Source organism: Bos taurus, chromosome 17, assembly GCF_002263795.3.
Source record: "Bos taurus isolate L1 Dominette 01449 registration number 42190680 breed Hereford chromosome 17, ARS-UCD2.0, whole genome shotgun sequence".
Lineage (NCBI taxonomy): Eukaryota > Metazoa > Chordata > Mammalia > Artiodactyla > Bovidae > Bos > Bos taurus.
Window position 1 is genome coordinate 56459430 of NC_037344.1, and position 72089 is coordinate 56531518.

A 72089-nucleotide genomic window follows, 5' to 3' on the forward strand; every position below is an offset into this window, starting at 1 on the left:
TTTCTTGCCCTGCATGGTAATTATGTGGGTGCTCAAATTGCTATCATTCTTTATGCTATATTTTCCTATCCCTGGTCATTTTCACTGTTAAGCAAGATCAGGGAATGAGATTCTTTCAAAGCTTATGACAGAACTATACACAGAACAACAGAACAAGGTTTGGCCACTTGTATCTAAAAATTCTAACAAGCTTGGCATGAATAATCTATTCTTAAGATTTTTTCCCTTAGACCTTTAGAAGATCTAAATTGGTTCTACTTTGATAGGATTGTTCTGGAAGGTAACAGGGCCACCTCATTTCTGAATTTGCTGAAATTTGGTATTACTAAGAGAGGAAATACATGATATTTCTCACTAAAGTTTCGCTTTTTAAAATAAGTAAGTTACATAAAACTGTGGCTGAGTTAGGGGAAGCGGTGGAAGAAAGATACCCCAGATAATTAGGGGGCCACAGATTGAACCATGATACACAGAGCTCTGCTAAATACTAAACACTTTCCTTGACATTGGGGCAGAAGAAGAAAAGCATCTGACCTTCAGAAACTCCTACAGCAAGGGGAGGTGGCAGAATAGCAGCGGAACCAGTCCATTTGGGGCAGGAGAGAAAAGTTTGAGGCCATAGAAGAATAAAGGAAATGAGGGCATGTGTTTCTTTTCTGAGTCAGTATTTCTATTCCAGCCCAATTCAGCAGGATTTAGAAACCAACGGGTACCCAGAATGAAAGAACTGCTTCCTTCTTCCTGATTCAAGCCTATATCAATGCATCTAACACTTTCTGCTAGAAGGTAACAAGATCACAAGAAGACTGGGTTCTCTCTTGTCAAAAGGATGTGGTACCTCAAGCACTCTTCATGTTAAGGATATTCTGCCTTCAATTCAGAAGCTAAAGTGTCAATTTGTGGTGATCGTTAATTAAGACAACAGCTGCAACAACAATGAGGAGGATAATTGTGAAATTTATTGAGGAGACTCAAAAGAATCAGATGCTTAATTTGCATTACTTCATTTTCTCACATAACAGGTAGTATTTTTAGATATTATTAACAGTCCCATTCTACCAATGAGGAAATGGAGGGAGAGAGAGAAATCTCTCTTGAGAGAGAGACTTGTGACCACTTGATCAAGGTCACACAGCTGGTTAGTGGCAAAGGCTGTGGAAAACCAGGTCCTCCTGACTCAAGCATCATGATAAGAGCTACCACACACGTGAGCACTGACATGGTGCTGGCCTGCCCTTCACAATGGGAGGGAACTTTAGCTATTTCAACCTTGCTCTGTTCACTCCAGAAGCATTGGTTTGAGAGCGAATGGATCTGAAGGCTAAGGAGATAACACTGCCAGGCAGAACTGGAGTGATGTTGAATGGCTTTGGTGACTTATTCTCTGGTGACGATTGTGCAGCTCAGAGGGACAGTCAAGTATCTTGAGGCCCTAGAGACAGGTGACTGAATTCCTGGTATAACTGCAGTTTATTTAGCAATCTTCATCCTCTTGGGACTTGCCTGGTGGTCCATTGGCTAAGACTCTGCACTTCCAATGTGGGGGTCAGGGTCGGGGCATGTTCAATTCCTGGTCAGGGACCTATGTCTCACATGCCACAACTAAAGAGTTTGGCATGCCTCAATGAAGATCAAAGATCCCACATGCTGCAGCTAAGACCTGGCATAGCCAAATAAATAAATAAATGTTAAAAAAAGAAAAAAAAAAGACTCTATCCTTTCTACCATTATCCAGGTTATCCAGGGTCCTGTGCATTAGAATTTCTGGGTGGTAAGGGAGTGGGAGAGAAGTTCTTGGGATCCATTAAGTCACTGGCGGAGGAATCAGATTCAGTTCAGTTCAGTTCAGTCGCTCAGTCGTATCCGACTCTTTGCAACCCCATGAATCACAGCACGCCAGGCCTCCCTGTCTATCACCAACTCCTGGAGTTCACTCAAACTCATGTCCATCGAGTCAGTGATGCCATCCAGCCATCTCATCCTCTCTCGGCCCCTTCTTCTCCTGCCCCCAATCCCTCCTAGCGTCAGGGTCTTTTCCAGTGAGTCAACTCTTTGCATGAGGTGGCCAAAGTATTGGAGTTTCAGCTTCAGCATCAGTCCTTCCAATGAACACCCAGGACTGATCTCCTTTAGGATGGACTGGTTGGACCTCCTTGCAGTCCAAGGAGAGTCTTCTCTAACACCACAGTTCAAAAGCATCAATTCTTTGGTGCTCAGCTTTCTTCACAGTCCAACTCTCACATCCATACATGACCACTGGAAAAACCATAGCCTTGACTAGATGGACCTTTGTTGGCAAAGTAATCTCTCTGCTTTTTAATATGCTATCTAGGTTGGACATAACTTTCCTTCCAAGGAGTAAGCATCATTTAATTTCATGGCTGCAATCACCATCTGCAGTGATTTTGGAGCCCCAAAAAATAAAGTCTGACATGGTTTCCACTGTTTCCCCATCTATCTGCCATGAAGTGATAGGACCAGAGGCCATAATCATAGTTTTCTGAATGTTGAGCTTAAAGCAAACTTTTTCACTCTCCTCTTTCACTTTCATCAAGAGGCTTTTTAGTTCCTCTTCACTTTCTGCCATAAGGGTGGTGTCATCTGCATATCTGAAGTTATTGATATTTCTCCGGGCAATCTTGATTCCAGCTTGTGCTTCTTCCAGCCCAGCGTTTCTCATGATGTACTCTGCATATAAGTTAAATAAGCAGGGTGACAATATACAGACTTGATGTACTCCTTTTCCTATTTGGAACCAGTCTGTTGTTCCATGTCCAGTTCTAACTGTTGCTTCCTGACCTGCATACAGATTTCTTAGGAGGCAGATCATGTGGTTTGGTATTCCCGTCTCTTTCAGAATTTTCCACAGTTTATTGTGATCCACACAGTCAAAGGCTTTGGCATAGTCAATAAAGCAGAAATAGATGTTTTTCTGGAACTCTCTTGCTTTTTCGATGATCCAGCGGATGTCGGCAATTTGATCTCTGGTTCCTCTGCCTTTTCTAAAACCAGCTTGAACATCAGGAAGTTCACGGTTCACATATTGCTGAATCCTGGCTTGGAGAATTTTGAGCATTACTTTACTAGTGTGTGAGATGAGGGCAATTGTGCAGTAGTTTGGGCATTCTTTGGCATTGCCTTTCTTTGGGATTGGAATGAAAACTGACCTTTTTCAGTCCTGTCACCACTGCTGAATTTTCCAAAATTTCTGGCATATTGAGTGCAGCACTTTCACAGCATCATCTTCCAGGATTTGAAATAGCTCAACTGGAATTCCATCACCTCCACTAGCTTTGTTCGTAGTGATGCTTTCTAAGGCCTACTTGACTTCACATTCCATGATGTCTTGCTCTAGGTGAGTGATCACACCATCGTGATTATCTGGGTCGTGAAGCTCTTTTTTGTACAGTTCTTCTGTGTATTCTTGCCACCTCTTCTTAATATCTTCTGCTTCTGTTAGGTCCATACCATTTCTGTCCTTTATCGAGCCCATCTTTGCATGAAATGTTCCCTTGGTATCTCTAATTTTCTTGAAGAGATCTCTAGTCTTTCCCATTCTGTTGTTTTCCTCTATTTCTTAGCACTGACTGCTGAGGAAGGCTTTCTTATCTCTCCTTGCTATTCTTTGGAACTCTGCATTCAGATGCTTATATCTTTCCTTTTCTCCTTTGCTTTTTGCTTCTCTTCTTTTCACAGCTATTTGTAAGGCCTCCTCAGACAGCCATTTTGCTTTTTTGCATTTCTTTTCCATGGGGATGGTCTTGATCCAGAATCAGGAATCAGATCCAGGAATCAGATTGCCCCAATAATTAATCTTTGAATAATTCCCACCAATATCAGGAGGGATGAGGGAGACAGTAGATTCCATACCACTTCACTTCTGTGTCAAAGTGATGGGGCTTCTACTGTCTTTCATCAAATAACCTTCTCAGCATGCTTTGGAGTCAGGCTACAATACTGAAACTACAGCTCAGTCTTATGCCTCTGAAAGTGGGGAGAGCATTGTCAGTGAATAAGCCTTGGTGAGGTAAAAAATCAAAAAACCAAGGAAAAAGGTCAATAGAATAAGGAGATTTGGGATTATTGGGAAGGAAAAAAGGAAAAGTCATACAAAGTGTCTAAGACTGCTTTCAATATAAGCACAATTTGCTAAGCACTTACTAGATGCTAGACCCTGTGATTAACACTGCCCCTCTATCATCTCATTAAGATCTCACAGAAACTAAAGAAGTAGGTGTGAGGTCCATTTTACAGGTGAAAAAAAAAAATGAGGCTTAGAGAGGTAAGATGATGCCCCCAGAGTACACAACCACTAAACTGTGGATTTGGAATCTAAACCCTGATCTCTCTGTTTCAAATGGTCCATGCTCTTATCATGGTAAGACATTGCTTCTCAACCTAGAACAATTAGCTCTGAAATGAATTCTTTAGTCCAAAGACAAAATGGTAATAAATTAAATTGATAAAGAAAGACAAGAAAACAGGAGAAATCATCAGAGTGCATTGTGTATAGTGAAAACAAACATTCGTGTTTGTTTCCCACTGTGTGTGCACATCACCAGATTGAAGCATAAAATGCATTTCTGACTATTGGCTATGGTCCAAAAAGTTTGGAGAAGCACTGCTTTAAGATTTTCAACATCCTCATTCATTGTCTCAACAAGTTTCAAAAAGGTGTGATGAAAAAAAAAAAAAAAAAGGTGTGATGTGCTGTCCAAGGGGCTGGAAACACAAATACCAACCCAGGAGCCCTACCCTAAGGAATCTTAAGTCCAACAGAGGAGCAGACTCTATGCAAATAATGTCACATGCAAAGAGCTCTGATGGAGGAAGCCCAAGAGTGGAAGGAAAAGCATGGGAAGGACAGGGAAAGCTTTGCAGAGAAAAGTCTCCATGAGATGAGTCCTGGAATTATCAAGGCACATAGGCAGTGAGGTTCCTGGGAGAGAAAACTGCTCTCTCATGAATATGAAAAAGGGGAGAGGATTTCCTGGTGGTCTAGTGGTTGGGACTCCGAGTTTTTTCTGCCACGGGCAGGGGTTCAATCCCTGGTCAGGGAACTAGGCTCCCACAAGCTTTCCAGTACAGCCAAAATAAATAAAAATAAAAATTGTAAAGGATAATATTGGGGTAGACTAGGAATCTGTCCTCATTCTTGCTTCATGATCATGATGTTGGCTATTTTTGGGGCACTAATCATGAGCCAACATACTTGACCCCACTTAGAATCACATACCCAGCAAACATACAAGGCAGGTCCAGGATTTTCTCCTCCAGTTTAAAGATAAGGAAACTGGGCCTAGAGAGTGATTTGCTCAGGGTAGCACAGCAGAAAAAGACAGGGCCAGGATTAATACCTGAGCCAGTAACTTGAGTGTGCATGTTCTTAGTCACTACTATATCATTCTCTCTAACCAAATCATGAAAGAGTTTGGAGAAATGGGAGAAAAAGCAGGAGGAGCGAGGAGTGAGGTAGAGGTTAGGTGATCTTGAGATCAGTCTCTTTATATACACAATCCTGACAAGTCTGTGAGGTAGGCAGAATTATCTTTTCATTTTATATATAATGACAGAGAGGCTCAGAGTGGTGATGTCCTTCTCAACAGCCACACCCGTGTAAGTTCCAGTTCTGAGTTCCCACTGCTCAGGCTCCCAACTCCCTGCTCCAGAAGCTGGAAAAGCCCTGTCCTCCCAGGCCTCTGCAGGGAAGACTTCACTGCTGGCCTATCCGAGGAGGTATCTTGTCTTGCCCTGGAAATGTGGAAGCCACGCACCAGTGGCCCCAAGCCCCAGAAGAGGTGAGGCCACTAATTAGATGAGTCTGTTCTGGTGTCTGCCCAGACTCCAGCAGACAGATGGAGACGAGTCAGGAATCCCAAATCAGTCTGTTTTAGGGCCTTGGAGTCTAGTGCCCAAGTGAGATGACATTTCTGAAAAAATGGCAATGGGGCCCAGCTCTAAGCAGAGAGAACAGGGAAGGGCTGCAGGAGGGAAGGAGATCGGGAAATGGGTATGAGTGATGAGTTGATGCTTTTCCCCCTGAAGGCAAAAAAGAGAGATGAGGACTCACTGATATGATTTTAAGTCCCAGGGAGGGCTGGCATGTTCAGCTCCACAAAGAACCAAGAGGTTAAGCCTTATTTTGAAGGATTTGAAACCTTATTTCTCCTCTTAACTATGAGTATTCTCCTCTATAAGAAGGATATAGAGATTGCCACATCTAACACTGACAGAGTATACACTATGTGCTACTTTCCACTATTAACTAGTTTAATCCTGAAAACAGTCCCATGAGATAGACATTTCCACCATTATCCCCATCTTACAGATGAGGAAACTGAGACTTAGTGGCACTTAGGTCATAAGTACAAGAGACAAGGCTTGAACCTCAATATATGCCCTTAGTTATTATATTATCCTGCCACAAGGAAAAGGAAATCAGTGTAGTAACTGCTGCCAACTGAACACACATCTCACCTACTCCCATTTGATTTTCTTGGTATTGGTCTCACCAGTCCCATTTTATTTATGAATGGGGCAACTATAGGTTCTGAGGATCTGCAGGGATGTGTGCAGGGTCCCACAGAGGCCAGGGTTCCACCCTAGGCTGGATTGACTTCCCAGGCCACATGCACAGCCACCATACTCATGGTTCTCTGGTCTGGATAATCATAAAAAATGACCTGGGAGAGGGCTAAACATTTGGACTTCCTAATTCCATTCTTAGAGCTGATTTGGAGTAGGTCTTAGGAATGCTTATGTCTGAAATCCTCCCAAGGTGATGCTAATTATCAGTCACTTGCCAAAAGTTACATGTTAGAATTACATGAAATAATGAGGGAATGCATTAGTAAATTTCAAAGTTCTATAAAAATGCAACAAAGCATGCTTTTAACAGTAATATATTTCATTGCTATTAATAATAACAAACCATTGTAAATGTTGGTGGAAGCATTGGTGAATGCGTGTTAAGTTCTAATGAGCATAAAAGCTGAGAAACAGAAGATAGTGACTGACCTCAAGGAGCTAGCAGTCCAGTAATTGAGACAAAGGATGTTTTGGTGTTTTTCCAAGAGTGAGTTGCTAAGGAACATGTCAAGAAAGAATGAGGTAATTCACACTACCATCAGAATATGAAGCCAGTGGACTTTCAATTACCCATGTACAGAGCAGAAGGATGTGAATGTGTGTTTAAGTTCCTTGAATCCACTTTGTCAGAGGGTGAGAATGAAAGGTTGGACATACTGTAGCTGACATGGAGGAGTGACTATCTTAGACTATGAACTTAGCAAGTGGGCACGGAGGTGGGGGAATGTGTCAGAAATGGGACAAAACCAGCAAAAGAACATGAATGGATTTACTAGTTTGTCTGACTATGTATTGGGACTTCCCAGTTGTCATCAAAATAGAAAAGAAAAATAAACATTCCAAGTGGTTTAGCATTATTAATTCAAATTGAACTGCATCAGTTTGGCTAGCGTTCTGCTTATGTGCTGATGGAAACCATGACTTGCATTCTCAGGAATGTGCCATCCTCTCTATCCCCACAATTTATAATAATGTTTGATCAGGTCTCTTTTTGTCCACTGTGATTCATTAAAAACCAAAATAAAACACAAGATTCTTGGAGTTCTGTCCATTGGCAATCCTGGCAAAACATTTCCAAATTCCCTAGTGGTTTGCCCACGATCCAACCAGATATTTTGAACTTGGTGATCCAAAGGAGGGTCCAGAAAACCTACAATTTTGTCAAGATTCCCCAGTTGACTTTTATATGTATCCTGGTTTGGGAGACATGAGGAATATCAGTGAATGAATCCATTCACTCAACAATAATTTACTGAGTACCTACTATGCACCAGGTTCAAACTAAGCCCAAGAGCCATATGGATGAACAAAACCAGAGAGGGTCCCCATCTTCAGGAAGTCAAGTCAAATGGTATATATGGAAGGAAGTTGCTCAGTCGTGCCCAACTCTTTGTAAGCCCATGGAACATACAGTCCATGGAATTCTCCAGGCCAGAATACTGGAGTGGGTAACCTTTCCCTTCTCCAGGGGATCTTCCCAACCTGGGGATTGAACCCAGGTCTCCTGCATTGCAGGTGGATTCTTTACCAGCTGAGCCACAAGGGAAGCCCAAGAATACGGGAGTGGGTACCTATCTCTTCTCCAGGGGATCTTCCCGACCCAGGAATCGAACCGGGGTCTCCCGCATTGCGGGCAGATTCTTTACCAACTGAGCTATGAGGGAAGCTTAGATGGAAGGAACATAAACAGTCCAAAAACACATAACATATGTTCTATAAAGGAGATGAACAGAGGGCTTTTGTTGTCAGCCTAATTCAGATTGGGGGTAGGTGAACATTTTAAGCAAGACCTAAAAGATCAGAAGTAAACTAGGGAGAGAATGAGGGAATTGATGGTAAGGGAGAATAACTCCCCCTCTTTATTTATGGGTTTGCTGGTGTCTTCCTTGTGTAGTCCTTGGACCTGAAGCATCAGCATCATCTGGGAGCTTGCTAGAAGTGTACGCTCTCAGGCCCCACCCTGGATCTGCTGAATCAGAATCTACATTCACATGATCCCTAGATGATTCTTATGCACATTCAAGTTCAATATACAGGGACACCCCTGAAACCAGCTTCAATTCTAGGGAGAAAGCTGGCTTAGTTCTACACCCTGTAGCCCTCACACATCTACAGGGGAGCCGTCTGTCTTGGGGGGAAGTAGAGAGGGGAGGACCATTGGGGTGGCCCATATCAAGGAGAAGTTACTTCAGTCGGTGCCCTCCCCCTTCAGCCTTTCTATTGCCCCTGCTTTTCCAAGACAAATTGCTGTGCAGTGTAACAGTCACTTAAATCATCCAAAACAGAGCAGCCCAGCAACAACTCCGGAGCAGCATCATACAATTACACCAAGGAAATCATTTTTACGTTTCATTAGTGCTTTTTAATAGAGAAGATCTGCTCCCAGGTGTGACCACCAAGGGGATAGGTCGGGCTATTCTTGTCCCCTTTCTACCCACCAGCTTTAATGTGCATGTGAATCACCTGGGAGATTCTGACCCATGGTATCTAGGGTGGGGGGAGGAGTGGGAATCTGCCTTTTTAACCATGTGGTGCTAATGCCGCTGGTCATTTGAGTATCAAGAAGGCCTTAGATGCCACAGATAAACCCAGAAGGCCCATGTGGAAACATTCCCGTGCTGATAGTTTTCTCTGCCAAGATCTCATTTAATCCTAACAATACTGCAAAGTGAGGTTATTTAAAAATTATTCCCATTTTCCATCTGAGGCAACCAAGGTTCAGAGCCCATTCGAACCTCAGTCAACTGGATTCCTAAGTCTGGCTGTGAATCAGAATCACTTGGGGACTTTTTCAAAATACATTTTCTAGAAGATTTCAATTCTGAGGTGGGTTCACGCATATGTATTTTTAAAAGGGCCTCGAGCAATTACAATGCAGCTAGTTCATGGACTGACTCAGGGGATTACAGATTAAGATGTCACTACCTGTCTAGAGCAGATCAGAGCAATTCGTGTGTATCCCACTTCCTTTAGAGAGTAACTGCTTCTTATTTTCTTTACGTCCTTGACACCTAGCCCAACTCCTGACAAAAAGCAAGGGCTTTGTAAGAGTTATTGCCTCTCTAAATGAATTGAGAAATTGATGGTAGATGGATAGATGCATGAATGCAGGGAGGGAGGAGGCAGAGAGAGAAGATGGGGAGGGAAGGAGGAGGAGGGAGAGATGAACCAAGCTGGGAGTTCCTAGAGCTTGGCATTTACCTACAAACTTGCATTGAGTCCTCAGAAGCATTTTTTAATGTCACAGATATAAATAAGGGGTACTATCTTGGCAAGTGAGCTATCCAAGATGAGATGTCTGTATTTACAGGATGTACTGAAACCCTTACCGACTAATGGACAATGGAGGCGGGGACAGAGGTGGAGGAGGGGAGCATGTCTCTGCCATAAGATGTGGAAGGATGGGGTCAGCCTCTGTACCAGCTGGCGTGACAAGCTCCCTCACTCTGAGGCACTAACCTACAGATGTGGCTGACTTGCAGAGAATAGGCTTCCCGTTCTCTGGGCTCATTTTGCTCCCTGTCTCCTTTCTCCCACTCTCCTTCCCCACCATGCCTCTTTCCTATCTCAATTTCCTTCCCCCCTTTCTGTCTTGTTCCCTGAGGTCTTAGAAACTTCTTTTCGAGGCTACAGGCTCCCCACTTCCACCTTTATCTACACAAAAATTTGGAACCACTTTCTCATCAAGACCCATCCTGCCACCACCAAGAGCGTAGATCCAGTCTTTGGCACAATCATGAAGCAGGAGATGGTAATCTTCATTTCCCATTTCCCCCGACTCTATTGGAATTCAAGCTACCCTTCCTCTGACCCTCACTCAATAGCCATTTCTCCATCGTCCCATGGATTTCAAGAGCATCTTTCCACTGATGATTTTGTAAATTATATCTTCCACCTCAACTCATCCCCTGACCTTTGCACATTCCTCTGTGTGATTAGGATCTCCACTAGGGACTCTAATAGGGATCTTTAACTTAACACATCTCAAACCAAATCCCTGACTCCCCTCTACTCTCCCTGCCGTTCCTCCCCACCTCACTTTGCCCAGTTGTTCAGTCATCCACGACCACTCCCCCTTCACTCCAAGAGCAAAGTCTTCAGCAAGTTCCTATAACTGCACCGTCAAGATGCATACCAAATCTGACCTGTCTTACAACCTCTCTATGGGCCTCCCTGGCGGCTCAGTTGGTAAAGAATCCACCTGCAGCATAGGAGACCCAGGTTCAATCCCTGGGTTGGGAAGATCCCCTGGAGAAGGAAATGGCAGCCCACTCCAGTGCTCTTGCCTTGAAAACCCCATAAACAGAGAAGCCTGGCAGGCTACAGTCCATGGGGTCGAAAAAGTTGGACAGGACTTAGCAACTAAAGCATGACCACAACCTCTCTGCTGCCACTGTGGTCCAAGCCACCACCACCTCTCCCAGATCATTACAACACCCTGCAAACTGGCCTCTGGCTTCTCTTCTTGCCTTTCACTACAACCAGTCTCCACACAGAGGCCAAATGGAGCCTTTCAAGTAGGCATCAGCTGACATCGCTCATCTGCTGAAAACATTCTTGAAACTTGCCATCCACCATCCAGACAGCCCACTGTGGCTTTTGAGGGTCTACCCAACCTGGTTCCTTAGACTTCAATCACATTTGCTGATACTCTCCCTGCTCCCTGTCTCTGGAGTCTTTCTGTCCCCAACTCCATGATCCTTTGGACTTCCCGCTGGTCTAGTCTTCACTCAGATACTCACATGGCTCATTTGCTGTCTTTGCTTAAATGTCACCTCCTCAGAGGGTATTTAATATGGTTCCTTTCTGCTGCCCCTGCCTTGTCCTCATTCCACCTTCACTATCTCGTTACGTTTATAGACACACACACACCTACTCACACATGTATTTGCTGATTATCTGTCTCCACCCATCAATATGAGCTTCATGAGACCTTTTCTATATTGATCTCAGCTGTATCCATCATGCCATGGACAGAGCCTGGAACATAGTAGTATTTCAACCTTGTTGTTGAATAAATGGGAGAACCATCTGCCCCTACCTTGCTCATTATGTTAATCTGGATTATAAGAAACATGCCTTGTCCCTTATCATGTCCTTCATTCTCCTGGCATCTTGCTTTTCAGCAAATAAGCTTGATAAACGCTTGTTACCTCAGAGCTTTTTAAATAAATAATGAAGCATCCACATCACAGAATTCTACATATTCTCACTCCATTTTTCTTAAAAAGCCATAATCCTTATAGAAAACAAAGAGCATATACTCCAAACTGAGAATCAGATCATGTAGGATTATGGTTAAAGTTCAGTTTCTTCTATGGATTTTTTCCATTTTCTAATTTTTCTACAATAAAAATGTACAATCAAAATACGATTTTTAAAAAATTTCAGTATACTCCTGTTTAGAGGTAAAACAACTATTTAAGACTCTGAGAGTCACTGTACTGAGACCTGGATTCTCACCTCTGCTCCTTACATTGTTAAGTCACAATTTCTTGGGACTTAGTTTATGCCTCTGAAAAATGGGGGCACCATCTGTTATCCTTGATACAGAAGTATGATGAGAGTCTGGAGAAGGCAATGGCACCCCACTCCAGTACTCCTGCCTGGAAAATCCCATGTTTGGAGGAGCCTGGTGGGCTGCAGTCCATGGGGTCGCTAAAAGTCGGACACGACTGAGCGACTTCACTTTCACTTCTCACTTTCATGTATTGGAGAAGGAAATGGCAACTCCAGTGTTCTTGCCTGGAGAATCCCAGGGACTGGGGAGCCTGGTGGGCTACCGTCTATGGGGTTGCACAGAGTCGGACATGACTGAAGCAACTTAGCAGCAGCAGCAGCAGCATGATGAGAGTCAAATGGCAATGTCCCCACAGAAATATTTGGATAGTACATTTTGAGGGGTTATCACTAGTAAATTCTTCTGAGGGCACTGGTGGCTCCTGTGGAGCTCACACCCACTTAGCAAAGATGTTTGCATATCCGTGCTTCATCCAAAGGTGTGAAATGGAAGGGCAGTGAAAATGGTAGGCACTGGAGGGAGGCCAGTAGAGTTCACTGGGTAGCCCTTTTGTCTTCCCTGTTAAGTGTTAAGTCACTCAGTCCTGTCTCTTTTCAATCCCATGGACTGTAGCCCATCAGGTTCCTCTGTCCATGGGATTTCCCAGGCAAGAATACAGGAGTAGGTTGCCATTTCCTCCTCCAGGGTATCTTCTCAACCCAGGGATTGAACCTGGGTCTCCCACATTGCAGGCAGACCCTCTACTGTCTGAGTCACCAGGAAAGCCTGGTTTTTGTCCTCTATAGGTTACTATTAGCTAAGTGACCACCCACTGTTTATGGACAAGACCTGAGTTTCAGGGTATTCTGAAAGGACCACTCCGGGGAGGAGGGGATACAGTGGAAGCTCAAAGCAGGAGACAGAACCAAGTAAAACCTTTTCCTTTCTCTTTCCCTTCAGGTCAGATCCAGATTTCCAACTACATCCATAAGCTGCCCAAACACACCAACACATACACACACACACATCTTCATATGACTAAACAGCCTTCATTTAAGTTGTGATGATTTTCCCTTTAAAAATAAAAGTGGGTCTGAGAGTCTGTAATATTTTGTGAAGACTGAGCTGAGTACTGCAGACCAAGGATGAAAGCAGACAGAGGTGGCTGGTTCATTACCCTTGCCTAATGTCCCCACCACAGTCTCAGAGAGATAGGCTCATTGGGCAGCCATCAAATGAGAACTCCATTAGGATTCTTCTCCCTACAGGGGCCTCAGTTTCCCCATCTGTAAAATTAGAAGGATAAACTAGAACAGGGAAACAGATAGCTTTATATCTCACATACATCAACTTGAGCTATCTCATTCTTTGAAATCCAAGAGAAACTAGCCCAAACCCTTTCCCATATGTAGCAACAGACCGAGCGTCCTTTCCAAGTGATCTGGGATATTTGGGGGTGGCGTGGAGGGTGTATTTCTCCATCTCCGAGTTCTCCATTTTGCTGAGTTTGGTTCAGTTTATGGATCATCAGTTCAGCATCCCATGTGTTCTCTCATCTTCCCTTATTCCAGCTTCTCACAATGGATACTCCACCTATTCCTTTATTACCCTGAAATGCCACCAACACAGCCAACACAAGGGTCCATGTGTAAGAGAGACGTGTACTGTCACTTTGGGTCAACACACTACTTAAAATAGAAAACACAATATCCTGGTCTTTGAAATCTTTGGCCACTCTGTCATCATGAAGTTCCTATGTTATCTACCTTTCTCTCTGAGGTTCAATTACCCAGTGTGTGTAGCCTCTCTTCCCCTGTAAGCTCCTGTCATCCTCTCTCTTCTCTGCTCTTCCATGACCTTGAATTCTTATTAATTATCCATAGCAATTTAGTCCTCTCTGTTTTGTTCCTCTCAGTTTATGTTCCTCTGGGCCTATCTTCAATACCTTTGCTGCTGCTGCTGCTAAGTCACATCAGTCGTGTCTGACTCTGTGTGACCCCATAGATGGCAGCCCAACAGGCTCCTCTGTCCCTGGGATTCTCCAGGCAAGAACACTGGAGTGAGTTGCCATTTCCTTCTCCAATCATGAAAGTGAAAAGTGAAAGTGAAGTCCTTTAAGAGCCTATAAAAATACATTCTAAGACAAAGACAGTTTTCTAAGAGGAGTTCTGATGCCAACTGTGCATAGCTGTTTTGATGCCTACTCACAAATCTGCCATCAATCCCTAGTTCTATGCCTGAAGCAGACATCACTAATCTATTCACTGCTATTTGTCACTAATGAGGTCTCTTCCCAACAGAGAACTATAAGCAGACACCACCAGTCAATAACAGCTATCACCCTAAGTGTAACATTTTTGCAAATTCTGAGCCCCAGATGACATCAAGGTTTCCTTCCAGATTTGACTTTCTAGGGTCTGGTGAGAACAGAATATTTATTGAGTAAAATTAACTGAGGACATCAATAGTCATTTGCATGGAAATATTCCAGGCAATCTAAATAGGATATACTCCAATGTCAAACTTCCCCCTTCCTTCAGCACCAATAGTCTGCCACGAATCTGAAAGTAGCCTGTATTTGCTCATTCCTTTGGATTAAACGGAGAAGGCAATGGCAACCCACCCCAGTACTCTTGCCTGGAAAATCCCATGGATGGAGGAGCCTGGTAGGCTGCAGTCCATGGGGTCGCGAAGAGTCAGACACGAGTGAGCGACTTCACTTTCACTTTGGATTAAAATATAAAAGATCCTGGTTAAATAAGAATAGCACAGTCTCATTCACTGCTCTGAATGTTTTACCCTCATAATTTTCCTTGACTTGATTTCCTTCTAGTCAACCTTCTGAGCTCAGCTGAAATGTCACTTTCTTCAAAAAGACATCTCTGAATACCTCCCCCTTCTCCAAAAATAGATCAGGTCTTCCTCCCCTCACTATGGGCCCTTATAGCACCATGCAGTCCCCCTTAGAATCCTTATATTTAATTATATAAGTATTACTTGTCCACCTTTCTTTTAGACTTCAGCCCTAGCACCAAGATGTGTCTGCACATAGTAGATGCTCAGTAAATATTTGCTAAACGATAAACTGATTATTGGTTAATCAATATCTACTTTCTGGGGTGACTGTGTGACTTAGAGATGCATACTGTATATAACACGTTTAGGAAAGTGCCTGGCACATAGTAAGTGATAATAATAAGGGATAATAATGAGAATATGACTGATACAGAGCTCTGTGCTTTCTCTATATATAGCATCTCATTTTATCATCACAAAACCATACATGAAGGCACTGTGACTGTTCCCAGTTGATAAGGGAGGACACAGAAGCTTAGACAAGTGAAAGATGCAGATGCTCCCAAGTAGTCCTGCTGAGATGGGCACAGGCAGCTTAGCTTCAGAGCTTCTACCTGCTGGTTGTCCAAGAGGGATCAGGGGAGGGGCCTTAGGATGAAAACTTGAAGGTGAGTGAGGTTTCCACCGAAAGTGTAGCAGGTCAGCTAAGGCTTAAGTCTTAGAGTCAGAAAAACATGAGCTCAAATCCCTCCCCAGCCACTTCCTAGCTGGGTGACTTGGGCAAGTGACTTGACCTCTCTGAACCTCAGTGTTCTCCTCTGTAAAATGAGGACAATAATACCTCTGTCTGTAATTGTATTATATAGAGGAAACAAGATTCCATAAGGGAAGCACCTGGTACACTGTCTGATACATGATACAGGAGTCAAAATTATTTTTTCTTCCACATTCTCTTCCTTTTTCTTCTTTTCTCTTCCTCCTCCCTTCTTTCTCTTCCCACTGCTTCATCTCTTTCTCCCCCCTCTCTCTATACACACACACACACAGACACATACACACACTTGTATATACCTTTTGATTCTTAGAACATAATTTTTAAGTGGGTAAAGGAGCTGAGTAGAGTTTCTTTACCCACCACCCAGTGGTATATGTGTTTTGGGGAGAACTGGGGCTGTTTCCCTTAATGCTTTGAAACAAAGAGAGCTCAACAGATACAACAGATACAATTAATTGTGCAAACTGCCAGAGATTTGAGAGTAGAGGGGTAAACAGATGCTGCTCTGAGCATTGTGCTCATTAACTCAGAGAAAGGATTCATCTCCTATGCATGATTAACTCCCCATCGTCAGTGATTTGCACAGCAGATGATCAAACAAGAATTCATTATTCCACAGAGAGTTTGTGCACTAGGCATTCAGCCTCCTTGGGACAGCTCTGCCCCACAGATTCCTGGGGTGTCTGTGACTTGTGCCTTGACCCAGGAAGATGCTGCTTGTCTTTGGCCCAGTTCTCCCAAGGCTCTAAAAAGAACAGTGATTCAAAGCAGCTTAGGGTGAGCCATAAAACCTTCCTTTGTTCTATGACTGGAAGGGACCCAGAGTCTGGCTGCCTTTGGTCTCCGTTGTGTCTTGCTGTTGCTTGAAGGAACACTTGTACTTTGGAATATAAAGCCAAGAATGGCAGGGCTCATGTTCAACAGAGAAAGCTCCCAGAACCAAAACAAAGAGTCAACCTCATAGATTTCGTGATCTGTAGAGATTTGTCACATATTAATTGAGCTCCTACTGTGGTGGTGATTTAGTCGGTAAGTTGTGTCCAACTCTTATGACCCCACGGAATATAGCCCACCAGGCTCCTCTGTCCATGGGATTCTCCAGGCAAGAATACTGGAGTGGGTTGCCATTTCCTTCTCCAGGGGATCTTCCCAACACAGGAGTTGAACCTGGTTCTCCTGCATTGCAGCCAGATTCTTTAACAACTGAGCTACCCTACCATGTTATTACAAATCAAGAACATAGTACCTTCTTCTTCCTACACTGGATGGACAATGTCTTCCTTGAAGGCTACATGAGTACCTTTGGTGTTGAGTTAGTGGGCAAAAATCCAATCCAGCCTATGAGAAGTGGTGATGGGGGAAGACATGGAAAATTAGAAAACATAGCTTCCAAAGGTCCCTTTCTAGACCAAGGGCTTATCTGTGATGAATTCTTTACTAGGACTTAGAAACAAGAGAAAAATAAGAACCATCCTTGTGTGAATTTTTCATAGAACTAGATTTATTTCATTGTTAGAATGATTCCTTATTTTGAAACAAAGTCCTTCCTCCCCTTTTTCTCTTTTTGTGTTTAAGTTTCTTTTATGAAATAATGGTGGTGATAAGATTTGAGTGTTTCAAGGTCTTTTTGGCAAAGTCAAAAGTTGCCAAATCTATGTCAGACATCCCTCCCCATCCCTTTTCAAATGTTAGTAGTTCATGAAATCTCTAAATCAGGCACTCACAGCTATATATGAAAGCAATACCAATAAAGTTCTATGGTAACTCAGCAAGAAGGGTGAGAAATCCTCTCATTTGGTTGAAATCAAGAAAGACTTCAAAAGAGTTGATATTTGGGCTGAGACTTTAAAGATAGACGGGCTTTGTAAACCTAGAGCTTGAGGAAGATTTGAAAAGGCATTCCAAGTGGAGGACACAGCCAGATCAAAGGTACAGCGGTGGGAACAGAATCCCACAATGAGTCATACTGCAAAGATGGAATAGCAAAGACCTAGTTTAACCGGCGGAGAAGGCAATTGCACCCCACTCCAGTACTCTTGCCTGGAAAATCCCATGGATGGAGGAGCCTGGTAGGCTGCAGTCCATGCGGTCTCAAAGAGTCGGACACGACTGAGCGACTTCACTTTCACTTTTCACTTCCATGCACTGGAGAAGGAAATGGCAACCCACTCCAGTGTTCTTGCCTGGAGAATCCCAGGGACGGGGGAGCCTGGTGGGCTGCCGTCTATGGGGTCACACAGAGTCGGACACGACTGAAGCAATTTAGCAGCAGTTTAACCAGCTTAGTGGGTTACAACTTGTGAGCTCCTGTCTCCTAGAGGGCTGTAGAGGTATTGCAATGTATTTGCCAATTTTCAGACCATATTTGCCAATGTCTCATCCCTAGTATTTACAATTACTTCAAATCTCTATAGATCTATCTATTCAAAAGCATTACTCAATTCATAAATGCATTTGGTCAACACATGGTTTCTCAAGCCAATTATGTTAAATTATCAGTTGTTAGTGTGGCAATCCAGTTTTTTCAATGTCAGAAAGGGTGGGGATTTTAGATGCAAGAGTGAGACGCATTCATAGCTGAAGGTACTTTCTTTAATCACCTCCCAAAAGTCAGAAGTTTGAGATCCCTGAAAATGTTTGGGGGAGATGCTCTTCATTTAACCACACTTGCTGAGTACCAACTGTATACAAGAAACCATACTTGCCATTACACGGATACAAAGAGAGACAAGACATAATTTCTGCCCTAAAGGCACCGTCATCTGATCAGTTTACTCTCAACACTCACAAGATGAGAAGAGCAAGCATTCCCTCCTTGAATAGTAGAATAGTAAGACAGACTCTTGGAGGAAGTTGGGATTCTGAAAGTTGGCAAGCTCTCTATTAGGAATCAGTTGGAAATACCCTGAGTTACACCAGGGTGGGTCTTCCCTGCATGTTTTTGTCAAGATATTCACTCTCATGCTACATAAAAACAGGCTTGACACACTTACTTTGTTTAGTTTCCATTCTGCATCCTTCATCCAGGCCATTGAAATGAACTTCACTGGTGCATCCAATTCTGACACACTTTACAGGCTCAATGCATCCATCCCCCAGATGCTGTGGGTACTGGTTACGATGCTCACATCTGCCTTGGGGGAGAACTGCTCTCAAACAGGAGTTACTCCATTCAGAAAGCCACTTTGGGCACATCCCCCCTCAAAGACATCCTGTATCCAATGACTAACTGACCTGGAATTAGAAAAGGCTCAACCCCTTGTCTCAAGGCGGATCAATCCTGCAGCACAGTTCATGCTCCAGAGTTCCTTGTGGGATTGCTTTGTGGGCTAGTCTCCAGCTCAGACTACATCCTTGTTTACTTCCTTATTCTGCACTTTCCTGCCTCCCCAACTCTCCCTGCTTCTGAGAGCTCAATCTATCACATACAATGAGAACCCCAGGGAACCCAACCTAAGATATCAACTTTGTACTTTACCCTCTAATGCAATACTGTTGTTAATAATAACTAACAGTTCTGAACTCCTACTAGACTCCAGACAGCCTGGGAAGAGCTTCATGTAGCTTATCTTTGAGGACCGCAAAGTTTCAGTATCATGACACCCATTTCACAGATGGGAAAACTAAAGCTCTGAGAGGTTGTCATGTGTGGCATCCCTAACATGTTTCCCTTGGCCTCTCAGAAGGAACCGGCGGGGGCAGGGGGGTGCACTTCTCTTTCTGCAGAACAGTTGTTTGCTCCCCTACATGTTCTTTGGAGCTCCTCGACCTTCCTTCTACTACCTTTGCACCTCTCATACCGTCCTCCTCTGAAAATACTGGTCAATTATGTGGGTTTCATTACTCAAGATCTCCTAGGGTAGAAAATTCAATTGATTTCCATCTATTTTAGTTTTCTCTCAGAATGGCTTTTTAAAATTGGCAACAAGCATTTTGGTTCTCCCAAGAATTGTTCACTCGACAAAATGTTCGTAGCATTTTTAATAGTTATGTGCATCAAGGGGAGAGAGGATGTCCCACCACCATCTCTTCCAGATGCTGAAAATAATCGACAAGATCTGGGTCAACTCTAGAAACACAGAGGCTTCTCTCTTCCAAAAAATCAGGCCTCCGTGCCAGCAGAGTCAAAGGGGAAATAATGTGAAATTCTAAACCCTTTCCTGAAAGAAAGAGCAAAAGAGAGTGAGGATGACTTATATCGGCCATCTCTAAAAAACGGGGTGTATGGTGGGCAGAGCTAGAGGCAGAGGGAAACAAATAAGAAACATACCTACATGCTTTGCATAGGCTGTTCCTTCTACCTGGAATGTCTTCTCTTTTTCTCCAAGTACTGAACTCCTAGTCATGCTTCAAAGCCCAGTTTAAAGGTCATCAACTCTAACACTTATATGAGCTTCCCCAGCCCCCAGTACTCACTGATTTCTGTGGACACACAGAGTACAATCCACTCTCAGAACACAGAATGGCAGGAAGAGCTCATTTCTGGGTGAGATGACCCAGGATCAAATTCTCACTCCATCACTTTTTTGCAAGTCTTTCGACTTCTCTAAGCCTCAGTCTCCTCATCAGTAAAATGCTAGTGCACACAAACAGCACTCTGCCTGGAACATGGTAAATGCTTAGTAAAATGGCAGCAAATTTCTTCATTACTATCATCATGATAACTCCCTCCTCTGAATTCCCATAAGCACCGTTTTCCTATTGTCCATTCCATTAATTTGCTATTTACTCTAGATGGCCTTGTTTTGTTAATTAACATCTCATGTGCATATCTCCTCTCCTTAACTACACTGCAAAGTCCCTAGGGACAGGATTGCATCTTATACTTTTTATATCCTGCACAGCTGTGAGAACAGTGCCAAACACGTAGTACGTGCTCAAATATTTGCTAAATAAATTCTTAAAGCATTGGCTATGAGTATAGGTGCTTATTTTATGTGGCAACAGAATAACATTTTGTATTTACATTCTTGTTTCCAAGGCTAATTGATGTGGGTCTTATAATCATAAAAACCCCTCTAAACTCTCCCCTAATAGTGGCAGAAGCCATCAATTAAACAAACCATTAGATGTATCAACAATCTATTAATCCGCTCTAAGTGCAGGGACACTGGCTGATTTTTCAGCTGTCTGGCTGCACAGAGGGATTGGATTTAACTGGAATATTCAGTTTGGTTTCCAGCTCTCCAACAGCACTGCTTACTCTATGAAATAAGGATTAGATGATAATGGAGCTAATATAAATATAGAGATAAAGATATGCAGACAGAATAGTTCCCGGCATATTGTAAATCTTTAATACATGGCAGCTCTAAAAACTGGGGGAGAAAGTAGAAGAGGATAAGAGAAAGGAGGTTCAACCCTGGCTCTGCCAACTTGCCAGCTGTATGACCTTGGGCAAGTCATTTGATCTCGTTGACATCCAAGTATTCTCGTAAGTAAAACAGAGATAAACATATCTGCACTGCAGGGCTATTACAAAGACTAAGTTAGATGATATGTATAATACGATAGCTGTCTATATGGGCATAGGTGACACAGTAGAGAAAAAGGGACAGAGCACCTGCCCCCATCAAGTTCAAAATCTAGGGGAAGACACACATAATCAATGACAAGAGAACAGTAAGTGCTGTGACAGGAGATTGCACAGAGAGCTGAGAGGACACACAAGAAGGGAAGAGATGAGCCAGGGTCTCTGTGGTGGTGTCACTGAAGGGTTTCCCCCCAAAGAAGGATGTGCCACCCATTATGTTCTCATCACCCAACTTCATACGCACCCTCCATCATCTCTGCGGAGAAGCTGAGCTGTAACTAAATAAATCCCCAGAAGCTGCATCCTTGTAAGATATAAGCCAGAGAAGACCACAGGCTGAAGGAGGCTGTATTTGTTTTCTAGGAGTGCCATAGCAAAGTGCCACAAACTAGGTGGCTTAGAAAACTGAAATGTATTATCTCACAGTCCTGGAGGCTAGAAGTCCAAGATCAAGGTGTCAGCAGTATGGGTTCCTTCTGAGAGCTGAGAGAATCTGTCCCATGCCTTTCCTCTAGCGTCTGGTGTTTTGCTAGCAACTGTTAATATCCCTTGGCTGGAAGCATCACTCCAATCTCTGCCTTCATGTTCTCCTGGACTGTGTGTGCATCCAAATTTTTAATAAGATCACCAGTTGTTTGCACCACTATGCTCTATACCAGCATGGGGTCTTCTCCAGTGGCTCAGTGGAAAAGAATCTGCCTGCCATGAAGGAGACGCAGGTTCGATCCCTGGGTTAGGCAGATTCCTTGGAGGAGCACAATCTACTCTAGTATTCTTGCCTGGAAAATCCCATGGACAAAGAAACCTGGTGGGCTACAGTCCACAGGGTTGCAAAAGAGTCGGACATGACTGGGCGACTGAGTACGCACACAATCCACCCTGGTATCATCTTAACTAATTACATCTGCAATGACCCTATTCCCAAATGAGTTCCCATTCTGAGGTATTAGGGACTAGGACTTCACCATATGAATTTGAGTGTGTGTGTGTGTGTGTGTGTGTGTGTGTGTGCGCGTGTGTTGGGGGGAGTACAATTCAACCCTTAAGATGGGCTGAAGGGACTGTTCCTTCCAGTCTGCATCCTGTTCCCATCAGTGTCAATGGTTCTCCCCTGATCCTGGGCAGTGCCAGTTGGTTCCAAAAACAGCAGTCAGCTCCTGTGCCCAGGTGTTTACTCTCACATTCTCAGAAACAGCTTCATTGCACCCCATCAGTCACCAGTATCAGCTGGCCAGAGTCATCCCTTCCAATGTACCAGCGCCATGGGGACCCTTCTCCGAGCATCTAGATTCTGAAACCTGGCCTCTTCCCTTTAAGAATTAGCTTCTTTCTGCCTGTCAGAGGCAGCCTCAGACATGGCCCCCCATGACCCATGCCCCCTGATATTTGTGCCCTTGTGCCATCCCTCCCCTGGCGTGCAGGATGGACTTGCTGACTTGCTTCTACTAAAAAACAGCAAAGATGATGGGAGGTCAAAATTGCAGAGATTAAATAATAAGGCTGTGGCCTCTGTCGAAGATATTTTCTCTTGCTTCCTCAGTCTGATGAAGTCAGCTGCCATGCTGTGAGCTGCCTTATGGAGGCCCACATTGTGAGGAACTGAGAGAGGCCTCCGGTGAACAGATGGTGATAAACTGAGGGCATCAGTCCAACAGTCCATGGAGAACTGAATCCTTCCAACAGCTACCCGAGCGAGCTTAAAAGCAGATCCCCTCTCAGACAAGCCTTCAGATGAGACTCCAGCCTCAGCTGCCACCTTTACATTGTTATGGGAAACACGGATGGAGAAGATCCAGCTAAGCCATGCCCAGGTTCCTGACCCACAGAAAATATGAGACAAGAAGTGGTTGGTTGTTTGTTTTTCCTGCACTTGGTCTTTGCTGCTATGTGCAGGCTTTCTCTAGTCTCAGTGAGTAGGGACTACTCTCTAGTTGTGGTGCATGGGTTCTCATTGCAGCGGCTTCTCTTGTTGCAGAGCATGAGCTCTAGAGTGAGCAGGCTTCAGTAACTGCAGTACATGGGCTTAGTTTCCCTGTGGCATCTGGAATCTTCCCAGACAAGGGGTCAAACCCATGTCCCCTGCACTGGCAGGCAGATTCTTCACCACTGGATCACCAGGCTGTTTTAAGCTACTGAATTATGGAGTAATTCGTCACACAGCAGTGAATGACTAATCCGCTGCAGTTACTATCTCTGTGACCTCAACGTTCTCTTTTCATTTTTCCATCTTCCAGTAAGTGCTTAACTAACTCCCTATTAAATTCTCTCAGTCAAATTAATTCCTATGACTTCTATTTCCTGATTTGGACATCAACTGACACAAGATGACATCTGAATTGTGACCTTTAAGACAAGCAGGGACTAGCTACATAAGAGGATGGGAAAAGTGTTTCAGGAAAAGGAAATAACATATGCAAATGCCTGGGCACCATTCATTCTTTAAAACATAATTTAATAAACACCTACTACATGTTAGGCCTGGTTCTGGGAATGTGATTATAAATGAGAAAACAAGGTCCTACCCATATGAACATTATAGTGGCATGTTCAGAATAAGGTAGCAAAGAGAAAAGAGCCAAGAGCAGTTTGTCAGAGACAGCCCCAGGGACACATGCATCTCATTAAGATAGGAGTGCTTGCCTTGGCCTTCTTAATCTAGGTACAAGATCAGGAACCACCTCCCAGCTTCAGCATCTCATCTGTGAAGTAAGGATGGCAATGTCTCTCTCCCAGGACCACAGCATCGACCAGATGAGATCTGAAAGTGAAAGTGTTAGTCGCTCAATCATGTCCAACTCTTTGCAACCCCATGGACTGTAGCCTGACAGTCTTCTCTGTCCACGGGACTTCCCAGGCAAAAATACTGCAGTAGGTTGACATTCCCTTCTCCAGAGGATCATCCTGACCGAGGTATTGAACGTGGTTTGACAGATACTTAAAGCAGCTTTGTGTAGTAGACAGAGATTTACTTTTGTAGGACATAACAGTTCTGCTTTACTAACCCGCACTCTTAACTCAGAATGATCCAAGTTCTTCATCTGCCCACGTGGCCAGCGGGCACTCTGTTGGCCTGGAGCTGGCTGCAGACAATGCCTGGGTTAACAGGATTAAACAAAGAGCCTGTTGCTCCCAGCTCCAGCCAGTGGGTTGCTGGCCATTGATAAAAACAGGCTGTAATACAAAGAGCAACCTCCCTGTGGCCATCCATCCCATAAATCATCAGCTACCAAGGGCTATTGAATTACCTTTAGAAGATGGATGACACCAAGATGGAAGGCTTGCTTGATAAGGTTTCCTTTTGAATAATTCCATGTAGAAAGCTGTGTTTGAGAAATGGGGTCTTTCTACCAGCTCAGCCCCATCCATGCTGTCTCTGCCAGGTGCTTTCAAGATAAACATGTTTCCTTATGGACTGCCAGAGCATCCAGTGTGACAAAGGAAGAAAACTTACTGTCAGGCCCCAGGAAAATATCTACTTCTGCCCAAGACACAAAAGATGGTTTATTTTATTATTGTTATTCATGATTTATAGTACTAACTTGTTAATAATAGCTATGATTTATTAATCATATTCTATGTGCCAGGCAATGTGCAAAGCATTTGACCTCATTAAATCCTTAAACAACCATATGAGGAAAGTTGTGTTACTCTTTCCATTTGGTTGCTGAGAAAATTAAAACTCAGAGAGGTAATATGACTTTCTCAAGGTCACACAGCTAGTAGCTTGGAGCTGGAACTCAAACCAATGCTCTTAAAAGGAATCAGCAAACTTGTCCTGTAAAATGTCAGATAGTAAATGTTTTGGGCTTTGTGAGCCATCCTGTCTCTGTTGCAACTACTTACGTCTGTCCTTGTAGTACCAAAACAGCCATGGATGATACATAAGCAAGTGGGCATGGGTTTGTTCCAATAAAACTTTATTTACACAAACAGGTAAAGGGCCTGATTTGACTAGTGGACCATGACCAACTACGGCAACCTCTACTCTTAGCAGTTATATAACTCTGCACGTGAACTTTGTAGTTTCCTCTACTTCTTTATTTCCACATAGAAAATGCACTGGCTCCTCATGGAGTTACTTGTAGTTACTTCATTTATTCAATTCATTTATAATTCCTTTACTACCTTCTCTAAGGTCCTACCTTTAAGGAAAATACAGAGATCCTGCGAGAGGGGAGAAGTAAAATGAGTCATAGATTTCAATCATTCATTGTGTAAGTGAGGAAAAGACTTGTTAAACTGCAATAACAATAAATCCCCAAATCTTAAACTTAGGAAGGAACTTCTTAAGCTCAGCACTATTGATCTGGGGGCTGGATAATTATTTGTCATCTTGTGCATTGTCGGGGAAGGGATAGAGGGGGAAGGTTAGGGAAGTTTTTCCCATGGAAGTGTCAAAAACCCTGAGGGGTGTGTAGGAATCAATAAATAAGGAGAAGGAGAAAAGAGTTGTAGGCAGAGAAGTGGGAAGGAACCTGCTGTGTCAGGGGAACTAAAAGATCAGTGAGATCAACATACAGAAGGTAAAGGGTGCGTGGTGTATGAAGCATGCTAGGAGGATGACAAGGTCAGGATAACCAGGGTTTTGTAGACCAGTCTAGAGCATTTGGTTTTGCTCTTACAGGCAATGAGAAGTCACCTAGTTTTAAGGAAGGAGTCAATAATATACTTTGCATTTTGAACAGGTCATTCAAGCCACAGTGTGGAGAATGGCATAATGTGAAGAATGTAAGGAGATGGATCAGCTGAGTGTTACCACCTTTCAGGTGAGAGGTGATGGAAGCTCAGACCAGAGTGGCGGTGAGAAAGACAGAGAAGAGTGCATATATTTGTGAGATTATTAGGAAATGAGATGTCAAGAGGGCAGAGGTTTTCAGGCTGTCTTCTCCATTTGTGTCCTGTAAGCCAGATGGATGGTTATGAGGTTCACTAAGATCAGAAACACTGGAGAAGGACCAGGTTTGGGGGCAGGGGGTCAGGGAGACATATAGTAGACTGTGAGCTTAACAAGTCTTCACAAGGTGGCCAGGTGAAAATATCAAGACAGGCAGCTGTCTGCAACTCAGAGGAAAGATGAGGGTGAGGTTATTAATATAAGAATTATCAAAACCTAGATGCCCAACCCTTGCACTGCAGCCTGTGGCTTGGACCCCAGTCCCTGGCTTCATCATTTGTGGCTAGTTATCCTTGATTAAATTGCAGTAACTGTAACAACTCTACAAAGACAGAGCTGTTTTTCTGCTTCCCTAAGAATTTACTCATTCATTCATTCAACAGTCCTGGATGATACTATGTACCAGACTTTGTTCTTAGGGGCTGATGCTACAGCAGTAAATGAGGACAAACAAGGTTACAGTCTTTATAGAAATTTAGTATTTTATGGCTTCTTCCTTTTGTGTGAATTGCTCACAATAAGGAACTCCTGCTCTCCCATGTCTGGTCTGGAGTAAATGACCCCACATTGCAGGAAATGCTTGCCTGTAAAATGATCTCAAAATTTTAATAGGAAGATAGAATTATAGCATCTCAACTTTTTATTGTTAAGATCCATTTTGTTCAATGATGTCAAATAGATTTCTTCTCACATGCCAACTTTAACTGATTGATAATGGCTGCCTGGAGAGAGAGAGGCTGAGAATGATTCAGCCAGAAAAAAAGAGTGATCAATTTGTGATATCTGTCAGGCTTTGTATGGGATAGTGGGATGCAATGTGTTCATTGTTCTGACCTCAACTCTACCTTTTCATGTATTGCTGAATTCTGCTTAATAATATCTTGTTAGGGCTTCCCTGGTGGCTCAATGATAAAGAATCTGCCTGCAATGCAGGAGACTTGGATTTGATCCCTGGGTTGGGAAGACACCTGGAGGAGAAAATGGTAACTCACTCTAGTATTCTTGCTTGGAAAATTTCACGGACAGAGGAAAGAGCCTGGCAGGCTACAGTTTTCATAGGGTCAGAAAGAGTCGGACACCGCTGAGCACACACATGCATAATATCTTAAGAGATTTTGTGTCTATGTTAAAGATATTGGTCTATTATTTTATTTTTTATATCAGCTTTTCTTGTGAGAGTTATGCTGGCCTAATGATATGAGTTGGAAACAATTATTTTCTGAAAGGGTTTGTGTAATCTTGGCATGATTTTATCCTTAAATATTTGATAAAATAGGCCTATAGTTGTGGTGGAGAGAAGTCAAGCAGAGGTTTTAAATTATGAATTCAATTCCTTAAACAGACACAGGGCTTTTTAGATTTTCTATTTCTTCTTCTGTTAATTTTGGTATGTCATATTCTTTGAGAAATGTGTACATTTCACTTAAGTTGTCAACTTTAACCCATTAATTTAAAAGGTGTGACACTAAACTTTAGATATGACAACTGACGGGACCCAGGACACATACAGTCAATTACAGATGATCAAGTATAAAGCAGGTCTTCAGAGGCTGAGTCAATTGCTCTCTCAATCTGCCATATCCAGATGTATTCTACTTGCAAAAGCCACAGCAAAATTGTCTAAGGATCTTCTCCCAAATGATATATACATGTATTTTAAATGTACACATGCTGCAATATTTAGCATGATCTGGTGATAGAGAAAGCTGCCTAGGGTAAAAATCACCATTAGCACCAAACTGGAGCATCAGATTTTAACCATCTTAACCTGCCAAAGCCTGAAGCTTTTTGGGGAAAAAAACTTATGGTTCACCAGAAAGAGAAACCTACTCTGTTTAGGCTGCCCTGGGATGCATCCCAGGCTGCTTTGCCCTTGGTGTCCTCAGCTGAGTACAAGAAGCCAGCCTGTCTATGCACATTACACCACCCTGAATCTAGGCCTGGACATAGGAAGAAAAGTCCCTAGGGACCTTCTCTGCCTGACCTGACCTACTTAGATGTGACATGCCTAATGAGAATGGAAATGGAGTTGATGGGGATGGACAAAAAGGCAGGCTCGAAGTGACCCAAGGGAGATGAGCTCACAGGACTTGGCTCAAATTGCTCCTAGGGGAAGGTCTCTCCAGAGGAGAAGCATCTGTTAAATCTGGACACATCAGCACCCTGCTTAAAATTTTTCAGTGACACCCTTGTGCACTCATGAAATCATCCAAACTCCTTCAGGTGGCCTCCAGGGCACTGCATGACCTGATGGCTCCATACTTCTTTTCTATCCTCCCCACAACCACTGTCTACTATGAGTGACACTGACCTACTTTTGCTTCGCCAATGGCTCAAGCAGTAAGGAATCCACTGCAATGCAAGAAACACAAGAGACATGGGTTCAATCCCTGGGTCAGGAAGATCCCCTGGAGGAGGAAATGGCAACCCACTGCAGTATTCTTGCCTGGGAAATCCCATGTACAGAGGAGCCTGGCAGACTACAGTTCATGGGGTCACAAAGAGTCAGACACATTTTGACCTACTTTTAGTTCCAAAATGGTAACATACTCTCCCTGCCCTCAGGCCCTGGTGTGAACTGTTCTGTTTGCCTAAACAATGTTCTCCCTCTGTTTCCACTTGGTTTGTCCTCCTTGATCTTCAGGTCACAGCTTAAAAATCACTGACTCCAATAGCATTTCCCAACACAAGTCTGGGCCCCTCCTGTGTGCTTCCACAGCCCACTGCACTCTCTTGACTCTGGAACAATTGGCCTATCCATGTGCCAGTTTCCCTCCCTATTCTGTGAGCTACATGGCCTCCCCACCTGAGTCCCACAGTCCTGTGAGGAAGTGCCTACTCGGCATCTTCATTTGGATGCTTATAAATATGTTGGACCTAACCTGTTTGATATCAAACTTCCAATTCCCCCTCCCAAACTGTTCCTCCCACAGTCCCTCCCATCTCAGGAAATGGCAACTCCATCCATTTAACTGATAAAGCCAAAAACCTTGGAGTCATCCTCAACTCCTCTCATATCATCACATCCCACATCTTATTCATCAGCAATATACCTTTCCAAATACATCCAGAGTCTGGCTGTACCCCAACAGGCAAGTGAGAGAAAAAAAAACCTATAAATGTTGCATAATAAGCAAGTTAACACAGGGAAAGTGGAAACTCCCCAGTCCAGCTGGGGAGCCTCTGAGAGTGTGGTGAACACACCTCAGAATCACCCCACAGAGGATGGGGATGGGACATTAATCCATCAAATTCCATGCCTTCCCCAATGGTTGAAGGTTGCTCTGAGGGTGTCAGTTTCTCTGCACTTCAGGTTTTACCAGAACTCAGCAAGATGAGCTCTCAGGCAGAGAGAGGTAAGCACTGTGGTAAAAAGCTGTCAGCAGCACACTCAGAAATGTTTGCAGTTAAGAAAAAGTCAGGTGGACCAAAGGGTTGCAAGCTGGGGCCCCTACTGGGGAAAAAAGTCTCTGGTAAGAAATTGGAACCTCAAGCATATATGCGCTGTGGCATGGGGGTCTGATTTTTACACTCCCTGCGTGATATACAAATCTTCAGTAAAAAAAAAAACTAACCTAAGTCTGGATTTTGAAGCTCTTGAACCTCAGGAGGAACAAAAGCAAAAACACTGCATAAAGATGGAATTCATTACCAGAAAGGTCTGTTAGGGCTTCCACCCCCTGCACAGAGTCCTTGGACAGCAAGCTAGACCAGTGGAAATGACCAGCAGAAAGAGGACAGTCCCAATCCCCCAGTGTGGCACTTCCCCCATGTGGATACAGCGATCAGAGTGAACTGAGAGGATTAGGCCACCAAGGACATGTCAAAAAGAAATAGGCTGACAATGAGGTACCTATACACACCTATCATTGTGGTCATTGTTTAGTCACTGAGACATGTTCGACTGCTTTGTGACCCAATGGACTGTAGCCCACTAGGCTTCTCTGTCCATAGGATTTCTAGGCAAGAATACTGGAGTATATTGCCATTTCCTTCTCCAGGGGATCTTCCTGGCACAAGGATTGAACCCATGTCTCCTGCGTTGGCAGGAGGCTTCTTTACCATTGAATCATCAGGGAAGTCCATGCACACCTATTAGAATGGCAAGAGTACAAAACACCAACAAAACAAAATTCTGAAGGGATGTGGAGCAACAGGATCTCTGTCACACTGCTGGTGGGCAATTAAAATGAGATAGCCACTTTGGAAGATGATTGGGCAGCTTCTTATAAAATTAAACATACTCTTACCATGTGGTCCAGGAAACATGCTCCTTGATACTTTGCAAAATGAATTAAACGCTTATGTCCACACAGAAACCTGCTTGCAGATGTTTGCAGCAGTTTGTAGCAGCTTTATTCATAATTGCCAGACCTAGAATCAACCATGTTGTGTTTCAATTGATAAATAGGTGAATAAACTATGGTGTACCCACATAGAGAAGACATGGAGGAACTAAGGTTGCTCCTTAATGCATCTTACCAAGTGAAAGAAGTTAGTTTTAAAAGACTAAATACCTTATGATTCCAATTATATGATATTCTAGAAAAGGCAAAAATAAGGAGATGGTAAAAAAATCAATGGTTGCCAGGGTCTGGGATGAGGAGGGATGAAAAGGTGGAGCACAGAGGATTTTTAGGGCACTGAAACTATTCTGTATGATACTACAGTGGTGGATACATGCCATTACACATTCCTCTGAATCCATGGAATATATAATACAGAGTGAACCTGAATGTAAACAATGGAGTTTGGGTGATTATGATGGGTCAATGTGGGTTCATTGATTGTCACAAATGTCCTACTCTGGTGGAGGATATTGATAGTGAGGGAGGCTGTATATCTGCGGGGACAGTGAGTATAGGAAACTCTGTACTCTCCACTTAACTTTGCTATGAACCTAAAATTGCTCTTAAAAAATAAAAATCTATTAAACAATGGAATATTACTCAGCCATAAAAAGGAACAAAACTGAGTCAGCTGAAGTGATGTGGATGAACCTAGAGCTTGTCATACAAAGTGAAGTAAGTCAGAAAGAGAAAAACAAGTATTGTATATTAATACGTATGTGTTGAATCTAGAAAAATGGTATTGATGAACCTATTTGCAAGATAGGAATAGAGGCGTGGACACAGACAATAGACTTGTGGACATAGTGGGGGTAAGGTGGGGGGAGGGCAAATTGAGAGAGAAGTACTGACATATATATATGCTGCTGCTGCTGCTAAGTCGCTTCAGTCGTGTCCGACCCTGTGCTACCCCATAGACGGCAGCCCACCAGGCTCCACTGTCCCTGGGATTCTCCAGGCAAGAACGCTCGAGTGGGCTGCCATTTCCTTCTCCAATGCGTGAAAGTGAAAAGTGAAAGTGAAGTCGCTCAGTCGTGTCCGACTCTGCGACCCCTGGTGGACTGCAGCCCACCAGGCTCCTCCATCCATGGGATTTTCCAGGAAAGAGTACCGGAGTGGGGTGCCATTGCCTTCTCCTACCATGTGTAAAACAGATAGCTAGTGGGAAGCTTCTGTGTAGCATAACGGGGAGCTCAGTTTGGTGCTCTATGATGACCTAGACTGGTGGATGGAGGAGGGTGGTAGCAGGGAGGCTCAAGAGGGAGGGAATATATGTACACGATGTTGTACATCAGAAATTAACACATCATTGTAAAGCAATTACATTCCAATAAAATTTTTCTTAATCTATTAAAACAAAACAATACTCTCTTCCTCTCTCCTTCCCACCTCAACACAGCATAAAAAGGAGGAGGAAAGTGTAGGGAGCAGGGGAGTGAGGCCAGAGCTATCCCCTAAGTCCAGTCAATGCTAGGAAACAAAAGGGGGAAATTTAAATGAAATATGTCAATTGAAAAATGGCCTAGTGACTATGCTATTTTAATATCCCAAGGAGATTGAAGAGTTATGGAATCTAACTTATCAGGTAGCAAGAAGGTGGGATATGGGTGGGAGGTGTAAAAGAGACTGGCTTCCTAGCAGTTACTGAGGAAAATAAAATAATCTCATGTTTATTCCTCAGTGAGAAAAGACTACTCAATTAATCAGGCTCCAGAGGCAATCTCTGGGCTCTTTTACAAATCAGATAATTCTCACTTGTCTCTTTGCTGAATGTTCACCCTTATGTATACCACACATACACACACACAAACACACACAAGGCTGAGAAAAGCCTTTGTGGCTGGCAATATTCTAACACCTGCTCTGGTCTTGTTGGCAGCACACAGGGCATTTAACACGAATATGCTCTGGCTCTGCTGAGAAGCAGAGTATCAATAACAATCACAATTACAAAATCTCACATTTCTATTCCATTTTGTTTCAGGAGGTTTAAAACACTTGGCAGACCTTCATTCATTAGCATGGGTACACACACTCACCAACCATGGGAGGAATAGCAATTGTGAGGTGCTCCTGCCCAAGCCTGATATGGTGTGATAAGATCCCAGGACATCTGTCAAGACAGTTACATGGAACACCATGTCCTGCAACTGTTCTGCAAAGGTTGAGACAACAATTCCCTCAAAGAATTCCCTGTCTCTGGTGGTCAATGGGTTGCCATACTGATGTTTCAGTTTTATCTTAAATGGTTATTTCTTCTCTACTTTGACTTGGGTCTCATCTCCCAGCTTCTAGGGATATGGAAAGACTGACGAGGCCCCCAGAGAAAAGTTTCCTAACTACAGTGAGGGCCATGGTCATGACCCCACCTGCTGCAGCATACTTTTCCTCTTCCCCACAAAGCACGTCAGCTATCAATTAAAAACTTAGCCAAGTGCAGGAGGCAGGGGAATGACCTGATCCTTATGACTTTCCAGGATCAGAGGAATATAAATGGAAATGAGTTAAGACTGGGGTGAGAAGCTTCTCACAAGTCAAGTTCCTTCCACCACAGGACCTCTGCTAGGGCTGCTCCTTCCACCTGGGACACACCAACCCTATGCTCTCTCCCTCACTTGATTTAATTCCAGCACATCCTTTAGAGCTCAGCCCAAGTCACCTCCCCAACTCTGATGCAAACTTCTTTGTTAGATCCTCCCAGGGAAGCAAGTTACTTTCTCCACATTCTGTTTACTTTGCAACAATTTACCCATTTTTGAGATTATTTAACTATGATCTGTCTCCCCTATGTGGACTCTAATTTGCTTACCAACATAGCCAGAGAATTTATCACACTGCCTGGTATAGCAGATACTCAATAAAAATTTTAATGAATGAATCAACAGATCCTATTTTATTGAGAAATGCACACATTCAACAAATATTCATTTCATTGAATAAATTAACCAATATCTTTAAAACTGGCTTAATGTTAGTACCTAATTAATAATAAGGCCCACCTAATAAAGCTCAATATTCAGAAAACTAAGATCATGGCATCTGGTCCCATCACTTCATGGCAAATAGATGGGGAAACAGTGGAAACAGTGTCAGACTTTATTTTGGGGGGCTCCAAAATCACTACAGATGGTGACTGCAGCCATGAAATTAAAAGATACTTACTCCTAGGAAGGAAAGTTATGACCAACCTAGATAGCATATTAAAAAACAGAGATATTACTTTGCCAACAAAGGTCTGTCTAGTCAAGGCTATGGTTTTTCCAGTGGTCACGTATGGATGTGAGAGTTGGAGTGTGAAGAAAGCTGAGCACCAAAGAATTGATGCTTTTGAACTGTGGTGTTGGAGAAGACTCTTGAGAGTCCCTTGGACTGCAAGGAGATCCAACCAGTCCATCCTAAAGGAGATCAGTCCTGGGTGTTCTTTGGAAGGACTGATGCTGAAGCTGAAACTCCAGTACTTTGGCCACCTCATGCGAAGAGCTGACTCACTGGAAAAGACCCTGATGCTGGGCGGGATTGGGGTTAGGAGGAGAAGGGGACGACAGAGGATGAGATGGCAGGATGGCATCACCGACTCGATGGACATGAGTTTGAGTGAACTCTGGGAGTTGGTGATGGACAGGGAGGCCTGGCGTGCTGTGATGCATAGGGTCGCAAAGAGCCAGACACGACTGAGCGACTGTACTGAACTGAACTGAACTGAATAGAGCTATTAGGAGAATTACGTTGTTAATGCAAATAAATCTCTTAAATGTTGCCTGCACATAACAAACACTCAATAAATAGGAGTTAATCTTATTGTTTATATCAGTATCCCCATAATAGGAAGATGCTTTGAATTATTATGTAAAGGAGTTTTCTTTTTTATTTTTACATTTTCTGATAACCCAGCTCTTCCTTTGGGGCTTCTCTGGTGGCTCAGCAGTAAAGAATCCGCCTGCCAATGCAGGAGATGTGGGTTTGATCCCTGGGTTGGGAAGATCCCCCAAAGAAGGAAATGGCAACCCACTCCAGTTTTATTGCCTGGGAAATTCCATGGACAGAGGAGGCTGGTGGGCTATAGTCCATGAGGTCACAAAGAGTCAGACACAATTTAGTCATTAAACAACAATAGCCCTGCTTTCAGCCTGGGCAGTATTTTTCAGATGTGGAAACAGAGGCTTAGAGAGCCCCTAAGCTGTACAGCTGGTAAATGGCAGATCTTGGATTCCAATCCACTTCTCTCAGACTCCAAAACATTAGGGTTTAACCCACATTTTCTCAAACCATCTAGAAATTGTTAAATGAATGAAAAAAACAGAACTTCAACTTTATTCATTTGAAAGATCAGCTTATTTTTTATTTGTCCTCTGAAGAGAAAGTATCATTTTGCTGAAGAATCACCATCATTACAAAAAGTACCTAAATGATGATAATCCCATGTCTAGCTAAGAAATAAATTATCCTCTTTTATTATAAAAAAGACAATGGTGTACTGATGCATTATTGAAAACAATTATCTCTATACTTGGTTTGGGCTATAGCTCACCGTAAGTTGCTGCTTCAGCCAATATTGTTTAAAGGTGGTGATTTTGTTTTGTTTTGTTTTAAGTCCTGTGAAATGTATTTTAAAAGCAAATAGGAGGTCCTCATAGTCAACAAAAGAGCCCAAAATGCAGTGAAAGTGAGTGTTAGTCACTCATTCATGTCCAACTCTTTACAACGTGATGGACTGTAGCCCACCAGACTCCTCTGTTCATGAATTCTCCAGGCAAGAATACTGCAGTGGGGAGCCATTCCTTTCTCCTGGGGATCTTCCCAACCCAGGATTGAACCTGGGTTTCCTGCACTGCAGGCAGATTCTTTATAGTCTGAGCCACTAAGGAAGCCACTGAAATGCAGTATCTGGGTGCAATTTCAAAAACAACAGAAAGATCTCAGTTCATTTTCAAGGCAAACCTTTATTCAACACCACAGTAATCCAAGTCTATGCCCCAACCATTAATGCCAAAGAAACTGAAGGTGATGGTTCTATGAAGACCTACAAGACCTTCTAGAACTAATACAAAAAATAGATGCCCTTTTCATCACAGGGGATTGAAATGCAAAAGTAGGAAGTCAAGAGATAACCTGGAGTAACAGGCAAGTTTGACCTTGGAGTACAAAATGAAGCAGGGCAAAGGCTAACAGAATTTTGCCATGAGGATACACTGGTCATAGCAAACACCCTCTTTCAACAACACAAGATGACTCTACACATGGACATCACCAGATAGATGGTCAATACCAAAATCAGATTGATTATATTCTTTGCAGCTAAAGATGAAGAAGCTCCATACAGTCAGCAAAAACAAGACCTGGAGCTGACCATGGCTAACATAATGAGCTCCTTACTGGAAAATTCAGGCTTAAATTGAAGAAAGTAGGGAAAACCACCACTAGACCATTCAGGTATGACCTAAATCAAATCCATTATGATTACAGAGTGGAGGTGATAAACAGATTCAGGGGAATAGATCTGGTAGACAAAGTGTCTGAAGAACTATGGAAAGAAGTTTGTAACACTGTTTAGGAGGTGGTGACCAAAACCACCCCAAAGAAACAGAAATGCAAGAAGGCAAAGTGATTGTCTGCCGAGGCTTTTCAAATAGCTGAAAAAAGAAGAGAGGCAAAAAGAAAGGGAGAAAGGGAAAGATATACCCGAATGGATGGAGAGTTCCAGAGAAGAGCAAGGAGAGACAAGAAAGCCTTTGTAAGTGAACAATGCAAAGAAATAGAGGAAACAATATAACAGGAAAGACTAGACATCTCTTCTCTAAACAAGCCGCCCCACGTGGATGGAAGAAAGGCTTTAGCCTCTGCTGGAGTGGTGGCTGCGCGGTGCTGGAGCAGCAGCTGCGTGGTGCTGGAGCAACTTTGGCAATACCCCACATCCAAGGGCAAAGGAGAAGCCCCAGAAAGATGGTAGGAGGGGCGGAATCACCTTTAGAATCAAACCCCATACCTGCCAGAGACGCTCAGAGGGCTCAAACAAACCTTATGCACACCAGGACCCAGAGACCCCCACAGAGACCAAGACAGAACTGTGTTTGAGTGTCTCCTGTGGAGGTATGGGTCAGCAGTGGACTGCTGCAGGGGCAGGGGCTCTGGGTGCATCAGACTTGGGTATGGCATAAGCCCTCTTGGAGGAGGTCGCCATTAACCCCACCATAGAGCTGCAAAAACAAGTCTATTTCACAGGACTGGGAAATAGATTCTTGGAGGGATCAAACAGAACCTTATGCACACCAGGACCCAGGAGAAAGGAGCAATGACCCCACAAGAGACTGACCCAGACTTGCCTGTGAGTGTCCAGGAGTCTCTGGCATAGGCGTGGGTTGGTGGTGGCCTGCTGCAGAGTTGGGGGCACTGAGTGTAGCAGTGCATTGTGGGAACATTTGAAGAAGGTTGGCATTATCTTCATTACTTCCACCATAGTTTGAAGTGAAGTTGCTCAGTCATGTCTGACTCTTTGCGACCCCATGGACTGTAGCCTACCACACTTCTCAGTCCATGGGATTTTCCAGGCAAGAATACTGAGTGGGTTGCCATTTCCTTCTCCATGGGATCTTCCCAACCCAGGGATCGAACCCGGGTCTCCTGCACTGTAGGCAGACGCTTTACCGTCTGAGCCCCAGGGAAGCCTCCCACCATAGTTTGGCCCCAGGTAAATAACAGGGAGGGAACACAGCCCCACCCATCAACAGAAAATTGGGTGAAAGATTTACTGAGCATGGCCCCACCCATTAGAACAAGACCCAATTTCCCCCTCAGTCAGTCTCTCTCATCAGAAAGCTTCCATAAGCCGCTTACCCTTCTCCATCAGAGGGCAGACAAACTGAAACCCACAATCACAGAAAACTAACCAATCTGGTCACATGGGCCACAACCTTGTCTAACTCGATGAAACTATGAGCCATGCCATGTAGGGCCACCCAAGATGGACAGGTCATGGTGGAGAGTTCTGACAAATGTGGTCCACTGGAGAAGGGAATGGCAAACCACTTCAGTATTCTTGCCTTGAGAACCCCATGAACAGTATGAAAAGGCAAAAAGATAGGACACTGAAAGATACACTGCCCAGTAGGTGTCCAATATGCTACTGGAGGTCAGTGGAGAAATAACTTCAGAAAGAATGAAGAGTCAGAGCCAAAGCAAAAACATACCCAGTTGTGGATATGACTGATGATGGAAGTGAAGTCCGATGCCGTAAAGTGCAATATTGCATAGGAACCTGGAATGTTAGGTCCATGAACCAAGGCAAATTGAAAGTGGTCAAACAGGAGATGGCGAGAGTGAACATCGACACTTTAGGAATCGGTGAACTAAAATGGACTAGAATGGGTGAATTTAACTCAGATGACCATGATATATACTACTCTGGGCAAGAATCCCTTAGAAGAAATGAAGTAGCCATCATAGTCAACAAAAGAATCCAAAATGCAGTACTTGGATGCAACCTCAAAAACGACAGAATGATCTCTGTTTGTTTCCAAGGCAAACCATTCAATATCACAGTAATCCAAGTCTATGCCCTGGCCAGTAATGCTGAAGAAGCTGAAGTTGAACAGTTCTATGAAGACCTAAAAGACCTTCTAGAACTAACACCCAAAAAAGATGTCCTTTTCATTATAGGGGATTGGAATGCAAAAGTAGGAAGTCGAGATACCTAGAGTAACAGGCAAATTTGGCCTTGGAGTACAAAATGAAGCAGGGCAAAGGCTAATAGAGTTTTGCCAAGAGAACGCACTGGTCATAGCAAATGCCCTCTTCCAACAACACAAGAGAAGACTCTACACAAGGACATCACCAGATGGTCAATACTGAAATCAGATTGATTATATTCTTTGAGGCAACAAAAACAAGACCAGGAGCTGACTGAGGCTCAGATCATGAATTTATTGCCAAATTCAGACTTATATTGTAGAAAGTAGGGAAAACCACTAGACCATTCAGGTATGGCCTAAATTAAATCCCTTACAATTATACAGTGGAAGTGACAAAAAGATTCAAGGGGTTAGATCTTGATAGAGTGCCTGAAGAACTATGAACGGAGGTTTGTGACACTGTACAGGAGGCAGTGATCAAGACCATCCCCAAGAAAAAGAAATGAAAAAAGGCCAAATGGTTGTCTGAGGAGGCCTTACAAATACTGAGAAAAGAAGAGAGGCCAAAGGCAAAGGAGAAAAGGAAAGATATACCCATTTGAATGCAGAGTTCCAAATAATAGCAAAGAGAGATAAGAAAGCCTTTGTCAGTGCTCAATGAAAAGAAGTAGAGGAAAACAACAGAATGGGAAAGCCTAGAGATCTCTTCAAAAAATTAGAGATACCAAAGGAACATTTCATGCATAATGGGAAAGATAAAGGACAGAAATGGTATGGACTTAACAGAAGCAGAAGATATAAAGAAGAGGTGGCAAGAATACAGAGAAGAACTATACAAAAAGATCTTCACCATGCAGACAATCACGATGGGATGATCACTCACCTGGAGCCAGACATCCTGGAATGTGAAGTCAAGTTGGCCTTAGGAAGCATCACTAGGAACAAAGCTAGTGGAGGTGATGGAATTCCAGTTGAGCTATTTCAAATCTTAACAGATGATGCTGTGAAAGTGCTGCACTCAATATGCCAGAAAATTTGGAAAACTCAGCAGTGGCCACAGGACTGGAAAAGGTCAGTTTTCATTCCAATCCCAAAGAAAGGCAATGCCAAAGAATGCTCAAACTTCTGCACAATTGCACTTATCTCACACACTAGTAAAGTAATGCTCAAAATTCTCCAAGCCAGGCTTCAACAGTATGTGAACCAAGAAATTCCAGATGTTCAAGCTGGATTTAGAAAAAGCAGAGGAACCAGAGATTAAATTGCCAACATCCGTTGGATCATCAAAAAAGTAAGAGAGCTCCAGAAAAATATCTACTTCCACTTTATTGACTACAGCAAAGCCTTTGACTGTGTGGATCACAACAAACTGTGGAAAATTCTTCAAGAGATGGGAATACCAGACCACCTGATTTGCCTCTTGAGAAATCTATATGTAGGTCAGGAAGCAACAGTTAGAACTGGACATGGAACAACAGACTGGTTCCACTAGGGAAAGGAGTACGTCAAGGCTGTATATTGTCACCCTGCTTATTTAACTTACATGCAGAGCAGAGTACATCATGCAAAATGCTGGGCTGGATGAAGCACAAGCTGGAATCAAGATTGCCAGGAGAAATATCAATCACCTCAGATATGCAGATTATACCACCCTTATGGCAGAAAGTGAAGAAGAACTAAAGAGCCTCTTGAAACTGAAAGAGGAGAGTGATAAAGTTGGCTTAAAACTCAACATTCAGAAAACTAAGATCATGGCATCTGGTCCCATCACTTCATGGCAAATAGATGAGGAAACAGTGGAAACAGTGACAGACTTTATTTTGGGGGTTCCAAAATCACTGCAGATGGTGACTACAGCCATGAAATTAAAAGATGCTTGCTCCTTGGAAGAAAAGTTATGACCAACCTAGACAGTGTATTAAAAAGCAGAGACATTACTTTGCCAACAAAGGTCCATCTAGTTAAAGCTATGGTTTTCCCAGTAGTCATGTATGGATGTGAGAGTTGGACTATAAAGAAAGCTGAGCACTGAAGAACTGATGCTTTTGAACTGTGGTGTTCAAGAGAAGACTCTTCCTTGGACTGAAAGAAGATCCAACCATTCCATCCTAGAGGAAATCAGTCCTGAATATTCATTGGAAGGACTGATGCTGAAGCTGAAGCTCCAATACTTTGGCCACCTGATGTGAAGATCTGACTCATTTGAAAAGACCCTGATGCTGGGAAAGATTGAGGGCAGGAGGAGAAGGGGACAACAGAGGATGAAATGGTTGGATGGCATCACTGACTCAATGGACATGAGTTTGAGTAAATTCTGGGAGTTGGTGATGGACAGGGAGGCCTGGCATGCTGCAGTCCATGGGGTTGCAAAGAGTCAGACACGACTGAGGGACTGAACTGAACTGAACTGAGATCTCTTCAAGAAAACTGGAGATACCAAGGGATCATTAATGCAAAGATGGGCACAATAAAGGACAGAAATGACAAGGACCTAACAGAAGCAGAAGAGTTTAATAAGAGATGGCAAGAATACACAGAAGAACTATACAAAAAAGGTCTTAATGACCCAGGTAACCATGATGGTGTGGTCACTCACTTAGAGCCAGACATCTTGGAGTGTGAAGTCAAGTGGGCTTTAGGAAGCATTACTATGAACTAAGTTAGTTGAGTTGATGGCATTCTAGCTGAGTGATTTCAAATTCTAAAAGATGATGCTATTAAAGTGCTCCACTCAATATGCCAGCAAATTTGGAAAACTCAGCAGTGGCCACAGGACTGGAAAATGTCAGTTTTCATTCCAAAGAATGTTCGAACTACCATACAGTTGCCCTCATTTCACACGCTAGCAGGGTAATGCTCAAAATCCTTCAAGCTAGGAGTTAGTGGTATGTGAACTCAGAACTTTCAGATGTACAAGCTGGATTTAGAAAAGGGAGAGGAACCAGAAATCAAATTGCCAACATCCATTGAATCATAGAAAAAGCAAGGGAATTTCAAACATCTACTTCTGCTTCATAGACTATGCTAAAGCCTTTGACTGTGTGGATCACAACAAATTGTGGAAAATTCTTTAAGAGATGGGAATACCAGACCACCTTTCTTGTCTCCTGAGAAACCTGTATATAGGTCAAGGAGCAACAGTTAGAACCAGACATGGAACAATGTACTGGTTCCAAACTTGGAAAGGAGTATATCATGGCTGTATACTGTCACCTTGCTTATTAACTTACATACAGAGTACATCATGTGAAATGCCAGGCTAGATGACTCACAAGCTGGAATCAAGATTGCCAAGAGAAATATCAACAATCTCAGGTATGCAGATGATTCCTCTCTAATGGCAGAAGGTGAAGAGGAACTAAAGAGCCTCTGGATGAAGATGAAAGAGGAGAATGAAAAAGCTGGCTTAATCTCAGTATTCAAAAAACTAAGATCGTGGCATCTGATCCTATCACTTCATGGCAAATAGAAGGGGGGAAAAGTGAAAGCAGTGACAAGTTTTGTTTTCTTGGACTCCAAAAGCACTGTGGATGGTGACCGCAGCCATAAAATTAAGACGCTTGCCCCTTGGAAGAAAAGCTATGACAAACCTAGACAGTATGTTAAAAAGTAGAGACATCACTTGGCCAACAAAGGTCCATACAATCAAAGCTATGGTTTTTCCAGTAGTCATGTATGGATGTGAGAGTTGGACTATAAAGAAGACTGAGTGCCAAAGAACTGATGCTTTTGAACTGTGGTGCTGGATAAGACTCTTGAGTGTCCCTTGGACTGCAAGGAGATCAAACCAGTCAATCCTAAAGGAAATTAACCCTGACTGTTCATTGAAAGGACTGTTGATGAAGATGAAGCTCCAATACTTCATTTGGCTACCTAATGCAAAGAGCTGACTCACTGGAAAAGACCCTGATGCTGAGAAAGATTGATGGCAAAAAGAGAAGAGGGCAGCAGAAGATGATATGGCTGGATGGCATCATCAACTCAATGGACATGCGTTTGAGCAAACTCTGGGAGATAGTGAAGGACAGGGAAGACTGGCATGCTGCAGTCCATGGGGTCACAAAGAGTTGGACAAGACTGAGGGACTGAATGACAGGAGGCCCTACAAGAAAAATCGATGATTGTATTTCCATTTTAATGTAAACATTTAGTGTCCAACCCTCCACTTCACCATCTCATTAGCATTTGAATGCAAACCCTCATTGCAGGTAATTATTTCAAAACCTTTTTAAATTTTCAGGCAGAGAAAGCAAATAGAGCAAACTAGAGGCCCTAGCTGACAGGTGATCAAATACTATAATCATGACAAGGGTGGGGGGCAGACTGTAGGAAATGGGAAAATATCAGCTTCAAATCCACCTCTGCCTCCAGGGAGCTACTCTGGTGTTTATTTGGATTTTCAGAGAATCTTTGAGCTTTTGTTTTGCAAATATAGCACCTCCAAAACATAACAATAAATAAAGTGAATTTTATGATGGTCAGTTTAGGCCCTAAATGGCCAAAATTTCCTTTTCTCCTGTTGAGGAGTCACCCCCTCTGAGAAAACTAGAGGACTCCTTGGCTAAAACCCCCAGTCAGAAAGAAAAGTGCTATTTGAAGCCCAGTGCCCTGCCCGCCTGGTGACCTTGTGTCCCGCCTCCAAAGTCACAGAAAGCAGCCTGTACTCTTCCCGAAAAACGTTTAGCCAGTCTGCATATCCATCCACCCAGCACGCCAGGTGTGATTGAGGCAATTTAGGCTGAGTGCAAAGTGCTCCATTTCAGGCTGAAATCACGCCAAAGACTCCTTACAAAAGCTACATTCAGCATCTCCAATTCCACATTCCATCCCGCGCATTGTCTGCCATTATTACCCAGGATTCCAAAAGCACTTGGCCATGTTAAATAAGAGTCAGGAAGAAAAACCACAGCAAGGGACTGCTGGAGGAGGCAAAGCTGGAATAATGAAGAGGGTCTCAGCCAGAGATGTCAGCTGAGCTCTGAAAATAGATGCGGCTTAATGAGCAGGAAGGAGGTTGGGTTTCTCCAAAAAGGCAGATTCAACCAGGTAAGAACTAGATCGCCTCGGTTCATCACCTTTGGAGGGTTGTTTGGCAGGACTCATTAAAACTAAAAAATGCAAGTGCTCTAGGATCCAGACATCTCTCTTCCTGGCAACTCTCCTAGAGGAAAATGCAGATAGATGCAACATGCACAAGGAGGGATACACGATTTTCAATACTGAGTTGCTTGTAAGAGCCAAAAGGCAAGAAATGATCTAACATCCGTCTACAGGGGAACAGACACACTGTGGAATACTATGCAGCAGCAAAGGGATTATGCCCTAAGCGAGATAATAATGTCCACACATACCTGTCCAGAGCTCCCAGATGTTCCAGAAACTCTCCTAAGTGCCTCCCACACATTGAACCATATTACAGTCCTCCAGTAGGTTCTGCAGTTATGATTGCAGAGCAACTCCAGCACCAAGATGTGAAATGACCTGTTATGAATGAAAGTCCGTGTGTGCAAAGCACAGTGAGCCCAAATGACCCCAAAATGTCAGAGTTTGGAGCAGAAAAAGGTTTAGTGCAGGGCCACACAAGGAAAACGGGGGGCTCATGCCTTAACCAGTAACTACGGGAAAGCTTTCATCTAAGCCCTTTTATAGAAAGGGTGAGAGGGGGGTGTGGTTAGTTGTTGCAAGCTTCTTGATGTCAGATGCTTTGTTCTGTAGTCAGATCACCTCAGATAACAATGTTCTATAAACCTCCACCAAAACAAACGTTACTCTGTTCTGACAAGAGCAAGTACAGTCCCAAGGCTCTGAGGTCCAGGTGCCCGCTAAGAGGAGGGGTCCCTGCACAGGGTAGATTACCCTGCCCAGGTCTTCCCATCAGCGTCCAGCTCCAGATGAGGAGGCAGGTTTCAGGGGGCAATATTATCAGAGCCAGGTCTCCAGACCCTGCTCAGCCACCATCACCGGGAGACCCTGCAGCAGGCCCTCAGGCTCCTCAAGACGCCCAAATAGGGGCTCGGCGGCTCGGACTTAGAGACCCTGGAGACCTCGGAGACCTCTACTGCCACTAGGTCGTGGAAGTGGGGATGAGGGAGAGGTTCACGGCTGCTTTGAAGCTTGGGCCTGGCCAGTGGGCAGTTGCAGCAAGGGTTCTAGAACTCTGTGGAACGCAGCTGTTGGTCTGTTCCTGGGCCCTCAGCTCACCTGCTGTCTGAGGCCAGAAATCCTGGGGGAGAGACAGCCCCAATCCGCCTCTCACCACGTTCTGTGCCGTGAGGATCACTGCCACGTTGGGAGCTTGACCACTAAGAGTAACTAACGGCTAACAGTCGAGCATTGAGGGCTTCACGCTAAGGGTCCAGCCAACGGTTTAGGTTGCAGCAAAGGTCACTCGCTAACGGCTGCGTGCTGGTCCCGCCCCCTACTGGCCCCGCCCCTATTTTTACACTCCCGCCCCTATTTTTACACTCCCGACGATCTGAAAAGAAAAAGTGAAGTCGCTCAGTCGTGTCCAACTCTTTGCGACCCCATGGGCTGTGGCCTACCAGGTTCCTCCGTCCATGGATTTTCCAGGCAAGAATACTGGAGTGGGTTGCCATTTCCTTCTCCAAAGGTAAGTAGTGGCTAACAGTCGAGTGCTGAGGGCTTCACACTAAGGGTACAGCTAACGGTTTTTGTTGCCATAACTGTTGCTCGCTGATGGCTGCGTGCTGGCCCCGCCCCTACTAGCCCCTCCCCTTGTCGGCCCCGCCCCTATTTTTCCACCCGGGAGGATCTGCTGCTGCTGCTGCTGCTAAGTCGCTTCAGTCGTGTCCGACTCTGTGCGACCCCATAGACGGCAGCCCACCAGGCTCCCCCGTCCCTGAGATTCTCCAGGCAAGAACACTGGAGTGGGCTGCCATTTCCTTCTCCAATGTATGAAAGTGAAAGGGAAGTCGCTCAGTCGTGTCCAACTCTTCACGACCCCATGGACTGCAGCCCACCAGGCTCCTACGTCCATGGGATTTTCCAGGCAAGAGTACTGGAGTCGGGTGCCATTGCCTTTTCCACTGGAGGATCTGAACCGAGCTTAAATGAGAGAGAAAGGCAGCAGAGTTTAGACTGAACCAATGATAGCTGACTTCTCTGCATACTGTGACCCCATTCTAGAGACCAGAGACCATACTCAAGCTTAATCTTCTGGGCCTATTTGGAAGTCTGGCTAATTAATGGCTGTAAAAGCAGTTTGGACTTTGCAAGCCTTTTATAATATGCCTCATTTAGACATAATGGCCTCAAGATTACCTCTGGCATCTTCAAGAAAATTAAAAATCCAGTAGGCAGTGGAATTGTCTCAACGTGATTTTCCTATTAGTTTTATTTTTATTATGATTACAAATAGCAGCATTACTAATGGTACCTTGGGCCAGGAAACCTTTCCCGGGAAGGTTTTGCCGTTTTCCCATGTCTATAGACGTATTTATTGGTCTTGTAGCCAGCACTGTGCTGGCTCCGTCCTCACGTTATTTAACATTCACCAAATGGAGGAGAGTTGGAGGGCTCCTGAACACGTCAACCACTACATAAGGAAACACCGTTTGTTACCCTCCAGCTTGACAATACAGGTCCTAATGGATATTTGTCTAATCCTTGGCTCCAGATAAGCAGGTGTCTGGCATGTGTGGGCTGGACAAGATGTGGTGTTCTGGAAGTCTAGGACAGCATGTGGTGCAGAAAGATGGCAGCATACAAACTGAGTAGAGGAGGCATGACTAATAATAAAAACAAAATATCTCTATCCACCCATTATTTGCAAATAATCATAGTACCACAACCAAGTGAACAGAAAAAAAAAAAAATTGCAGTAACACCCAGAAGTTCCTAGGGTCTAGTGATTAAGAATCCAATGAAGGGGACATGGGTTCAATCCCTGGTTCAGGAAGATCCCACATGCCACAGAGGAACTAAGCTTGTGCACCACAACTACTGAGCCCATGTGTGTAGAGCTTGCGCTTTGCAACAAGAGAAACCATGGCAATGAGACGCCTGTGCACCACAACGAAGAGCTGCGCCTGTTCACAGCAGCTAGAGAAAGCCCACGAGCAGCAATGAAGGCCTAGCACAGCCAAAATTAAAATAAATACATTTCAAAAAAAAAAAAAAAAAGTTTCTGGCATCTCCGATGAAGATGAAAGGATCATGATCAGGGATGATATGGCCAGAAATGAAACCCAATCTCTACCTTATCAGCACAGACAACTGCTACCATTACTCATTACAGACACTTCAGTTAATATTAGTCACTCTGAGTTTAAAACACCACCCCCTGCCAATGCTGCTCCTAAAAAGTTGGGTGGGTCTGCCACCATGATCATTCAAACATGGAGTCCACTCATATCTGTGTACCAGCATTGCTCATCTTCAAACTGAAGTTTTGCATAGGTGAATCAAATTGATGGGACTAAGTCAGAGGCAGGCCAAGGGCAGTTAAGAGTGATCCGCCCACAAAGAATAAGAGTGTGCATGGTTAAAAGAGAATTTAAAAGCAATATAAGACTAACTACAATCACCCAACTTTATATTTTTACCATGAGTCAGTAATTCTAAACAATGTCAGAGATAATACATCTCTAGGTGGGGCATCCTTCCTCCTTACAGGCCACGAGATTAGTTTATATTTTTGTGCCTCTGGTACCAAAGAGGGATGCATCTGTCAATGGGGATAACAATAGAACCTATCTCATAGAGTTGTGAAAAAAATGAATCTATTATAAAAACATCATCTCTCATCAAACTGATCTAGAGACAGTAATCCTAATAATTCCAGCAAGTTTTTGTTTTGGTGGAAATTTACAAGGCAATTCTAAAATATATGTGGAAAATCAAAGAGCCAAAATTATCACAAGGAAGAAAAAGTCAGATAATTTTCACTACTGGAGATCAGGAGTTATTATAAAGCCAGAGAAAATAAGCAAGCGTGCTTTGATACAAGAAAGATAAATAGACCAGTGAAACAGCACTAAGAGCTAAGAAACAAATCCACACATGTAAGGACACCTAATTTATAAAAGAGATGCCATAGGAGAGCAACGCAGAAACTATGGCTTTTTCAATAAATGGTGCTGGGTCAATTGGCCATACATATGGAAAAATCTGAATCTTGATCTCTAATTCATACTATACATAAAAATCAATTCCAGGTGGATTGCAAATCTGAATGTGAAAGGGGAAAAAAGATAGTTTCTAAAAGACAATACAGGAGCATGTCTTGAACTTGAAATACACAAAGATGTCCTAAACAAGACAAAGGAACCAGGAAGGGTGAATCCCCATCATACAGTTGATTCAGAATAAGAAGGAATCCACAAATCAAATTCCTTACAATTCCCATTGCTTAGCTTAAAGTTTCACTGCCTTCAGTTCAGCTCAGTTCAGTCGCTCAGTCATGTCCGACTCTTTGCAACCCCATGAATCGCAGCACGCCAGGCCTCCCTGTCCATCACCAACTCCCGGAGTTCACTCAAACTCACGTCCATTGAGTCGGTGATGCCATCCAGCCATCTCATCCTCTGTCGTCCCCTTCTCCTCCTGCCCCCAATCCCACCCAGCATCAGGGTCTTTTCCAATGAGTCAACTCTTCATATGAGGTGGCCAAAGTACTGGAGTTTCAGCTTCAGCATCAGTCCTTCCAAAGAACACCCAGGACTGATCTCCTTTAGAATGGACTGGTTGGATCTCCTTGCAGGCCAAGGGACTCTCAAGAGTCTTCTCCAACACCACAGTTCAAAAGCATCAATTCTTCGGCGCTTAGCTTTCTTCACAGTCCAACTCTCACATCCATACATGACCACTGGAAAAACCATAGCCTTGATTAGACGGACCTTTGTTGGCAAAGTAATGTCTGAACCTTTCAAAATCTTAGAATGTTCAGGCTGGAGCATCGCAAAGGAGGAAGGAACTCCGCATGTGCTTTTCTCAGGAAACTTCTCTGTCTAGGCTGCTTTTACAGAGGCAGTGACTCTGATGTCATGTACAGTGATTGTTTACTATGTGCCAGGCACTGTGTAAAACACTTTGCAATCATTTTCTTATTTATCTGTATTTCAGCCAGTGGTTGATGCCTGCCAGTTGGTGACCATGGAAACCACAATACCAGAAAATCTATCTTCCAATCTCTCTCCACTACCTCATCCTTTAACAACCGAAGTTTCTAACTTATAAAATTAAGACTCCAAGAATCAATCATGAAATTGAAGTTTAAATGAGTGCTTCTTGTTTGTTTTGTTCAATTTACAGTAAACCCGAATATCAAGTTGATGATTTAAACTTTTAAAACTACATTCCCATGCATTTCTTTATAGACTGTCTATGAGATAGCTACAGCAGGCATTGTCATTTCCACTTTCCAAATGGGTAAACTGAGGCACACAAAAAACACCCATGATATCTGAAACCAGGACTTCCCTGGTGGTCCAGTGGTTAAGCATCTGCCTGCCAATTCAGGGCACATGAGTTCAATCCCTGGCCTGGGAGGATCCACATGCCTTGGGCCACCTAAGCCCATGTGCTACAACTGCTGAGCCAGCACACTCTAGAGCCCATGTGCTACAAGAGAAGCCCTCATGCCACAACTGGAGAGTAGCCCCTGCTTGACACAGTGGAGAAAAGCCCTGCACAGCAAAGAAGACTCAGCATGGCCAAAAAGAAATTAATTAAATTTAAAAAATTTAAAGATCTAGAACCAGTGCTAAATATTTCAAGTCATACCCAACGGTAATGGAAGAGTTGGCTAGTCAGTTTGGCAGAGGCATGCACAAGTCAAGAATGGGATTGTTATTTGTAATTGTCTCCTCATAGGTGAGTAACTACAGAGGGTGATGCAGTAACATACTTGGTCTTCATTTAGCCTCATTCAGAACCCCCTCACCTTGTTCATAAACTGGTTCTCATGCCTCCAGCTTTCCCTGATTCCACACACCTCACAGCAACACTTTCAGATTTATCTTTCTACAACAGGGTTCTGATGTGTTATTTCCATGCCCCCAGACCATCAACAGTTCCTCCTTACTTTGTTAAAATATAAGATTTGTAATCAAACACCAATCAGAAAAAAAAAAAAAACCTTGGGTTCACTGAGTGGTTTTGGTCTACTGACTTAACTTCTCTGAGTCTCAATTTTTTTGTCTGTAAAATGGGGTAAGACTAGGGTTGATGTGAGGGTAAAATGGACATATTAAGTAGAATGGCTGACTGCACTGATGTGCTGGTTTTAAAAGATAGAATGAAACACTTGATTCAGTTAATGAGAAAAAAAACCTTTCTTTTTTCTTTTTACTATTTATACCTTGCTGTGCACCATGTTCTGTGCTCACACTTTTCATGCAGGCCATTATCAAATCTTCACAACTATCCCTGAGGTAGGAATTACTATTTTTGCATTTTATATACACAAGGAAACTGAAACTCAGAGATGTCACCCAGCTGGTAAATGGTAGAGTTTAGTTTTAAATTCAGATCTCACTGAGTTCAAAACTTATACCCGTCACCTACATCAAAGTCACCTAGGGGCAGGGCTCACAAAAATTCAGATCTCTGTGCCCCAGTCCAGAATGCTAGACTACCAACAGAATCCATTCTTCCCTTTTTTAGTGGCTAAGAATATGGCTGCATAGCTAGAAGACTATTTCCTCATGATTTTTGCAATTAGATGCAGTCATGTAACAAGTTTGCACCAATGGAATGTAAGCAGAAGTCACGGGTACCAGTTTCAAGCCAAGATGAGTAAGATATAGATGCAGCTTCTTCTTCCATTGACTGGAAGCTGGACATGGCAGGAACTCAGTCCTGGCAGAATAGATGACGACAAGTTTATAGAAGGCAGAAGAGCATCATGATGGAAGGATCTCGGACCCCTCTGGCCTATGGGGTTTGGTTATCAACAGCTGTACAGCAAACCACCCTAAACTGGCACAGTGTTACTTCCACAACATTCTGTTGGTCACAGAGCAGTCATAGGGCCTGCCCAGATTCAAAAGGAGGGCACATCAACCTCATGTCTCCATGAGAACAGGATCAAATAATTTGTGTCCGTCCTTAATCTGCCACATCCCTTGAAGTTATACACCAATAAGCCACATTCACCTTGAATTGCAATATGTGTGTGGGAGAAATATATTCTTTGTTCCCTAAGCCATGTTGTTTTTTGGTCTCTAAAGAACTTAGCTTTCTGCCATAACAGATACTCTTAGTGAATTAAAACAAGGGGTGGGGGCAAAGAATCTGCATTCTGAGAAGCAACCTGACAGCTTAATGCACATTTGAATTTAAGATCCATTCGCTAAGCCAGCTGACTACTCCATCCCGTGCCTGACCTCTCAGCAACTCTGAGATAGTTAAGCTCTTTTATCCGATTGTTCAAGGGGTTCACATCTTAGAACAGATAGCATCTCCACAAAATTGTTCTAAAGATCCATGACCTTGCTAAATCCCACTTGGAGATACTCAGAGGGGACTTGGAGTTCATCCAGTGAAATTCTCACTGGTCCAGGAGCTCTTAATACTCTAGGCCACAGGATCAAAGCTATGGTTTTTCTAGTAGTCATGTTTGGAGGTGAGAGTTGGCCCATAAAGTCTGAGCATTGACGAATTGATGCTATCGAATTGTGGTGCCGGATAAGACTCTTGAGTGTCCCTTAGACTGCAAAATCAAACCCGTCAATACTAAAGGAAATCGACCCTGAATATTCATTGGAAGGACTGATGCTGAAGCCGAAGCTCTGGTAGTTTAGCCACCTAATATGAAGAGCAAACTCACTGGAAAAGACCCTGATGCTGGGAAAGATTGAGAACATGAGGATAAGGGGGTGACAGAGGATGAGATGGTTGGATCACATCACCGACTCAATGGACATGAGTTTGAACAAACTCCAGGATATAGTGAAGGAAAGGAAAACCTGGCATGCTGCAGTCCATGCGGTTGCAAAGAATCTGACACAACTTAGCAACTGAACAACAAAAACAGGATGCTCACTTCAGTGGCAAAAATACAGAATTCCAGGTAAGAGAAAGCATTTCTAAAATGCAACTTCTAAAGGCAATCAATGGAGAAGGCAATGGCACCCCACTCCAGTACTCTTGCCTAGAAAATCCCATGGATGGAGGAGCCTGGTGGGCTGCAGTCCATGGGGTTGCTAAGAGTCGGACACAACTGAGCGACTTTACTTTCACTTTTCACTTTCATGCATTGGAGAAGGAAATGGCAACCCAATCCAGTGTTCTTGCCTGGAGAATCCCAGGGACGGGGAGCCTGGTGGGCTGCCGTCCATGGGGTCACACAGAGTCGGACATGACTGAAGCGACTTAGCAGTAGCAGCAGCAGCAAAGGCAATCAAATAAAAGAATTGAACTATTTCAGAGGCATCAGGAAGTCAGAAACTAGGGGTGTAGCTGTGTTACTTAGCTGAGTGGATACTGAATACAACAGATATGATATCAACTAACAGTGAATGACTTTGTGGTTTCACACATGTTACATAATGGGGGAGCCGGACTCCTATAGCAGTATATTGAAACTCTCTAAGCAAGAAAGTTGCAGGAAAGAGGACTTCCCTGGCAGTCAGTGGTTGAGACTCCAAGCTTCCACTGCAGGGGGTGCAGGTGTGATCCCTGGTTGGGGAACTAAGATCACACATGCCCCACAGTGTGGCCAAAAAAAGAAAGAAAGAAAAGAAAATTTCAGGAAAACAGTAATATTTAAAGCAATTCGTAAAGACATATGACTAAAAAAAAAAAAGAAAAAAAAAGACAGTTTTTAGACAAACATCTGGCTACTCAAGACTCTTAGCACCTGGAGGGTCTCATAGAATCAGGTCTCTATAAAGGCCTTATCCTCTTCTTAGCTCACTTCTACTTCTGTGTAAATATTAAGCCTCCTTGTGGTTAATATTGGGTCCCTGTAGACTTAAGCTGGTATTCTTCCTCAACAGAGATGATAATACCAGCCCCAGGAGGTTGTTGCAAAGATTAAATAAGGCAATAGAGATATTCATGCAATGAAAATTCATACAAAGAAGATCCATAGAACATGCAGTACAATGTTCAGAACAATGTGGCTGCACAGTAAATTTAAGCCTCTCTTATTTCCTTTCCATTTTTAGGAAATAAATTCTAAATCAGGAATGGCAGCTGTTATAGACTGAATATTTATATTATCCCCAAATTCTTATGTTGAAATTCCTACCCCCAAGGTGATGGTATTGAGAGGTGAGATTTTAGGGGATGTGATTAGGTTATATACTGGAGAAGGAAATGGCAACCCACTGCAGTATTTTTGTTTGGATAATTCCATGGACAGAGGAACCTGGCAGGCTACAGTCCATGGGGTCACAAAGATTAGCTTATAATGGTGGGAGTCCTCATGAATGGGATCAATGCCCTTACAAAAGAGACCCCAGAGAGCTCCCTCACCTCTTCCACCATGTGAAGACATAGTGAGAAGTCAGCTGTCTATAAACCAAGAAGTGGGTCTCACTAACACCAAATTTGTCAGTGCCTTGATCTTGGATTTTCCACCCTCTAGAACAGTGAGGAATAGATGTTTATTGCTCAAACCTCCCAGTCTGCAGTATTTTTATTACACCAGCCCCAAAGGACAAGGACAGCAGCACATAGATATTTGATTTGTTGCACATAATGACCTTTTCCTTAAAAAAATTATAAATTAGGTTCCAACATAAAAATTAGAAGGGCTCACATGAAAATCCAGATTTATGGTTTCTTCTAAAAGACAGAAGCTCTAGAAACACAGTTCAATCTGATCCCTACAAGGCATGAGTTTGAAAGCCTAGGACCTAATAATGTTCTCTCCTGTCAACTTTTGTCCCCTCAGTCTACTTTCCTGGACTCTGTCTTCTCAGTCTGGGGTGCACAGGGAAAGAATGTTAAAAGCTCTGACACTGGGCTTCCCTGTTGGCTCAGTGGAAAAGAATCTGTCTGCCGATGCAGGATCCATACATCACATGCTAGGGAGCAACTAAGCCCATGCACCACACCTACTGAGCCTGTTTGTACTCTAGAGCCCGGGAGTCACAACTACTGAGCCCAAATGCCCAGACTACTGAGGCCCGTGCTCCCTAGAGCCCATGCTCCTCAACAAGAGAAGTCACTACAATGAGACGCCTGTGCATGCAACTAGAGAGTGGCCTCCACTTGCTATGACTAGAGAAAGCCCGTGCAGCAACAAAAACCCAGCATGGCCAGAAAGAAAGAAAGAAAGCTCTGACATCACCATGAATTTGAAGTGGAGAAATTTACCTTTGATTCCTGGCCAGATGCTGGGTGCAAGCAATGAGAAAAGACATGCTAATAGTACTGTTTGCTTTCAGAATCATCATGATTTATTCATCATGGATTTGCTAAAGCCCCACTATATTCAGGGCACTATGCTCTACCCAATGGAATATACAAAATTGGCAAGAAAGAGACCTCATCTAGCCAACCCCTGTTCATTGCTTAAGTTTCACTGTTAATGTACTTTACTCCAGAAAGCCCTCCCTAATTCCTCCAGCCAGGTTAGACTTTAGGTCTACTCTCCCAAACTCCTCCTTTGTCACATTCCATGAACTCGGTCAATGTCTTTCTCGGGCTCCCTCCTCTGAGTTCATTATGATGTCCTGGTAATTGCTGCATCCCTAGTTCCTCACACAGTGCCTCATAGCCATTGGGCCCTTAACAACACACTAAAAAAAGAAATGAATCGTTACATGAATGAATGAATGGCAGAAGACTGGATGTTTATGCAAATAATTGTAGAAGTGAGAAGTGGGGCAAATGTATTCATTGGGCAATTGCTCATTTGTTAAATATTTTAAATATCACACCTGAATACATAAAAGTTAAGTATCCAGTGTATTATTAGCTATAATGAATTAACAGCTATAATGATTACAAGTCGGAGAAGGCAATGGCACCCCACTCCAGTACTCCTGCCTGGAAAATCCCATGGATGGAGGCGCCTAGAAGGCTGCAGTCCATGGGGCCGCTGAGGGTCAGACATGACTGAGCGACTTCACTTTCACTTTTCACCTTCATGCATTGGAGAAGGAAATGGCAACCCACTCCAGTGTTCTTGCCTGGAGAATCCCAGGGATGGGGGAGCCTGGTGGGCTGCCGTCTATGGGGTCACACAGAGTCAGACACGACTGAAGTGACTTAGCAGCAGTAGCAGCAATGATTACAAGCAGGTAAAGTATTTTCCACTGAAAAGGGTTAGTTCTCTCTCCGCAAGGAATTTTGGTATTAAGTTCCTTATATAAATTAGGCTCCTAGAACATAGTAGGTGCTCAATCCATGACACAAATTTATTGTGAGTGCTGTGATTTTACAATATTAAATCTATTATCTTCACTGCTATATTCTCAGCACAAAATACAATACACAGTGATGTTTGATAAATATTAGGTAAATCAATTATATATACACACACAGGTAAATAAATTACATAATTAATGAATTAACAACACTAGCTCCCCCCAAAAAAGAAGCTAGTCTGATCATCCTAAGGGCTTTTTGGACCTGCTGTAAAGCCCCAACCTCACTCCAGGACACTTTGGGTCAGTGATGGGAAAGTCAATGTCAGTCTGAGGGGAAGCGGGGACAGTCTCCAGGATCCCATGGGCCACACTTCTTATCTGGTCTTCTTGAGGGTTATGCCCAAGGCAACCCTGCTCCAAAGGGCACCTTATCTCTGGCAGCAGAGGAGGCTGAGGGCCCCAGATAAGTCCTGCAGGAGAGTGGGACAGGCCCAGAAGGGGCTTCCTATTAGAACTGAACATTCCGAGGTCTGCAGGGGTCTGGGGTCTGACCAGGAGTATTTCAGGCTTCTCCACAGGAGAGTCTTTTTGTGTTTCACAGAAAAGCTGCTATAGCTGAGTGGCTAGAAGGGAGGGCAAGGGGGTAGAGGGGGTTTACCAGAGAGAAGAAAAGGATTGGAGATAGAGAATAATGAAGTCTCTGACTGTCTGTTCTCTCTCTCTCTCTTTCTTGCGTGCACAGACTCAGATGAACAGAGAGCTGCGCAGTGGGCAGGACGAGAGAAATGGTAGACCAAGAGTCAGAGTGAGAGCTAGACAGAAAAAAATCAGAGACAGAGACACACCCAGCCACAGACCAGGGAAAGGGAGAGACAGAAGAGAGGCAGAGACTCAGAGACATTCCCCCAGAGAAATGACACAGAAAACAGAGAGACTGAGTTGAGACGGGGGTTGTCAGGGAGACACAAAAAGACTAGAGAAGGACAAACACAGGAAGACAGAGACAGAAACACAGGGAATTAATGCAAGCTAAATCACAGAGATGTAAAATGAGAGTTCTACACAGTGACAGAAAGAAGGAGCAGACAGAGGAGATGTTCAGGTCAATTCCTGGGCCAGCTTTATCTGGAATATAAACCGCTCACCAGGGATCCTGATACCAGAGTCCCGGGGAGGGCCCAGAAGACACAAGTTTCCAAGGCTCCCCAAGTGACTCTCCTGTACAGCTTGGACTGAGAACCACTGCTTAAAGCAAGGTTTCTGGTAGGAGAGGAACCTGTACCAGAATCACATGAATGTTTATTTAAAATCCTCAGGCCCTTCCTGGGCTATGAATCAGAGCAGTGAGTGTGGGGCCCAGGCAGCTGTTTTCACATGTTCTTCTGGGAATTCTAAGGCACACTTCAATTTGAGAACCTTGTCCTAGGCTGGTGGCTTTGGGGGAGCCACACACAGACACGTACACACACTCCTCAGAGATGTGTGGTGATGGTGTCCCCAGCTGCTGGGAATGGCCTTCCCTGGTCCAACCTGTCCTCATTTGTGGAAGCACAAGACTCAAGTTCAGAAAATCAAAAGCCTTGCTTTCTACACACTGAATGGCCCTAGACATGTCATTTAACCTCCCCAAGCCTCTTATTACTTATCAATGCAGTGACGTTAATAACCTCAGCTCTGCCTACTTCACAGGCACTTGCAGTGATCACATGAGGCAGAGAATATACAAGCCCTAGAATGCCATCACTAGTATTATCAACAGCATCATTATTATTAATAGTATGCTGCCTTTTTCCAACACCAATAACCAATTCTCTGACTCTCTGACACCACCAGAGTTAGTATGGACTCCACCCGTAAAGGGCTCAGTCCCATAAGATTGCCTCTACCTCAGACATCAGCCACAAATGGGATGCCCAGGTACCCACACTTCTGTCCAGCCAACTACAAACTCTAGGGTTCCCAAGATACCATCCTCAGGTTTGAGTTTGTTAGAATAAGCCACAAATTCAGGCAAGGGCAATGCTTGCTATTACAGTTCACGATAAAGGCTGCAGATGAACAGCCAGGTGAAGAGGTAAAGAGGGCAAGGTCCAGAAGGAACACAGGAGCTTCTGTGCCTGTGGGGTTAGGGAGCCCTCCTGACAGGTGGGTGTGTTTCCCCTTTTCAAAGGACACAAGTCATATTGGATTAGGGCCCACCTATTGATCTCATTTTAACTTGATAACCTCTATTAAAGACCCTATCTCCAAATAAAGTCACATTCTGAAATACTTTGGTTTTCTGATGACCAGACCCCATCCTGAAACTATCTAGGGGTCCCACCCTGAGTTACCTCATGATCAGCATCTAGAAAGGGACAGAAAGTTATGAATAACAAAAGGTACTGCTGTCACTCAGTACCTTGAGAAAGTCCAAGTACTCTTGAGTGTCTCTTGGACTGCAAGGAGATCCAACCAGTCAGTCCTAAAGGAAATTAGTCCTGAATATTCATTGAAAGGACTGATGATGAAGCTGAAACTCTAATACTTTGGCCACCTGATGCAAAAAGCTGACTCACTGGAAAAGACCCTGATGCTGGGAAAGATTGAAGGTGGGAGGAGAAGGGGACGACGGAGGATGAGATGGTTGGATGGCATCATGAACTCAGTGAACATGAGATTGAGTAAGCTCCAGGAGCTGGTGATGGACAGGGAAGCCTGGCGTGCTGCAGTTCATGGGGTCGCAAATAGTTAGATATGACTGAGCGACTGAACTGAACAGAACTGAACTGCTGTCACTCAGGGAATTCCAAGAGTTTCAGAAGCTGTGTACCAGGAACAAGGGATGAAACCAAATATACATTTTATTATATTACAATATGTAAATGAATAAGTACTTGCAACCTTTTAAGTGTCCTGATAACCATGTCACATGCTTTGTTCCATTGATTCCCTATAATTTTGTGCCATGGATAATTTATGTTGATTATACCCATTTTACAGATGAAGAAATTGAGGTTCACAGAGATCTAGTATTTTGTCCAGTATCACAAACAAGCAAATGGCAGTGCCAGGTCCTTTATCATCTTAGATCTGAAAGAAATCTCCTCATCAGTCCTCTATAGGTGAGGACCTCCAAAGTTCAGAGAGATTAGATGTCTGACCTAGTTTCCAGAAAGAGTCATTCCTACATTCTACTGCAAATTATATTAAACAATATGCAGTCATGACAGACAACCTGATTTTGCACGTAGAAGATCCTATTAAATGTATACCCCCAAATTTACTAGAATAAGGGACTTCAGTAAAGTCACAAGATACAAGTCAATAATAATAAAAATAAATTTCATTTCTGCTGATATAACAAATAATTGGAAAATAATATTAGAAGTATAATGGAGGGGCTTCCCTGGTGGTCCAGTGGTTAAGAAGCTGCCTTGCAATGCAGGGGACCCAGGTTTGATAAAATCTGGTCTGGGAAGATCCCACATGCCATGGGGCTACTAAGCCTGTGGCCACAACTACTGAGCCAGTGTGCCCTAGAGCCTGTGCTCCACAGCAAGAGAAGTCACGACAGTGACAAGCCCTCATACCGCATCGAAGAGTAGCCCCCACTCTCCACAATTAGAGAAAGCCTGCAAGTAGCAATGAAGACCCAGTGCAGCCAACAATATTAATAAAAATAAGTAAATAGAATAAATTAAAAATAAATATAATTTACAAAACCACCAACAAAGATATAATAATTAGAAATAAAATTTAAAATGTGTAAGATACTTAAAACTAAAGAATATTAAGGAAAATTAAGATGATCTGAGTAAATGCAATGATATACCATTTTCATGGGTCAGAAGACATAATGTTAAGATGCGCATTCTCCCCAAACTGACTGCTGCTGCTGCTGCTAAGTCGCTTCAGTCGTGTCTGACTCTGTGTGACCCCATAGATGGCAGCCCACCAGGCTCCCCCGTCCCTGGGATTCTCCAGGCAAGAACACTGGAGTGGGTTGCCATTTCCTTCTCCAATGCATGAAGGTGAAAAGAGAAAGTGAAGTTGCTCAGTCATGTCGGACTCTTAGTGACCCCATGCACTGCAGCCTACCAGGCTCCATTGCCCATGGGATTTTCCAGGCAAGAGTACTGGAGTGGGGTGCCATTGCCTTCTCCAAAACTGACTGCAAAACCAATCAAAATCTCAGACTGAAGAGACTGACAAGCTGATTCTAAAATTCCATGAAAAAGCATGTATTAAGTACCACACACTGGGTGGCTAGAACAACAAAAATTTATTATCTTACAGTTCTGGAGGCTAGAAGTCCAAGACAGAAGTGTTGACAGGATTGGCTTTTTCTGAGGGCTGGGAGAGAAACTCTGTTCCATGCGTTGCTCCTAGCTTTCGGTGGTATGCTGGTAATCTCTGATAGTTTTCTGTTTGTAGAAGCGTCACCCTGATCTCCGCCTTCATTTTCCTGGGGTGTTCTCCCTGTGTGCATGTGTATGTCTGAATTTCCCCCTTTCAAAGGACACAAGTCACAGAGGATTAGGGCCCACCTATGTATCTCATTTTAATTTGATAACATTTATAATGACCCTATCTCCAAATAAACTCACATTCTGAAGTACTTTGGGTCAAGATCTCAACATATGAGTTTTGAGAAATTTAAGAAAAGCCAAGACAATCTGAAGAAAAACTTAATGTTACCTGCTTATTATAAAATAACAGGAATAAATACAATGTGATAGACTGACATAAAAAAGAAAAATGTATCACTGCAACAGAAAAAAATTATTCTAGATATAGACTCACACGTTACAGTCAATTGTTTCTCTACCAAAGCACCAAAGCAATTCTATGGAAAAGGAATCTTTTTGACAAATGGTGCTGGAATCACTAGATACTCATATGAGAAAAAGTGATTCTCAATTCCTATATCGTACCATACAAAAAAATTAATTTTAAGATGAATCATAGATCTAAATGTGTAAAGTTTCTAGAAAGGAACATGGGAGAATATGTTGTAAAAAGCAAACATTCCTTAAAACAAAGAAAGTATTAAGCATACCTTTTTTAAAATTCATAAATTGAATGTCATAAAAATTTCAAGCTTCTGTTCATTCAAAAGACACCATTAAGAAAATTATTAGGGAAGTCACAAAGCGAAAGAAAATGGTTACAATACATGTACCTGATAAAGTCCTTGTATCCAGAATATAAAAGAAACTCCTACAACTCAATAATAAAAAGAAGAATAATCTGATTTTTAAAATAGTCAAAAATCTTGAACAGATACTCCACAAATGAAGATATACAAATAATCCATTAGTGCATGAAAATGTATCCAATATCATGAGTCATCAGGAAAATGCAAATTAAAATCAGTTTGAAAAAAACCACCAAATGCCCATCAAAATGGTTTCTTAAAAATCTAACCAACATAAAATATTGGCTATAATGCAAAACAACCAAAAGTTTCAAACATTCCCAATCAGGATATAGGGTGTACAACAATTTTTTAAAAGATCTGAAAGTGTCTTATAAAATTAAATTTGCATCTACCTTTGTTTCCCAAAGAAACTCATTCCTAGCAATTTACCCAGGAGAAATGAAAACATATGTTCACACAAAGACTTGTACCTGTCTTATTTATAATATCCCCAAACTGGAAACAACCCAGTTATCTATTAATAGAAGAACAGATACATAAACTGTGGTGCATTCATACTGTGGAACAGTAGACAGCAATGAAAAAGAATAAACTGCTGCTTCATGTAACCAAATGGATGATTCTCAGTGACAATAATGAGCAAGAGATGATACAACAGAACACATACAGCACAATTTCATTTTATATGAAGTTCAAAAGCAGGCAAAATGAATCTGTTGTGTTAGAAGTCGGAAGAGTTGATCATCTCTGAGAGTGGAGTGCTCCCTGGAAAGAGGCATGAACAGACCTCCTAGAGGACTGCAAATGTTCTACATCTTTTTTGGCAGTAACTGCATGTTTAAGACTCGAAAATGGATAAAAAAAAAAACATGCAGTATGTAGAATATCTGTTTATTAATTTTCTAGAACCACATGCCAACATATCAAAGGCACCTTCCCAGCATATCCAAGTGTCCCAATACATGAGCTGGGCAGCTACAGTCTGTGCTGTGTGCTCAGTCATGTCTGACTCTTTGTGACCCCATGGACAATAGCCTGCCAGGCTCCTCTATCCATGTGATTTTCCTGGCAAGAATACTGGAGTGTGTTGCCATTTCGTCTTCCAGGGGATCTCTCTGATCCAGGGATCGAACCTGTGTTTCTTGAGTCTTCTGCATTGGCAGGCATATTCTTTACAACTGAGCCATCAGGGAAGCCCAGCTACAGTTGAGTCCAATGTTTTTCAATTAGGCTGAGTGCTGCAACATATTCATGGTGCCATGAAATTAATGTGGTACATTGAAACCAGCATTTTTGAATGGAATGGAATGGAAAATATCCTAGTACAACAGTTATGTGTGTGCTTGTGTGCATGAGACCATATGTGTGTGCATGCACATGTATTTACACAAGGCCATGTACTAGTGATGTGAAATATATTTCTTATCAAGGATTGCGTCAAAATATTTGAACCTGACCCTAGTCAGTTCTCCACTCACACAGCCCCATTTGGAGCACACACACTGCACCAAAAGGCACCTTGAATGTTGATTTGTATGAGACTTCTGTGCAGACTGTCAACAATTTAATTGATTCAAAAGGCAAACTCGCCTGCAGCTATGGAACAAAAAAAAGGTCTTCTGTGTTAATTGAGACGTTTACTCTAAGCAAGGCAGGAACCCCTTGCGTGTTGCGTGCATTGTAAATAGTATGTATTTTTTGCTTTGTTTAGTTACCACAATCCCTGGTCTACTGAAGGAGCCCCAGACCCAGCCAACATCCCTCTGGGTTCAGATGTAACAGGTAATGGAAGGGCTGGAGGCTCCCTCTCAATAAAGGGCCAGGCCCCTCAAAAGTGGTGTTTCTCTGGCAGCTCAGCAGGTAAAGAATCCACCTGCAATGCAGGATACCCGGTTCAATTCCTGGGTTGGAAAGATCCCCTGGAGAAGGGATAGGCTACCCATTCCAGTATTCTTGGGCTTCCCTGCGGCCTCTCAACCTTACTCTTTAGAGCCTTAGTTTCCTCATCTGCAGAAAGAGGTAATGGAGGTAGCAAAATAATAGGATTGTCACAGTTTAATAATAATGATGGTTTATACCTAACATGCAGAGAAGGCAGTGGCAACCCACTCCAGTACTCTTGCCTGGAAAATCCCATGGGTGGAGGAGCCTGGTAGGCTGCAGTCTATGGGGTCGCTAAGAGTTGGACATGACTGAGCGACTTCACTTTCGCTTTTCACTTTCATGCATTGGAGAAGAAAATGGCAAGCCACTCCAGTGTTCTTGCCTGGAGAATCCCAGGGACGGGGGAGCCTGGTGGGCTGCTGTCTATGGGGTCGCACAGAGTCGGACACGACTGAAGTGACTTAGCAGCAGCATACCTAACGAGGGCTTCCCTGGTGGCTCAAGTAGTAAAGAATCTCCCTGCAATGAGGGAGACCTGGATTCAATCCTTGGGTTGGGAAGATTGTCTGGAGGAGGGCACAGCAACCCACTCCAGTATTCGTGCCTGGAGAATCCCCATGGACAGAGGAGCCTGGTGGGCTACAGTCCATGGGGTTGCAAAGAGTCAGACATGACTGAGCGACTAAGCACGCACAGCCCCTCAGAAGTGGAGCTATTGGGATCAGACAGGTGTAAACTCCAGTCCTGACATTGTTACCTCCCATCTGTGTGACCCTGGAGAAGGGAAATTGCTCTTTAGAGCCTCAGTTTCCTCATCTGCAAAAGAGGTAAGGGAGGTACCAACCTCATAGGATTGTCACAGGTTAATAATAATGATGGTTTATACCTAACACGGGCTTCCCTGGTAGTTCAAGCAGTAAAGAATTTGCCTGCAATGAATAAACCACAGGAGACACAGATTCAATCCTTGAGTTGGGAAGATCCCCTGGAGGAAGAAATGGTAACCCATTCCAGTATTCTTGCCCGGAGAATCCCATGGACAGAGGAGCCTGGCGGGCTACAGTCCATGGGGTTGCAGACTTGGACACAACTGAAGCAACTTAGCAGGCAGGCACTCATACCTAACACAGCACTTACAATGACTATGTCTGTTGACCCAGGTAATCCTCCCTACAACTCTGAGAGATGAAGGATATATTTCCCCACTTTACAGGTGAAAGTGTAAACCTCTATGGGCTAAAACTTAGTTTTAGTTTTAGCCCATAGAGGTTTAGTAATTTGCCCAAGGTTCCCCAGCTGGTAAATTATGTGAGTTGGGCTTCCCACTCACTCTTCCTGCTCAGTTTTAGCTATTTAATGAAAAAAAGCAACAGTTAGAACTGGACATGGAACAACAGACTGGTTCTAAATCTGGACAGGAGTACATCAAGGCTGTATACTGTCACCTGCTTATTTAACTTGTATTCAGAGTACATCACATGAAACACTGGGCTGGATGAAGCACAGGCTGGAATCAAGATTGCGGGGAGAATATCAATCACCTCAGATATTCAGATGACACCACCTTTATGGCAGAAAGGGAAGAAGAACTGAAGAGCCTCTTGATGAAAGTGAAAAAGGAGAGTGAAAAAGTTGTCTTAAAACTCAACATTCAGAAAACTAAGATCATGGCATCTGGTCCCATCACTTCATGGCAAATAGATGGGGAGACAGTGGAAACAGTCAGACTTTATTTTGGGGGGCTCCAAAATCACTGCAGATGGTGACTGCAGCCATGAAATTAAAAGATGCTTGCTCCTTGGAAGAAAGGCTATGACCAACCAAGACAGCATATTAAAAAGCAGAGACATTACTTTGCCAGCAAAGGTCCATCTAGTCAAAGCTATGGTTTGACAGTAGTCATGTATGGATGTGAGAGTTGAACCATAAAGAAAGCTGAGTGCTGAAGAAGTGATGCTTTTGAACTGTGATGTTAGAGAAGACTCTTGAGAGTCCCTTGGACAGCAAGGAGATCCAACCAGTCCATCCTAAAGGAAATCAGTCCTGAATATTCATTGGAAGGACTGATGCTGAAGCTGAAACTCCAATACTTTGGACACCTGATGCAAAGAACTGACTCATTGGAAAAGACCCTGATGCTGGGAAAGATTGAAGGTGGGAGGAAAAGGGGATGACAGAGGATGAAATGGTTGGATGGTATCACTGACTTGATGGACATTAGTTTGAGCAAGCTCTGGGAGATGGTAATGGACAGGGAAGCCTGGAATGCTGCAGTCCATGGGGTCTCAAAGAGTCAGACATGACTGAATGACTGAACTGAACTGAATGAAAAAAACCTTAAAAACAGAGAAAATTATATCCGAGAGATGATGCTAATCTTTAAGGGTGTTTACCAAAAATTTGGGTTTGTCTTTCCAGGCACATAGTAGGATTACTATGCCCCACTCTGTTGAATTTCAGTAAATCCACCTGCTTCCTTTAGCTAATAAAATATGAGTGGAAGTTATGAGTGACACTTCTGGTCAAATGGTTTAAAAGAGAGTATTCCTGCTGAGGGAATCATGAGAACATATCAACATGAAGCCTTCATTAACTTGCTTTCCTGAAAAGCTATGGCAAGTATAGCCTCCCTGCCAGTATGCCTTTGTCACACTACATGATTGAGAAATAAAATTTTGTTATAAGACGCTGAGATTTGGGGTTATCTGTTCTTATAGCAACACTTGGTCTACCTTGACTGACGCAGGCTCTTCCTAACTACCATTTACTGAGCTCTGTGTGTCAGATTAGGTGCAAAACATTTAAAAAAATGTTTTATTTTGCTGTGCCGGGTCTTAGTTGCAGCACATATGAACCTTCGACGTCATTGCAGCAGGTGGAATCTCTTAGTTGCAGCACGTGGAATCTAGTTCTTTGACCAAGGATCAAACCCAGGCCCCCTGCATTGAGAGTGTGGAGTTTTAGCCACTGGACCACCAGGGAAATCCTGGTGCTAGACACGTTATGTTCTTCAATTCCCTTAATCCTGACCACAATCCCAAATAAAAATCCTATTAGCAGGCCTATTTGCAGATGAGGAATCTGGGGCTCTAAGAGATGAATTGCCCAGGTCACACAGCTTGTAAGTGGCATGCTGAGGACCCAAACCAGACCAAAATAATAACTTCCTCCACTACTCTTGGGAAGTGAACATGGTGTTTGTTGGAGCATCTTGAACCAACTTGTAAGAGCAGACTGTGGGCATCCCTTCCCAAGTTCACGTTCAGTGATGTCACATTGGGACCTTGAAATCCACCATGGTGGGAGTAGTTATACCATGAAAATTGGTAAATGCTACAAATCAAGGCTTTTCTTTTTTACTGAAAAACCAATTTACCACTACATTACTGATTGGACCTCTGTTAACAGAGCCAGCCATGCTGAGTTCCAATCCACTAAACTTGCCCGAGGAAATTCCCAGAAGCTCACCAGTATCCCTTAGGATTCCCCAAAGTGTTTTCAGTTGATGGGAAAGAATCTATAGGATTCTTATAGGACAAAGCAATGGGACCACAAGATGAAATGTTAACAGCAAGAAGAGAGAAGATACTCTGCTGCGTGGCTAAAAAAATAAGCTTAGAGAACAAGAGAGGGGAAATCTAACAGAGGAAAGAAAGGCCTTCCAGTGAGAATAACAGAGGCTTTAATCTATGGAGCACACATTTTGTTAAGTCTGCATAATTCATGAAACACAGGAACATCTAGAGGACAGCTCAAGTTCAGGGCAGAAGATCAAGTTGACAAGATTGGCTTTGGGGTAAAACAAGCAAGGGGGGGGATCAGGGAGGTTGGTTGCTGGAACTGACCTATATTTCTCCGTGTTTATACTGCAGCAGGGTCTGTCTCTGCTCATCCATCACTCCAACTTGGCTTCACCCACAGCCCAGTTTTTCCTGGGAGTGAGGGACATTTGGAGCATTGAACCACAAGGATGGCTATTGAGTTGGCTTCTGGTGGTTGCTCCTGTATCTCCAGACCACTACTCATTCTTGGGATGATAGTGATAGTAACTCTGCCACTTCCAGGCAGGGTGTCCTTGGACAAGAGATCTTATCTCTCTCAGCCTCAGTTTGTTTTATCAGTGGGACTGATAAGAGCTCCTACCTCATAGGGTTGTAATGCACAGTGCCTGGCACATAGGTAAATGCTTAGTAAATAGTGGCCTTCAAAGTTTCGATGTAAAGTGAAAGTGAAAGTCACTCAGTCATGTCCAACTCTTTGTACCTCATGGGCTATACAGTCCATGGAATTCTCCAGGCCAGAATACTGGAGTGGGTAGCCTCTCCCTTCTCCAGATCTTCCCAACCCAGGGATTGAACCCAGGTCTCCCACATTACAGGCAGATTCTTTGCCAGCTGAGCCACCAGGGAAGCCCATAAGGAAGACAAATAATAGGAATAATAATATTTAACAGGGTCAGATACTATTCTGAGAGGCTTGCTTAAAATAAATCCTTTAATCCTTACAGCAAGCTTCTTAGATAGGTATTATTACTATTCTCATTTTCTAGATGAGGAAACTAAGGTGAGAGAGAGTGTCATTTGTTCTTGGCTCAGTAAGTGGTGGGGCCAACCAATTATTGATCTCCTAAGTGCTAAGGAGTTTATAAACAGTATCTTTTATCCTAACCTGCACAACTTCAAGAGCTAGGTATATGTGTTTCCATTTTAAAGGTGAGGAAACTGAGCTTGGGAGAGTTAAGTTAGTTAATCCTGGCTTACTGAGTAAGCAGCAATGGGAATGCAAGACTAGGTCTCCTAGTCTCTAAGCGTTGGCTTCATACAACCATCTTTCATTCCAAGAAATAAAAGTAACAATCCTTATTAAGGCTAAATAACATTTGAAGCTCCAATACTTTAGCCACCTGATGTGAAGAGCCAACTCACTGGAAAAGACCCTGATGCTGGGAAAGACTGAGGGCAGGAGGAGAAGGGGGCGACAGAAGATAAGATGATTGGATGGTATTACCAACTCAATGGACATGAATTTGAGCAAATTCTGGGAGATTGTGAAGGACAAGGAAGGCTCGTGTGCTGCAGTCCATGGGTTTGCAAAGAGTTGGTTCAGAGGAGACTGACTAAAGATTGGTCAAGGGGAGCATCTTTGTCACCTGCCATGATGTGACCAGTATCAGAGTATGACTGAAGGGAAGCGGAGGGATAGGAGTGGAGAGACAGGAGCTGGAGCGAGAAAGGCAGATAGTTGAGGAAGGGACAATGTTGGAGCTAAAGATGATTGACAGGAAGCTAGACCAATGGCCATGGTTGCTGGGCCGGCCCTCCTCCTCCCTTGAGTGTTCTTCCATCCCTCTTCCTTCCAAAAGGGAAATTAGCTCAGGTGTGTCCTGGAGGTCTCAGAACTACCAATGAAAACAGGCCTGAAAAGATCCCTCAGTCGCCTTGGAGATGGAGCTAGTATGCCTGCCCCACACCCTACTTCCCTCTTCTGGGAGAGCAGATGCAGAGACCGGGAAGGTCCCTGCCTCAGCTTTCTTGGCCAGAAAGATTTAGAAATGACAAAATAAAGGTTGGTGACTGCTGACTGAATGGACTTCAGGCTGAGTCTGACAGAGTCAAGCAGGAGCTGGAGAGACGCTTGGCTTTGTTAATACCCTTCTCACCCTCACCTCTGTGCAGGGTGGGCCTGGCGGTGGTCCAGAGGTGGGGCCCTACCTGGGAAGGAAATTCCACATCTTATGTAGGTGCTGAACTGAATTCCAACGAGAGGAGAAGCTGGCCCAGCAGGAAGCTCAGCAGGAAGCTCAGCAGGAAATGGGCTTCCTCATCAATAGGAAGCCCAGACCTGTCCATGTCCTCGCCATGTCTGTCCCCTACCTACCGCTCACACAGCTGCCTGATCCCCACATGAAACCTCCAAGTTTCAAGCCTACAAGACCTGTATGATCTGGGCCCTGCCTGCTTCCCAGCCTCATTCTAGAAGGGCTACCCTGCATGCAGCTCCTGCCCTACCCCAGGCTGTTTCTCCTCTCCTGGACTTTGATGCGGCATCTGTCTAGTGGGCTTACCTTGTGAATCAGCTGGTAAAGAAGCCACCTGCAATGTGGGAGGCCTGGGTTCAATCTCTGGGTTGGGAAGATTCCCTAGAGAAGAGACCAGCTACATACTCCAGTATTCTGGCCTGGAGAACTCCATGGACTGTGTAGTCCATGGGGTTGCAAAGAGTCAGACACGACTGAGCAACTTTCACTTTCACTTTCCCTCTGCCTAGAATGCCCTGTCCCGGTCCGCTCCCATCCACCACTTTCACCAGGAGGCCCCTAGTCATCCTTCCAGGTTGTCTTCCTCCTTCCCAGCTGTTGTCTCCCTCCCTCAGTGTGGGGTCAGGTGCTGTACAAGTCCCCTAAGGCCGCTGTAACCAATGCCTCATGGGTGGTTTAAAACAATGGGAATCTATTCTCTGACAGGTCTGGAGGCTAGACATCTGAAATCAAGATGGCAGCAGGGACATGGTTCCTCACAGCGACTGGGAGAGGATCCTTCTTGGCCTTTTCCAGCTCCTGCTGGCTCTGGCTTCCCTTGGCTTGTGGCAGCATCACTCCAGTCTCCATCTCCATCTTCACGTGGCCTTCTGTGTCTCTTCTCAGAAGGACACCAGTCATAGATTTAGGGCCCACGCTAACCCAGTGTGACCTTATCAAACTAACTACATCTTGCTGGCTGGCTCTCCACTGGCCTGAGACCTGTACTTGCCCAGCCTCAAGAGCAAAAAAGGAGCCCAGGGTCTGCAACATCAGTGGTTTGTTGGACACAGATGTCAGGGCTTAGTCAAGAAAGGATTTCAGAGGAGACTGACTCAAGTTTGGTCAAGGGGAGAATCTTTGTCACCTGCCATGTCAGCTTACACATCTGAAGCAAGATCTTGGAACAACACCCTACCATGTTTGGCGGACACAGGCAGGACGTGATGGTAGTCTTTGCTGGGGTGGCAGGAGGGGGAGGTTCCCAGTTATAGGGGATGATGTCAGGTTGGTTCATTGGTTACCAGGGACACTAGCAGAGAAGCACTCCTTTCATGCCTCTTGGTGGAGAAGTTCTGACCTAAAGATTAGAACAATCACTAGCTGGGGCTGTGGGGAAGTATGCAGTCATTTACCAATTAGGCTCTGTGTTTAAGAGGGAAGATCAGTCCTGTGAGTAGACAGTAGGTGAAGCAGGCACTGGTCAATCAGGGGATGTACAGAGGGCAAGAGAACAGCCATCTTGGGTGGCTGTATTGTCAAATAAGGTCACATTCTGAGGTTTCCAGGCAGACATGAATTTTGAGGGGAAACTATTCAACCCAGTACACCCACTTTACAGATGGGACCAGTATTGCCTGCTTGGATGAGCAAGGAAGGCTTCCAAAAAAAACAAAAACGCTGGCTCTCTGAAGTTGACTACTATGTCATAAGCAGATACTCCATTTGAGAAAGGTGGCTTGAATGAACACACAAAGGTGGGGAGTCAGTGATCCCTTTAAAGCTTCTTGGTAGGTTCCCTGTGCCTGATAACATATTTTTACAAGGCCCTGATGACCCTTCCTATTTGCTTGCCCCATTTAAAATAATCTGGCAGGCACATCTGTAAACAGACACATCAGCTAAAAAAGCTGAAAGCAATAATCTGTCGCTCTGAAAGTATGACCCAACATGTTTCTCAAGAAGCTTTTCATTCTAGTAATAACACTGGGCCACTAAACGGCTTGCCTCTCTCACTCTATTCATCTGTGCATTTCCAAATAATGAATGTCAAGTCATCTTTGGGAGTATTAAATAACCAGCTGACCTGTGCAATTGGAGAGCTGGCACATTATTAATTCCAAAGGCAAGGTGGGGGGGGGGATGAAACTCGAAATGATAATGATGAGGTTGGTAACTTGGGGGTTCAACTACTGGTTTCATCACTTACTGACTTGTGACTCATGAACCTCAATTTTCTTGTCAGAAAATGGGGATAATAATCACATGCCCCTCCCTGGCTTGTTTCAGGATTAAGTGTCTGGCACCTGGTGATATTTTTAAATAAAAATATTTGAGTAATCATTGTTAGTTTGTTATATATTTCTGAAACATGATATATTTATATTACTAAAAAAAGTAAATAAGTAGTTAATTTCTTGTCATTAGGAGTTAAGATTTTCAGGTTAGAAAAGATACACATATTAAATCAAAATAAAAGCAATGCATCCCAAATATGAACTAGAAATATCTTTATGAACATGGCATAGCTTCTCACACAAAACATATGCATTCCCTGATTGTCCTCTTTAAATCCCTGGAAACAGTAGCTAACCCAGGAGCAATGAGCCCTTCTAACACGCAGATTATGGTCTCAAATACCATTTTCCTTTTCAAAGAAATCAGGGCTCCTTAGAGAAATGGCTGACTCCTGGCCTTGGGCAGAAAATGTACACAGTGAACTTGAAAGCATTATCATACCAGAAGGTAAGAAAGCTGTTGACATATTAGGGTCATTTCCAAAGGACCCAAGGGCCAACTTTAATAGTCTCCCACCAGCCAAAGATGAAACAATTTAAGCATTATTAAGAATAATGCAAAGGAGTTAAACACATCAAATATGTTCAAGATCCATGAATTTATAATGGTAGAAACAACTAATTCAGTTGTTTTACTTAATCCTTAATTCAATGCTGTGAAGGAAGATCTAATTAGCTTCTATGTCACAGATGAAGAAACTGAAGCTCAGAAAAGTGAAATCTCTATCCAAAATCAGTTTATAAATGGAGGAGCTAGAATTCCAAACCAGAGACACTGCAAAACTGCAGAAAGGATTCAATAAAGCTTAACTTTCCCTCCATTACCCCCACCACATCAGGGCTATAAGAAGGCAGATAATAAATGGTGAGAAGAACTATTAAGGTTTTATTCTGCTGTCTCTTATTCCCTGGTTACAAGCAACAGATGTTGGCGGTTGAGAGTATAGCATGATATATATGTAAAAGGATAATGATGAACCAATTATAACCACTCTTGTGAAAATCCATGAGAGCCATTAAATGGTCTTTGGTTTTAAAGCGGTAAAAGTGGTATCCGGCACAATGTTTCTAAGATATTTCCTGATTCATGTGTGTACCTTCCTGCCCCTTAGACCAAAGTTCCTTAAAGAGTGGTCTGGGAACCGTTTATACCCATTACCTAGGGTACTATTTAAAAGATGCAGATTCATGGCCCCCACCTCAGACCTACTAAATTGATCTCTGTCCACAGAGCCCTATAATCAGTATTTTCAGCCATGTTCCCTGGGAGGGATATGAGAGCATTAAAGTTTGAGAGGCACTGCCTAACATCTTCCAGTTCTCATATGAAACACCCTCTGTCTCTTCCTGTCTCTGTGCCTGCCCCATTCAATCTACTCTGCACTAAGTTCAGAGTGACCTTTCTAGAAGACAAATCTGACTTGGCACTGCTGTTACAAGCTTCCGGTGGCTCCCCAATGTCCTTAGGACAGGGTCCAAATATTTTAGCTCCTTAACCATCTCCAGCATTGTTTGTTTTTGCTCCACTGCCACACCACATGCTTCCAGCACCTTCATCCATCATTGGGCAAGCTGAACTTTTCCCAAGTACACTCATGCTTCTACGGCTCTCCCAGAATGCCTCTGTCCACCACTCACTAACACTACCCTTGTCCACCTCTCCAAATCACACTCATCTTTCAAATGTCCTTCTGGATTTACCTCTCAATATCCTTCCTTTGTGTGTTCAGCTGAGTGAAGTCACCCCTTCTGATCCCATTCTCTGTCTCTTATCTCAAGATAATAACAGGCGGGTTATATGGCACCCTTCTATGCATCCTTGAGTGAAAAAGCTGACTTAAAATCAACATTCAAAAACTAAGATCATGGCATCTGGTCCCATCACTTCATGGCAAATAGACGGGGAAACAATGGAAACAGTGACAGACTTTATTTTCTTGGGCTCCAAAATCACTGCAGATGGTAACTACAGTCATGAAATTAAAAGATGCTTGCTCTTTGGAAGAAAAGCTATGACCAACCTAGATAGCATATTAAAAAGCAGAGACATTACTTTGCCAACAAAGATCTGTCTTTGGTCCTTTAAAAGTCCGTTAAAGCTATGGTTTTTCTAGTAGTCATGAATGGATATGAGAGTTGAACCATAAGGAAAGCTGAGTGCTGAAGAATTGATGCTTTTGAACTGTGGTGTTGGAGAAGACTCTTGAGAGTCCCTTGGACTACAAGGAGATCCAACCAGTCCATCCTAAAGGAAATCAGTCCTGAATATTCATTGGAAGGACTGATGCTGAAGCTGAAACTCCAATACTTTGGCCACCTGATGCAAAGAACTAACTCACTGGAAAAGCCCTGATGCTGGGGAAGATTGAAGGCAGGAGGAGAAGGGGATGACAGAGGATGAGATGGAGGCAGGAGGAGAAGGGGATGACAGAGGATGAGATGGTTGGATGGCATCACTGACTCAATGGACATGAGTTTGAGCAAGCTTTGGGAGTTGGTGATGAACAGGGAAGCCTGGCACGCTGCAGTCCATGGGGTCGCAAAGAGTCGGACATGACTGAGCAACTGAACTGAACTGTGCATCCTTGGAAAATAGAGGCCATGTCTTCTCCATCACCTGGTACAGTTCCTGGCACACTGCAGGGTCACAGGGCTGAGTGTATGAATTAATGAACAAATGGC

The 72089-nt window shown here is 43.5% G+C and overlaps 3 long non-coding RNA genes across 3 annotated transcripts; 1 reads left to right on the plus strand and 2 right to left on the minus strand.

The window, feature by feature from the left end:
- Window positions 1-19622: 19622 nt before the first annotated feature.
- LOC132342618 (uncharacterized) lies at window positions 19623-31848 on the minus strand. The gene is made up of 3 exons (XR_009491075.1): window positions 29739-31848; window positions 24438-24670; window positions 19623-23950 (listed from the first exon to the last, which is right to left on the minus strand). It is a non-coding gene; the product is annotated as an uncharacterized lncRNA (long non-coding RNA).
- Window positions 31849-35369: 3521 nt separating this feature from the next.
- Window positions 35370-44966, minus strand: LOC132342619 (uncharacterized). Its single transcript, XR_009491076.1, has 2 exons — window positions 44262-44966; window positions 35370-43541 (listed from the first exon to the last, which is right to left on the minus strand). It is a non-coding gene; the product is annotated as an uncharacterized lncRNA (long non-coding RNA).
- Window positions 41454-48278, plus strand: LOC112442041 (uncharacterized). The gene is made up of 2 exons (XR_003030033.2): window positions 41454-43106; window positions 48144-48278. It is a non-coding gene; the product is annotated as an uncharacterized lncRNA (long non-coding RNA).
- The last annotated feature ends 23811 nt before the right edge of the window (window positions 48279-72089 follow it).